Source organism: Rhea pennata, chromosome 3, assembly GCF_028389875.1.
Source record: "Rhea pennata isolate bPtePen1 chromosome 3, bPtePen1.pri, whole genome shotgun sequence".
Classification (NCBI taxonomy): Eukaryota; Metazoa; Chordata; class Aves; order Rheiformes; family Rheidae; genus Rhea; species Rhea pennata.
The window spans coordinates 63,080,373-63,152,461 of record NC_084665.1 but is presented as its reverse complement, the minus strand read 5'-3'; the positions used below and the strand labels follow the sequence as shown (position 1 = coordinate 63,152,461).

Genomic DNA, 72,089 nt, shown 5'->3' with positions numbered 1-72,089 from the left:
TTAAAAGTTTCAAGAAATCTTTATAGTAAGCTTGAAAATATATTCTCAAACTAAAACCTTTATGAAATGGGCCAGTGTAACAAATTTGTTTGGCTAAAAATCCAACAAAAGAAAATGAAACAGTCTCAACGGAGAAGGAATTTAACATTTTCCTTTCTGTCTGAAATGAAAGTGTTTAGATAAGGGAAGAAAGAGATAATTTAATTTAATTTAAAGTTGTCAATTACATCGCAATACTTTGTCTTTCAGAGCCTGAAGTATAATCCCACAGCCACCCAGCTAATATAAGTCCCTTACGTATGTCCATTTAAATTAATTGAGAGGAAAAGCTTGAGGTCCAGCTCTTTATTTCTTCCTAAACTGACAAATACTAGAGGTGGAAGCATTTCTTTCTATATTTTTCCCCTTTTCCGTGTGTTCGGGAGAAGTTGAAATGCATAATGTGACCTGAAAGTTTAAGACTGGTAATTAGAATAGAACACTTCAGTGCTTCCAAATTCAGAGAGCTAAACAAGTCACCTCTGGTGACTTGTTGTCCTGGTATGGTGCGCACACATGCACGCATGAATATGTATGCACAAGCGTGCACACACACACACTTTCTCTGCAGAAACAAATCTATTTAAAAATAGCTATGTGATGGACTTGGTTTAAGCTGCTCACTACCTGTTGACCTGTTACTGTAGCTTGGCATAGATCATATATAGGATCTTTCTCTAATGAAAAATATTTCAATACACAGGCTGTTCCTAGGCCATTGCATAGGTGCAGAAGCCAGTACTGCATCCCAGTCCCCACGGGTTGTGCCCTGGCAGTCAGAGCTGCAGATCTATCCATCTCCAGAGCCCTTTAACTTATTACCAGACATGCGACCAGTCAGTGAGGGAAAGAGCAGTGTGAGCAGCTCATGCATCAGAGTGAGGAGTTTGCAAGTCAGGGATAGCTTATCAGAGGGGTGCCTTACCTTTTGTGCCAGTTCTGGCCAGCCTCAGCCCAAACCACAGAGGGCTGGGAAGGGGCAGCCCGGCTTTCCTACCTGTCAGCGCTGAGGGCAGTGAGGGTGAAGACAGAAACACCAACGGAGGTGAGCTGGATGGCAGGGATGAGCTTGCAGCCCACCTCCCCAAAGAGCCACTCCTCAGAGAAGTACCGGGAGGCATCCACAGGCACACAGGTCACCAGCAGCAATAGGTCACCAACAGCAAGGCTAGAGATGAAGATGTTGGGCACGCTCCTCATGGCACTGTTGGAGATGAAGATCTTCATGAGGGTGATATTGCCCAGTAAGCCCACAGTGATGATGAGCAGGTAGAGCGAGGGGATCACGCAGCGGATGGTGAGCATGGCCATGCCCCGTGCTGGGGGCAGCAGGACTGTATTTGTTTCCCGGTGGGTGCTTCCATTCCCCTCAAAGGGCATTGCTGTAAGCCCAGATGGCAGTTCTGCCTCCATCCTGCAGCTCTGGAGAGACTTGAGGGCTCCAATTAAAAGTGCAGTGGGAAGCACTGAAAAGCTTCACCTTTCTGCAAGCGAAACAACTTTCTCTCCTTTCCCTCCTGACTTTCTTCCTCTTCCTTTTTCTCCGTCTAGTTTTATTCCCTCAAAAATGCGGAGGAGGCAGTCTACCGGCACAGTGGGAAAGGGCGGAGAAATAACCCAAAACATACTGCTCCCTTTCAGCTATTTTGCTAAAACCTTTTTGCGGGAGGGGGGGGTGTCGGAAGGGCGTAATCTTGAACTCTGGGGGAAGCCAACGTCGTGAAGACAGCAGCAGCCCTCGGGAGCCCCTGCCGCGGAGGCAGCTGCAGGCGGCGTCCCCGAGGCCCCGCCGCCGCCGCCCGCGGGCACCCGCGCAGAGCCGGTCCGCGCCCGCCGAGCCGCGGGCGCTGTCCAGCGGTGTCGGTGCTGAACGCCCCGCGGGCGGCCGCGCTGGCGCGGCAGCGGCTGGGGCCAAGGCGCGGCGCAGACCAAGCTCACTCCCCACTCCTCAGCCCCGGTTTATACCTGGAGGTGGGAGGAGCCTGCCCGGCCTCCTGCAGGCGCAAAGAGGCTTGTACCCTCGCCCCAGCCCCAAGAGGCCGGCGCGGATCTAGCGCGGGGGGAGCTGCAGAGCCCCCGTCTCACCGCAGCGCCCCGGCCCCATGTGCGCTGGGTTTGGGACGGGGGACCCACGGGGGTCCACACCCCCTGCCGCTATAGCTGCCCAGGAGAGCTGCTGCAAAACCAGAGAGCTGTCCGCAGCATTGGGCAGGGAGTGAGCTTGCCTCAGAGAAGCCCATTTTCCAGGCACGGAGCTTCACAATTTATCCAGCTGAAAGCAATTCTCTTTCACAGGTGACAGGTAGCAAGAGAGTGGAAACTGAAAGGGTTTTGTTTCTGTCACCCAGTTGTGTGTTCTGAATACGTCCTACTCAAGGACAAAAGCTGCCTTAAGTTTTAGAGTTTAATTTGTAAAGTTAAGTCTAACACTAGTCTCAACTAAGGAATTGGGAATAGGTGATGTGATTTGTCTACGTCTCACTATGCAAATGGTACATGAGAATAGAGATTAATGTCATTTGCCTCTTCGAAGTGTAGCACTTGTCTCCAGCGTTTCTTGCTTTTCAGTGATGTAGCAGTGTTATTTTTTCTTCCTAGCACCTGCATATATGTTTGCTTCCCAAATGGTTCTATCTGATTCTGTCAGAATCTGTTAATCCAGGTACCAGTGAAAATATGCTGAAAGAAGGGCAAATCTACTGGACTTATATTTTCAGTATAAAGTGTTAAAGCAAAAGAATAATAGCATTTGTCAGAAATATTCTCTGCGGACCGTTTTTTTTTCTCTCTGCCTTTTCCCAAAAGGAAGTATGTATGAGCTTTCAGTGAACTTGCTCATTCGTATTATTAAAGTATTGAAGTCCTATGGGCCTATGAGAGGTGTATGAAAAAAAATGAACACATGGAGGACATGCTGATGTGAATGAAAGGATCTGACCACTAAAATGCCAGGAGTAAAGTGTGTTAAATATGTGTAACATGACCTGTCCACAGCACGCTGTCTAATACAGGAACTGAATTAAAGACATCAATGATTTATCTTACATAACCTCTTATAGTCCTAAGATTATTAAGCATAAAGTATTACTGCTCCTAAAAGTTACATTTCTCTGAATCTGTTGATTGATCTTTGTGACTATTCTCACTTTCCTCAATATATATTTTATTGCAGCTTTTAGATTATTGATTCATATGATGACAATTAGTTTATTAGAAAATCCAGGAAATCCCACTGGAAACGGCCAGTGTCAGCCTTAACATTTACCACTCAGCAGCTGCTAGGAATTGGCATAAAGCTGATGATGTTTTCCTCTACCTTGTATTTAATTCAAATATACTCCCTCTGAGCCAGCCTCACTATCAGCTTGGTTAATTTTCAGAACTGCTGGTATCCTCTGCTTTGCTGGATGTACATAATTTTTTTGAGATCACCAATATTCAAGTTCCTGCAAAGAATCTGAGCCATTCTATTTGATTCCCTCCAGTTAGATCAATATGTGGCTTTTACTCTGTGAGCCCAGAGTATGAACTGTGATCCTTTCAGTTATTTATTTGAGAATGGATTTATTTGTGAACAATAAATATGATTCCCCCAGGAGAATAGTTTGCAGTCAATATGATTTAGTTACAGTCAATATTTAAATAACAATTTAGCTGGGAGTTCAAAAGGCTGAGTCTTCTTGCAGGAATATCAACAAAAAAAAAAAAAAAAAAAAAGAAAAAGAAAAAAAAAAAACATTTTCAAAGTTTTTACCAGAGTAAACTTCATCTGAAGTTTGTGTTAGAAGTGAGTAGACCCCTTATTTTTGTTGCACTCCAAAATTCATACTGCTATCCTCCAGGACAACTTGTATTCTAGCAAGTTATACCTGTTCTCTAGACTGAAAGATAGAATTTCCAGGCTGGAGGAATTAGAAACATATTCAGTCAGAAATTATGTTCCTGAATTTCATGAGCACTTCCTTTTATCTACTGTGTATTTTCAGAACTCTGAATGGCATGGAAATAAGCTTTAAAGACTGTGAGGGCCTCCAGCTCAGAGGAAACAGAAAGCTGGATTATGCTTTTAATGGCATTCAATGGATGTCTGTGTAAAGATGTGGGAATATACTTAAGCAGCATGAATATAATTTCCTGCAAAGGGGAAAAGGAAAGGTAAAAGATCCAGAGATTCTGACATAAAACAGCATTAATTCAGATCCTTGCAGAAAAACTGTTCATCATTCACTTTTCAAACAAAAGAGTGTATCCATTTCTCTGAATGTTATTTCAGATTATAGTCTAGGACAACCCCATCGTGCAGCTGTGATGGAATAGAGTACAAGAGCAAAGGAAGGAAAGAGTGTGTGACAGGCATTCCTCACTGGTGAGAAAGAAACTCTGCAGAAACGGAAATTAGCAAGCACAGGTGGAGCAAATCTGGGCAGGGACTCTGTCAGCTTGGAACCGTGGGAGGCAAATTTACCTCATCAGTAGTTCCCAAATACTACTGATGCAAAATCAGTCTGTGAAGAAACCAGGAACTCCACACATCTCACAAACGCCCTCTGCTGAGAACTGCTTATTCCAACAGGGATAAGGGCTCCTCTCCTGTGTACTTGTGCTGGAATCAGCATTAGCTGATTCCAAGCTTTGGAGATTTGCACGACACAATAAACTTTGTGTAGTCCCATGAAGATCCAAGCATATGTCCCACAAAATTACCTATAGTCGCCTGTAATTAAATGTTCATGCTTGCAAACTGAATGAGAGATCTGCGCAAGTGTATTCAAATACAGCCATGGAAGTAATCATATTTGAAAGCCTGGTATAAGTCCTGCATTAAAAAGAAACAAGACAGCAAATAAGCAACATGTATTATCTGGTTTTAAAACAATGAGTTATGCTTAGGAAAAGGTTTGTAGTAGAGCTAATATCACACATTAGACCAGCAGGTATGTTTGGAAAAAATAAACATGCATTGTAGCACAGAGTGAATTTTCCCAGACAGCTAGATGTACAATAATCTGATAATCTTAAACAAATCATGACTTCTTTCTTGTTGCTGGAATATATATTTGATTTTTTTTCCAGCAATGACTTCCAGTACCTTCCAGGCTTTATTTAAAGGGCAAGAGGATCCTCCATAAAAAACTTCCCCTCTCTGCATGTTTCAAAAAAAGGTAACATTGTATAACTGCTACTAGATGGGTAGCAGGAAGTGGGTCCAAGCTGGGAGGAGGAGTCAGAAAAATTTGGAGAAAGGAGAGGATGGAAACAAGGGCTATCTATCCTGGATATGAAACATTTTGTGCTGGAAAGCCTTTAACCTTTAAAGCTACATCTCTAAGGCCAGACTTTAAGGACTCTAAGGTTAGACATTTAAAAACATCAAACCTCTGAGACACTTGTATTAGTACAATGGCACTGAAAATTAATCATCTAACAGAAAATGCCAGTGGATACACTGGGGAAAAACTATGCAAAAAGAACTACTATGTAAAGAACTGTTGTGGATTTTTTAGAGAATGTTGTTTGTAACATCTGGTAACATGAGTTACCAGATTAAGTATGTTCAAAAGAGTAGTGCTAGGTTCAACTGTGGCTCCACAGGGACAAGCTCTAAGAAGCTAATTAATAGCAAAGATGTCAGATGTGTGCCATGAAGTCCTTATCCCTCGCCACAGTGAACACTAGTATGAAAATTCCTCTTTATTAAGTCTGTACTACTGGACATAACGACTTTAAAAAAGAAAGCTAAAGGATGATTCATCATGGCCTTGCTGCCTTTTTTTTTTCCCCTTCAAAATATGCATTTTCCATTACATAGACCATGGATTCTTTTCTTTTCTTTTTTTTAACACTATGATGAAAAGGTGAGGTATGAACACACATTTCCCCAGACTGAGTGCCATGGTTGAGACCATAACCTTGTGAGATAAATCCAGTCTATCTTTGTCCATCCTTCTTCTCACCTCATAGACTTTGCATCCAGACACAACCTCTGAGGATCATGCCCCTGCCTGCTGCTCTTTGTCCTAGACATAAACACGCAGGTGACCAAAATGACCCAAGGAAGCAGTCTGAACCACCACCAGTCTACTGGTGAGGCAATCACTATCTCAGCCCTGAATTGCACTGGAGGTTACTTGGGAATTAGGCACTGATCTGTAGCTAGCAGTGGCCTCTGGGTGCGTCTGAAGTTTGACAGGTGGGGAACTCTACAAACCAAAATGGAAACTCAGGTTCCTCCAGGGCTAGGCAAAGCTAGAGAGCCGACATGAGAAGCTGCTCTCTAAGATTTAGGTATGCAAGTTCTCTTTAGGCATACAAGATCTTATCTTAGTGATACCAGTTTATTTTCAACAAGATATTGCTACTTCTATGTGTTCTTAATGTTAAATAGGTCTCTCATGCCTATTCAGTAAAAATCTAAGCACAAGTACTTCTTTATACATTTGTTTAATGTCCATTTATTTCTGTGTGATTATACAGTAAGACTTAAGCTGATTAAAATGCTAAATGGCACTATGCTAAGCCTGCAGCCATGAACTAAAAGCCAGGCTTAGGTCTCACTTAGACAGAAGTGTGGTATCAACTTTTTCTGTCCTATTTGTGCACAATGGACAACCAACAGACAGTCACTCCTGCAAATTCAAAACAAATAGTGATTTCTTGTCAAGAAAGTCCTGAAAAATTGCTTGGAAAGATGGATTTGCCATAGTAGACTACATTTGGAAAGACTGCACAGTAACAGCTTACTCTGTTCCCATCTAAAGACCATTATTCTCTTAATGCAGTGTTGTGAGACACATTATTGAACATCACGACAAAAGAGGTAACAGTGTCGGTTCTAGTATGCTGCAGAGATAAAGGACTTCCTATGCTTTAGCTTATATGACACACATTTGAACCTACTTCTAAGAAATGGACATTTTTATCAGGGACACTTCCATAATGACCAGTGGGGCTTGAGCACTGCTCATGGGGTGCGTAGCAGGTTTATATGGCAGCCTCTCCAAAATTTATTTCTTATTTCATTTCAGCTGTATTCCTCATGTGGTCCCAGAAATAAAGTGCAGCATTGCCAGCTAGCTCTTCTCTTAGCACCTTTATCACGAGACAGATGTTAAAGATTCCATGATGTTACTGAGGTCATACAAAGAGAATGATTTGATTGTCTTAGATATGACTCAGTATCCCTACCTAACAACAAAAAGATATGGAATAGCATTTGCATATAGCACCTTTTCACACAGAACATATCCTAAAATATTGCTTTTATTTACACAGAAATTAAATACTTCAGGATTAACCTCAATGATCATTGTGAATGGATAGATGTAAAAATAGTAATTATTCTACATCAAGCATAATAAAAATAACATTGAAATATGTATTGTAGCTTAGAAATTAGGAGTTTTCAGTTTTCCTATTATGGCTTTTCAAATATTTCTGCCTAAAGAGCCCATAAGAAATACCAATATGAGTATATTTTGAAATGCTTTCAAAAGCAGGTTTTCAACAGCAACTCATATTTTAAAAGCTTTAAATCATTAAAGACTGCTGATACTACAAATCAGTTCAGCAAGCTAAGCTACTTTGGTAATTTTCTAGTATTATGAGAACATTAAAAAATGCTTTTCGACGATAATTAAGCTCCATATGTATTATGAGCAGAAAAAAACAACAATGCGCTGTAATGATAATTATTACTTAAAAAAAAAAAAAAAAAAAAAAAAAGAGGGAAGGTCTGACACACTTTCACAGTGAAGGAGAGTATTTTACTGCAGATCACATACCACTGAGAGATATTATTGCTTTTAGTCCATTTAGTCTGAGGATTTTCAACATGCAGTGCAGTATCAGGTTGTATTCAAAATGTTAAAAAAAACTGTCTCAGTACAACTTACTACTACAACACTCTTTACAATCCTCAAAGAGATAAACAGAAATCTAATTAACTATCTGAAGAAGGAGCTGTAAGAAATAACACAAAATGATTTACTTTTCACAGTCTTTGTAATCTATCTAGCACACAGATACTTAAGCAGATGCAGGAGGTAGGGTTCCTCCCACCCCCAGACCCCCATACAGACAGCGTTCCAGCGCCTGATAGTAGTTATTCTAATCATGCGGTTAATACAGTTCTTGTAGTATCTTTTACTAGTCATCGCAGACAGAAGATCTACACATAAAACTCTGATCTTTTCCCTCCTCATGCCTACATTTCTACGCATACGAACACATACTATAGTGTGCAACACTTTTTGTTACATCAGCTTGAATTCACGCTGCAGCCAGCTGTGAAGGAGGCTATCCATGAGTTTGGAGGTGAAAGACCAGGTGTAGCTCTTTGGATTTGGCTATTGGGTTTTATTTTACTGAAAATTGTGTTCAAAATGCCAAATAAGCTGTTGAATTTAGGCAATAGAACAATAAGTTAATTCTTTTCTTCCTTTGCTTTTTGATCTCTATGCCTTCCTCTCCCAACTTTCCCATAAAACTTGCAGTAGTTTCAAAACTAATGTGGTTGTGGTACATCTCAGCATTTCACTCTGTGTTTACCACCGTAAGTGTCTAGGGCATGTATATGTTCACTTGTATAGATCTTCTGCTGTCCTCTCCATTGTGCATATGGAGTATATTGAAAATTATTATTAATAGTTATGGTCAATAAGTCATTAATAATAATATTCGAGGATAATATTATTTTTCTTAATTCAATATTTGCTACTTACTGGAATCAAGAATCTTGGCCCTGCAGCTTTCCAAGACTATACATGACTCCTCTCCATTGGGCTTGCATGGTGAAAGAGCAACTGCCCTTCCTAGAGCAATGGTCAGACTGCAGATGCTGTGGTTTAAACCGAGTCTCCGCAGCCCGTTCACCCTGCCGAGCCGGGAGCCGCAGGGAGCCGAGGCTCACCTTGGGCTGCAAAGCCCCCGCGCCCACCCGGGAAAGGGGGAAGTGGCGCCGGCGGAGGGGTAGGGGGGAAGGTGATGCCCCACGGGTAGCGGCGCTGGGAGCCGCCCGCTGCACCGGGGTGTCGCGGCCTTGTTGGGGGGAGCTGCCCCCTTCCCCCCCCCCCCCGGCAGCTCCACGCTTCCAGCAAGGAGTAACCAAGGAGTAACGTAGGGCTTCGCGAGCAGGCCGCCCGACAGCGGTGCTGCTGATTTTGTGTGGGACCAGCCTGGGTGGCTAGAAACAGTCCGTCTGGAGCAGCTGAAATTTAATTTTCAAGAATATCACTAGGTTTGATAATGGCGTGGCGGTCGTCCATCTGCCGTTACATTCCGTCACGTAAGTGCGCAGAGTAACGTAGTGAGGGGGCTCTCCCTCAAACGGTCCAGCTCTCCCTCGTGCACTCTCTAACAGCAGAATACAGATAAAGGCGGCTAGGCAGATAAGCTGGTAAATGCTGGATAAAATAATGTTTATCTAAAATTAGTAGCAACAACAAGGTGTTCTAAGCCATCATGTTGTGAGATACCTGCTGTAGCCTTCATTGGTATACCTCCTTTCTCTTTCTTTTAAACCAAGGTATTTTGGATAACGAAAAAGACCAGGCCTCCAACAATAATTTTGTTCTTTTCTGTTTTCATATTGAATATCCCTGTGATTCGCAGCTCAGGCCAACAGCAGTAATTGGCTACTTCCACATTCTTTTCTTTGGCTCAGTTCGTATGTTTTTCCTTGGCATTTTGGGCTTTGCTGTTTGTGGAAATGAGGCCTTTTATTTCAGCTGTGTGACCCAGACAAGAGAGAGGTTAATCTTTTCTGTTGCAGTCAGGGTTGTTAAGGCCTATAATTCCTCGGGTAATTCTCTCCCTCTTTTTTTTTTCATGGTAGAAATCTAACATAAAGAAAATAAACAGCAAAAATTAAATATATCTTTTCTTCATAAAAAGTAATAATTGATTAAGATGATGGTCACTTAATTAATGATTATTTTCCTTTTAATAACCATATATCTGTGACAAAATACAGCATTGTGCTTTCTATCCTTCATAACAACTATTATCATCTTTCAGAAAGCAACTGAACTTTTCGAATTAAAACACTGATTTTTTCCTCTTACTGTGTCACCTAAGTATTTATACATTTGATATGTATTAAAAAATGACTTGCAAAATATTCCTATTTGTGCCTACTTTAGCTGTCCCAATGCAGTTGTAAATGGTCTGACAACAGTGACTCTGCTACACTTCAGGTGTTCTGGGTGTTGCAGCTGGTGAATGTACTCTTACCTGCAGCAATTCTTCACCTTTATGCTGCATGATTTTTTATTTATATGTACTTATGTATGTATTCACAGCTTGATGAAAAATGTTACTTTTCTGAACACACGTAGTCAGAACCAATATGATTACTGACCTGCCAAGAAAAGCTATTTCAAATTCAATACATGTTCTTAAGATTTACTTGCAAGTCATATGTTTGTGTGTGTGTAACTTGCTAAGATATATACATATTTATGGCTGGTGGCAGAAAAGTTTCAGAGGCAAAATTGGGACCCTTATACCAATATACCAATTTTGTGTAATTAATTCTGAAGGAGTAAAAAGCTCTGTAACTTAGTTTTGGATAAGAGGGTTACAAGTGTGAAAATAAACAAAATCATAAAAAATCTTATTTTTCTTAGTCCAGTCATGCCTTTCAGTTAAAGTTTTGCCAGTATATGACTGCAGGACTAGGCCCATTGAATTTTTTGCTATGTCACATCTATTTACTTACTACTCTGTATGCAGTTACTAGAATAACAATCAAATAGAACTCTGCATACTAAAATTATTTTACTGGGTTATGACTTGGGCTTTATATAGGTATCAGTTGTTTTCTTGTGCTCCTGTTTCTTCTTCAGGATTGATAGAAATCTTAAACTTAAAAGTAATTTTATTCCTTGTGCTGAAGTGGGGTAACAAAAAAAAAAAACATTTCAGAACTGGAAAGAAAATGTACAAATTATAATCTTAATAATTAGCTATTTTTCATCAGTTTACCAAATATTTTCAATTTCTAGGGAAAAAGGGGCCTCTTTCATAATTTTTCATGGCTATTAAGTTGAAAAATTTCTGTTCCAAATCTCAGTAAAACAAGAGAGAGACTGAGAGTAAACACTACTTAGCAATGATCCAGCAAACAGCAAAGACAGAAGGAATTCGTCAGCATCTCAGGGCACAGTCTGAGGCCTCTAACATTCTGAGGATTTTCACGCTGAGAAGAGGAACAGCTTTTTTTCTTTAAAGAATTTTAACTTCTGTGGGAAAAAAAAACAGTTCAGGCAACATTCAATATAAAAGCATACAAGATTGAGGTTAAGGGGATAGTGTTTGGATCTGTTTAGGAATATTTGGAAAATTCTGGAAAAATCACACAAAGCCTTTTGCCATCAACTGTTGCTTGTATTTACTTAAGCAGTCCCAGACTAGGTCAGGTTTCCACGAGCTTTGTAATTCTAACTCACACAAGTAGACCTTGTCATATAAATGGGATTACTTGCATGATTTAGCTGTTTTGGATTTGATCTCTTCTGGGCTATTTACATCAAAGTGGATCACAAAATACTGATACACAAAATACAAAATATGTATTATTACTAAAAACAGAATTTATTTCCATACTCCAGGTACAGTTGTGACTAGTTGTATTCAAATCACAGTTAATCGTTTGTACATAAACAAAAGAACTTAATCACAACCCTGTCAGTATTTTCCCTGGTGTTTAGTGTTTCCATTACTTAATGTTCTTCAGTAGGTTTCAAAACACTTTAGAAAGGTCAGAGCGGTGTTTGAATCCTCAGCCCCTTAGGAGACTTCCCCATGACTGCCAAAAGCACTATGGAGCCAAGACTAGCAATGGGCTGCCTGCTGACATCCAGGAGGTTTGAAGTAGTAGACTACCCACTGCTCACCCATTCCTTTGGTGACCAAAATCTGGAACATTTTAAAATCTGTTCTTGTTCCAGATCACACCAGATGCAGATTTTTTCATTTACTGTGAAAAGAAAATTCTGAAATTCCTTAGTCTTAGTTTTTCACTTAAAAACAAAACATGCTATGGTCTTTTAGTGCAAACTGTTTTTTTCTGTGTCTGATTCTATCATTAGTTTCCAGAACATGCTGATGGAAATATTATGGGTTCTTCCGATGTGAAGAACCATTTCCCCATGGTTTTCAACACTTTCTTTCCTATTTTTGCCATTTGTTTTCTGGAGCTCTTTGTAAGTGACCCTAAATATTTCTTTCTTTTAATCTTCCAAATTCCCATCACTTTTATCCTCATTTATATTGCTTTCTTGTAGCTCCCTTCTATCCTCGCTCCTTTTGAAATTTATAGTATGCCTGCTAATATCATGTGTTTGTGTTGCTTTCGTATCCTCACTGTCTGATCTAAGCTCAAACACTTAGCAAATATTTGAGATGATCCTGACGGCTTTTTCCTATTGTGAAAGGAATTACATAAAAAACCTGGGGATTCTTTGATTCCATTCTATTTCTTTACACAGTGAACACACAACGCCCTGTATCCCACAACACAGCAGGAAGTATTTTCATTGCTAATATCAGGGTCACAGTGTAAGTGCTTCTTTGACTTTGTCCTTGTTTTCCACCCTGCTTTAGCTGTCTCATTTTCACAGAGAGCATTCAAATCAATTCCCAGCTCCTGTGTTTACAAACAGTTTTATCTCTAGCCAGACGTTATGCCCATTTCAATTCTCACTTAACAAAGAGTCTTAAAATTGTTTCCTCTAACAGCTACAATGAGCTCAATATACTCTAATTTACAGCAAAGACATAGTTGCTTTGGGCCAGTTGTAGTACACCACCACCACACCCCAGTCCTACAACCACTTCTTGTTCTGCTCTCTTCCTTCTTCTGTTCAGCCGTAATTTCATTTTCATTCTCGTTTCAGCACTCTCCCAAGACAGCCACGAGACAAACGCAGCCATCTCTCCTACCCCAGTTCCTCCCACCAGCACACATCTTGCTTTACGCTCTGGGACATAGACTGTTCTCATGTGTCACAGACCCAATTGGAGACCAAAGGGAAGTTTGGAAACACAGCAATCTAAAAGAAATTAAGAAATCACCTACCTACACTGTCAGAATGGGAAGATGACAGCAAAACAAATTATATGCCAGTTTATATGATCTATTTTAAACCATTTTTATTCAACAGTGCTCATTTCTTTCACTGCTTGAATTCTCTTTCAACAAAAACAAGGCTCTGGAGGTTTCTCAAAGAAAAAGTTATCTGGAAGTTGCAATTCTGCTAAGAGAAATACTTTCTTGGGCTGGCGACTGGCTGACAATTTCCAGGAAGCAGCCCAGTCCAATAAAACATTACTAGCCAGGCCATTTACAGCAACGCTTCTCCAGTGAGCTGCGCTTAGAGGGGGAGAGGATGGAGCAGTGTGAAGGTGTAGCTAGAGACAGCACAAGCGCTCAGCTTCCCGCACCACATCTCAGTTTTGGAGCAACACCTAGTGGAAATTCCGATTTTGTTTTCAACCAGAAAAAGGGTTTTGGTTTTGGCCGTATCCCGCCTGCCCCGAACGCCTTGCTCTGGGCGCACTGGCTCGCAGACGAAGGCGCAAGGAAGGGCAGCGGGCACCGAGCCGCCATCTTCCCCCGCTGGGCCCAAGAGCTCCCCGGGGGCCCCAAGCTCCGCCGCGGGGGGAAGGAAGGGAGGAGGCTGCTTCCACAACACGGTTCAAACACCCGGGAGCCCGCAGGCGCTGAGGGAAGCTTTGCGCGGGCACAGGCGAGCCGCCCCGCCCCGCGGGGCTGCTTCTTCCGCCGAAACGGCCGCCGCCGCCCTCCTGGCCGACAGGGGGCGCCCCTCGCCGGCGCACCGCCCGCGCAGGCGCGCACTGCCCGCGCAGGCGCGCACCCGCCCTATGCCGGAAGCGGAAGCGGCCGGCGCGAGGTTGAGGAGCGAGTGCCGTTAGCGCTGAGCGCAGCCGTTGTCGCGTGCCGCCGCCTGCCCAGCTGCCGGCGTCATGGCGGCCGCGGCGCTTCCCCCGTTGCCGCCGCAGTTCAAGAGCATCCAGCATCATCTGCGAACCGCGCAGGAGCTGGACAAGCGCGAGCCGGTGGTGGCCTATTACTGTGAGTGAGGCGGCCGCAGCGCAGCCCCGGCCCCGGCCTGGACCCGTATCCGGGCCCGCGGCCGGCCCGTCGTGGTTCCCCGCGGCGGCAAGCCCCCGCGCCGGGCTCGGCGCCTCCCTGCTTCCGCGCGCCGCGCTCCTCCGGTGTACAGAGAAAGGGAGAAGCTCCGCCTCTTGGGGCGGGACGTGCTGCTCCGCGCTCTGCTTTGTGAGCCGTGTCGGCTGCGAGCCCGAGCCCGCCCTTCAGCTGCGGGTTTTGCAGCGTTAAGCCTCTTAGTGTTTCTGGTAGGGCCTACAGCCTAAGTGTGTGTGTGGCACACACAGATGCGTGTAAAAGCAGACTTTTCTGTGTTGAGGTAATGCTCGTAAGTATAGCTAAAAACTAGCAGTTGAGGCATTTTCAGACTTTTTCTGCTGATGAAGAATTCTTCTGTCTGTCCCCTTTCTGAGTAACAGTTTTGGTTTGAGAATCTCTAATCCTTTTAGTAATGTTCACTTTATCTCCTATTAGCCTTTTCACCTTTTCAGGGTTCTTTAAGGTGAGGAGGGAGCTGGGTTTGTTTGTTTTTTGCTGTGTTCATTTCAATGAAACACAATCTCTCCTACTGTAAATCTGTAATCTATAGCTTCCAAACGAATAATTATCAGGGTGCAGTCTGTGACCCTTTCTATAGGGTTCCCAAAGTTGTTTAAGAAATGTAAGCTTGTTGTTAGGTAGTTGTCTTAAATTCCTGACAGGGTTTGTCACCACGCTTGGAAAATTTCTAAGATTAGCTGATCATAAATAGTTACAAACTATTACATGCTATTAGTATTACATATATTAACAAAACTTCCTTTTTTCTTAAGATGGGAGGTCATTCTTGGGATTTACTTGTTAATAGCCTGTCTTCAAAAAGGATTAAATGGAAAAAAAATACTGGTATAACTGATAGTTTAATTTGTCATAAGTTTACAAGGGCAAATTCATGGAATTCGGGCTTCAGAAAGCTCTGAAAAAAGCTCAGGCAAAGAGTCAGAAGAAGTTTTACTATGTTATATATGAGCAATGTGCTGATATGGAAGCAAGACAGCTACATGTTAGAACATTGGGCATTCTCAGTAGTACCTACTGTTTTTTTGCTGGAAAAACACAAAACGAAAGCTACCTTGTGTGACAGGAAGCACCAGCAAGGTCAAGATATGTTGGGTTTTTTTTCTGTTTTAACTGGACGTAACACCGTATCTAACTACTCAATTAAAATACTAACATTTAGTGTAAATAAAAAAATATTTTGAGTTTAATTTAAAACAGAAATGTTTTGGTGGCTGATCCCTATTAATGTCTTTTACATTCTGAAATTTGAGTCTTAGTGTACAGGAAAAAATATTATTAAATCCTTAGTTAGCGTTTTCTGTGAGGTCCTTTGGATTGTCTTTAAGTAGTTCGAAAATTTATATATGCTGTGTTTACTTTTCTGTTTGAGTACTTCAGCACATCTGTCATATAGCTGAAGACTATATTGTAGTGATATCCTTCTCAGTACATTACTATTTAAAGTAAAAAGCAGTGATACCTTTTTTCAAAACAAGATGCTTATTAATATTACTATTTCCAAAGCATGCATAGTGTATATAGTTCTGGCATGCTATGAATAAGAAAAGCTTTCCTTAAAAAGTAAATTGTGTAGTTGTAAATGTAGGTATATAAAAAGGTTTGAGACTTATTTTTTGGATAACATTTTGAAAGCAACACAGATTTTAAGTAAAATTAAAGGAAAACACCCCTTTTCATTACATGCTTCACTGGGAAAGACTCTGAATCTATTGAGCCTTTGAAGCGAATTTCAGAAGAGCTTTGTACATTTCCAATAATTTATTGTGGGGAAGAAATTGAGTGAGAAATGCTTGATGTGTTCCTGGACATTCCTGGACATCCTCCCTGCTGGCTCACCTCTGCTACACTACTTTGCACATGTATACCTAGAAATGCCTGAGCCATGTGACCAGAATGATGGTATGGTACAATAGTAAGAGGAGAGTAACAGGTTACGTGACAGGATAGTGCTTGCATGTTCTCTCACAAGACTGCTTGTGAATACACGATGGTGAATATCTGCATTTTGGTCATGCGATGGATGTCAGTCCCAAGATAAGTGCCTAAGGCCTATATAGGTTTGGAATATTGACAGTAGTTGTTCATCCTTAGCCAAATGATTGGGTCCATATATTAATATATCTCCATTACGCAGTAAGTTCAGTATGGACAAACAATGACTAGGCTCTTGATTTATGTGCATTTTAGTTTAGTTCTATTTGTATATTTCTGACATTAAGAGCTACTTCATGGATACCAGAAGTAAATGGAACGCTGTCAAGATGCGTTTGCAACCTCAAAATCTAAAATACTACCTGCTATAGCTTAGCAGTAAAATTGTTGGGGCAACCACTTACTGCTGTTGTTTATTTTGTCTCTCGCCAGCATCTACTGGTGCCAGAGATGTGTGCTTAAAGCTTGGAATTTGAATCATAGTTACACATTTTATTTACATGTACCATTTTTGACATCTTGCTATTATTTTTTTTTGCCTGTAGTTCATTGGAAATATTAAGCTAATATAAACCAGTGCTACCACCCAGAGAAGATATTGTAGTCCTTCAGTCTTTTCCTCACCACTTAGCTACTCCAGAAACAAATATCAGTGTAACCGTATGATCAAGAACAACAAAGTTGTTTTCCAGCTGAACTAGCTCACTACTGTTGAACAGCTGTGTCCACACAGAGACAAAGACAAGGAACCAGATGGTATGACTTAGGGGGAAGGCAGGACTGCTACTGGTTTTTGGTATTACTGGCTTATGTTGATTTAAAGAAACTGTAATTTGATAAACAGTTTCTATTTTACAAAATATAATTAACTGCAGAAGGGATGGTTTGTATTTTTTGATGGAGCAGCTCCTCCTGGACACCATTTCGAAGCATATCAAGGAAGAGGTGATCGGGAGTAGTCAGCCTGGATTCCCAAGGGGAAATTGTGCTTAACCAACCTGACGGACTTCTATGATGGGCTGACTGGCTAGATAGATGAAGGGAGAGCAGTGGATGTTGTCTGCTGTGACTTCAGCAAAGCTTTTGGGGCTGTCTTCCATAATATCCTCATAGGCAAGCTTAGGAAGGGTGGGCTAGATGAGTGGCCAGTGATATGGATTGAGAACTGGCTGAATCACAGAGATCAGATGGCTGTGATCAGTGGCACAAAGTCTAGTTGGAGTTTAGTTCCTGTAGGTAGCGATGTTCTCCAGAGGTGGGTGCAGGATTGTTCAACTTACTCATCAGTGACCTGGGTGAAGGGGCAGAGTACATTCTCAGCAAATCTGCTGAGGATATAAAACTGGGAGGAGTGGTTGAACCACCAGAGGGCTTTGCAGCCATTCAGAAGAACCTTAACAGGCTGGAGAGGTGAACAGAGAGGAACCTCAAGCTATTAAACAAAACCAAGCGCAGAGCACTGCATCGTGGGAAGCGTAACACCATGACCCAGGACAGGCTGGTGCTGACTTGCTGGAAAGCAGCCTGGAAGAAAAGGACCTGGAAGTTCTAGTGGACAACAAGGTGATCATGAGCCAGCTGTGTGCCCCTGTAGCCAAGAAGGCCAGTGGTATCCTGGGATGCATTGAAGACCATTGCCAGCATGTCAAAGGAGGTAATCCTCCACCTCTGCTCAGCACTGGTGAGGCTGCATCTGGAGGACTGTGTCCAGTATTGGGCTCCCCAATACAAGAGACTCATGGAGCTCCTGGAGCAAGTTGAACAAAGGGCTACTGAGATGATGAAGGGCATGCAGCATGTCTCCTGTGAGGGAAGGTTGTGCGAGCTGGACCTCTTTAGCCTAGAGAAGACTGAGGGAGGATCTTACCACTGTGTGTAAGTATCTTAAGAGAAGATGTAAAGAGGAAGAGGCTCTTCTCAGTAGAGCCCAGCAACAGGCACAAGCTGAAACAAAGTTCTATCTGAAAATGAGGACAAATTTCTTTACTGTGAATGTGACAGAGCGCTGGAACAGGTTGCCCAGAGAGGTTTTGGAGTCTCCATTCTTCAAGGTATTCAAAAGCTATCTAGCTAAGGTCCTGGGCAACGTGGGCAACGTGCTGTAGATGATCCTGCTGGAGCAGGGTGGTTGGGGGTTGAACTAGATGAACTCCAGAGGTCCCTTCCAACCTCAACCATTCTGTGATTCTGTATTTTTCAACTGCCATGTCATTTTCCACATGACACACAATAATGTTTAAGAGAATATTGGTGCTGTTGTGCAGCACAACACATCGTTGTTGCTTTATATTGTGGTACGTGCTGGTGGTACTGCAGAAACTTAAATCTGATCATATTCCTTACAAACCCTGCTTGCTTAATTCCTTTTAAGATAAGATAACTCACATCAGCATATGATCGGTGTCTTTATATGCTGTTGGAAAACTGTTGCTTCCTGTCAGTCCTAGCCACTCTTAGTAGTGTACATAATTGATAGAAACAAGAAAAATGTATTTGGCTTCTGACACTATGTATCATAAATATGCTTGACTTTCTCAAAGACTCTCAAAGACTTTCTCTTCTTAGATTATGGAGACTGTATGGAAATCAAGGAACCCAGTTTGTTTATTAGATCAAACAAGACATGATCAATCTGTCTCAAATAGCAAACTTTTTTTAAGAAATGAGAAGCTGCTTTATAGTTACTGAAGTGTTTGGGATTGTTACAGTTCAGCATCTTCTTTTAGACTGTATGCCACTCCATTTAATATTTTTTCTCAACTGTGATAATATTTTGTTCATCATAGTTATTTAGTATAGCAAATGCACATTCAGTAATTGTCATTAGGTCCAATAAGTGTAAGACTGCCCCATAGATCCACTAGCAAAAGGAAAATAAATGATTAGTGGTCAGTAAAATTCATTTCTTCTTAAGTTAACTTAAATGGGTGTGACTGTCTGACTACTTCAAGAGATGTAACCCTGCAAACACAAGGAGGCAGGCTTTGATAAGAAATCTCTAGTCTCTGTAGTAACTAAACTGTTCCGGAGGCAGTGTGACTAAAAAGTTTTTTGAAAAACTGCACTGTTTCAGAGGTAATTCTGTCTTCAGCAACCTTCTTTATTATTGAAAGGCTTGTCAGTGAGTTGCAAGAAAAGCATTAATGTTATGTTATATATGGCATCCCCTAATCACAGCATGAAATGATATGTAATTCTAGTAACCTCTGAAAAGCATAACTGTAGTGATGGATTTTGTTTTACAGCCTGTTAAACATCAGAAAGTGTTAATTTGAAATATGTGGACATGACCTGTTGAAAACAGGTATGAAGTATGAACAGGTATGAAGGGACTAGTTTCTTCTACAACTAGTTGACAATCACTTGAATGAAAAATTGTCTAGCTTTTAATGGAAATCTCCATCAAATTTGAGTGGCTTTCAAACTTACTTATATCCAGGAGACAAGCTCCTCAAAGCAAACTGATAATAAAACCTTGCATTTTACAGAAAAATATGACAAAAAAAAATGCATGGCCTAATGCAGAACTTGGGAACGTAAATTTACCTGTGTAGTAGAAAACCTATTGTAGTTTACCAGCAGCTGAAATACTGTATTTTTTTACTGAGTCATCCTCAGAGCAGATGGTTAAAAACAGACAGATATTTTAAGTGAACTTTTAAATTTATTCAGCTCTTTACTGTATCTTCATGGCTTTTGATTCAATTTTAAATAAATAATTTAGAAGATGCATATAATTCAGAAGTAATACGGAAACTAATAGAGTTATTTGCTCTATTTCATTCAAGAGATTCTGTGCATACTGAGACTCCCTTTAACCATGGCATTCTAAAATTGAAATACATAAAATAATGTTCTTGGAACATTCCTTATCTACAAGATCAAATATCTGAGCTTTCTAGTTTAAATACTTATTTTTGTGCCAGTTTCATACAATACCTTTGTAAAAGTACACTTATTCTCATGTTGTTGGTGGCAGAAAGCTGTTCTCCATGCTACTAATCCTGCTAATGATGTAAAGCCTATTACTAGAGATTATGTACTGAAGAACAGATTTAATCTGTTCTTTGTTCAGAATAAGTTAACTAATCTGGTCAAATATGTAAGACAGAGACATCCATTTCATGTTTGACACTTGTTTTGATTGTGTGATGAGTATAAACTAAAAATATTCCTCACTTTCAGTTTTTCTTCCTGTGCTTTGCATTTTTTCTGCTTTCAGTCTTAGGTTGTTTGCTCTGATTTCTTTTAAAGGGTTGAAAATAGGAAAGCTGTACTTTTACTACTGTAGTTTTACTATGGAGGCACAGTAAAAAAGGAGAACTAATTGGAATAATAAAAATAAATACATAAGACCCACAGAGCTCAAAACAAACTGTATCTAAGCAATAAAGGTAATATTCACTAGTCTTTCTGACACTTGCTGTGATTACTTAGGTAATATGTAAAAAGAAGCTGCTCTAACGGAGATAGGAATGAGAGCAATAAAATAGAACGTGTATTTTAGAGATAACAATTTTATTGCTGAGGTGTTTATATTTGTATTAAATTTCTAAAATTGAATTGTAAGGAGTAAATTGTAGATATACCATCATGGGGTTTTCCATCTTAAAATTTAGTTTTTTTGGTGTAACTTCATTTAGCTTGTACCTTTGGAATTAGAATTGGTACTATCTTCTGATGCCCTAGGTTTTGCTACATGCTTCTGAAGACAGATGCACTGATATTAGCATTTTAATTGACAGAATCATCGAGGCTGGAAGGTGCCTCTGGAGATCATCTGGTCTAGTCCCCCACTCAAAACAGGGTCCCTGGTGTGGATTTCTCAGAGGCATGTCCAGTTGGGCTTTGAATATCTCCAAGGGTGGAGTCTCCACAACCTCTCTGGGCAACCTGGTCCAGTGTTTGACTTATGCTCACAGTAAAAAAGCTTTCTCTTATGTGTGAATGAAATATCATGTATTTGGATTTGTGCCCATTACCTCTTGTCCTTTCACTGGGCACCGCTGAGAAGTCTGACCCCATCTTCCTTACTCCCTTTATCAATACTTATACATATTGATAAGATGCTCCCTTATAAGATGTTCCCTCTGCTTGAGGCTAAACATTCCCAGGTCTCTCAGCATCTTCTCAAATAAGAGGTGCTGTAGTCCCTTAATCATCTCTATGGCTCTTTACTGGACTTGCTTCAGCAGGTCCATGTCTCTCTTGTACTGGGGAGCCCAAGACTGGACACAGCACTCCAGATGTAGCCTCACCAGTACTGAGCAGAGGGGAAGGATCACCTCACCCTGCTAGCAGATTTTTTCCCAATGATGCCCAGGGTGTTGGTGGTTAAGATCAGGAGTGTACCTCAGAAACACATCTCAGTCATGCCTGCTTAGCATCCTCTGGTTTATTTGACTGAGTAGTCTGAGAACATGAAATAGTTTTCTTTCAGTTTAAACTAAACTGAAACATGTATTGCAGGACTTCTTCAGGTCTGTGCTCTGTTTGCTGGAGCCTGTTCTGTCTACATGACTTTACCATAATTAGCCCAAAGTAGATACCTCCTCCTTTTGCCTTCTTGGTATCTCAAGTACTATAAATCTTGTAGTTAAGGTAGTTTTTTCTGTTTTAATTAGAAATATTTCATTTTTTTATGAGAATATAAAGACAAGCATTTGAAAAATACTGATAGTTCAAATATTGTGGATAAGCTTAGAAACTTAAGAATTCCATATAAAGATCTTTTATTTACATTTTATAAGAGACCAAGGTTGGTCTTTAAAACACTCTGAAGAATGACAATGTGTAAAACAGTCATTTCTGAAGATTTGTAGTAGATGTTATTAGACTGTTTGTTTTGTCCTCTGGCCTTAATAACCTAAGTTCTTGTTTGTAACTGCAAATTTTTGTTTTGTTTATGTTGTTTATTTTTACAAGTTTTGTTCTTCAAATAATAGTGAACTTAATGTAATTTGCTATAATTTTCAGAACTTTAGATAAGAGATATATTTTACTTGAGACTGTTTTGACTTGATAACAGTTTATCTAGCACGTAACATAACTTGAAATATATTGTTATTAATCTGTTCTTTAAGATTTAGAGTACTATAAAAGAATCCGAGGGGAGGAAGAGGTTATTGCTCTGAGTTTCTTACTAAAATTAATGTGTAGTCCTCCTCTCCCACCATGTCCCACCTTTCCCTTCAAGAAGTTTTTTTTTTCCCTGTACTTCTTCCTAAAGTAATTTTACTTGAAAAAATTTAAAAATAATTTGTTTCCTATGGAAAAGTTGAGGGTTGAAATTGATGCTGTCAGTCTAATACTTAATGTCTCCTTTACCAGCTGCCCTCTGCATCATATAATGTAGAGAAAGTGTATGGTCCTCCAGTGTTTGTTTCAGTGCTATTAAATCTATTTTTAAAGTATTTTAATTCATTTGATTAAGACAACTTTGATTTGATCAAATAGATTAGCATGTTTTTATGATCTAGATACAAAAGTTACATGATTTACATAATTACACATTAATGTTCCTGAAAGGAAGAATAATTCATTTTTCTTTTTTCTATGCAGAGGCATTCTTTATGAAAATACTTCTGCAGTAGTTTGAATACAATTCAGTTTTATGCTCAAGTTCCTGCTCCCACACATTTGTATTTCAGCTGTTGTTTTGCTTGTACCAAGTAATTAACAAACATTTTTCTGTCAGTGGTTTGACGGTGGGAGAAAGGTATAGAGTCTGAGTGATAAATAAATTACGGAGTGAAAAGGTTTTCATCTCTTAAGCAAAAGCAAAATCTGGCTCAAGTTGATGGCGACTGTTTTGTTGCATTTTGTTTGTTGTGGAATATGTTAATGAAAAGCATTAAAAATATTCCAGTTCTTAATATTTTTTTCTATACTTAAATGTGTGGAGAATAAGACCTGTAATCTCTTAATCCTTCTAGGCAAGGAAAGAGAAAGATATTCAGACAGAATTTAGAAGATAGAATCAACCTATTGTGCATACTAGCTGGTTGGAACTTTTGTTCTCCAGTATTTTTACTTGGCACGGAGTTAGTTTAAAGTCAGAGTTGGGGGAGTTTCAGTTGTTATCCAAACATAAGTCTGGAATAACTTACTGTGCATTAGAAATGAATGCTTGGCACATACTAAAGACAAAATACTCTGAAGTTGTGCTATGTATTAGCAAAGGAAAAATAACGTGGTATTACGTGACATAAATAAAAGCAGAGAAGTTTCTGTAAAGCTCACTGTATAATTCCTTCCAGCACACCCACGCTAAGTATTTACTGAACAAAGATTAAGGGCAACAAATCAAGACATAAATTTTCTGGTTGTCCTGGCAATTTTTTTTTTCTGAGAATGATTACTTGCCAAGTCTTTATGAATTTGAAGATAAATGTCCTGCCTGAAAAGTGAGTGCAAACCCTCTTTTAGTTAATAATTGGCAGAAGTTTTGTATTTGTGTGTAAAAGATTACAAGTGACTTCAGCTCTATTTGCAACATTAATTAATATTTAGACGCTAGGTATAGGTAGCCTCCTTTACCTCTTCAGTGCCATGCTTTTTGCGTGTACTACTGTGGTAAACCACATTTAAATCCTTTCTGCTGTATGATTTAGTTAAAGGGGAAGGGAGACAAGGAAAGTAGCAGAATACCTGTGCCTGAAGCCAATTGCATAAAACAAGCTTAAAAAGAATTGATAATAACATTCACTTGTTTGTTTCCAAGTATTCTAGATGTTCCTCAGAAATAGTGGAATAAAGATGAAAGTTACAAGTCATTTCCAAGAGTACCTACATTCTTCAAATAATTTCTGTTTAGGCTTTGAGAACATGAAGACTCTTGCAGCTGCAACCTATAGTTTAAATTGTGTTTTCATATCAGAATTTTCAGCAGTCTGGCTTGTCACAGAAGGAATTTATTATCAAAGGTTACCAAGCAAATGGTTTCCGAAATTGTAGTTGTTCAGCTTTACAGCATGTTGTTGTGGTCATTGGGGACAGGCATTTTATGCAGTGTTCAGTTGGGACAGAATTCTTGATCGAAAGCACTCCAAAATCATTTGATGTAAAATGGCATCTCAAGTCATTTAAAAATTCAAGTGCTCTTTTTAAAAAGGCAGTTTATTTGATTGAAATAGAATTGTAATATAGAATACAAGAATATCTTTCTGTGGTGTCCATAGTGTTTAGGTGATTAACTCCAAGCTAGTAGAAATTGAACTGTTTGCTTTGAAACAAGATTCATGTGGCTTAAGCAAGCCCAATAATAGTGCATTCCATGGCATCTACAGTATTACAGAAACCAGACTATCTGGATTTAAAGCAATGTAAATAATTATTTTCTTTAAGAAATGAGGAAAAATCTTGACATACTATGTTTGGCTTTTTCAACAACCAAAGATCTTGAAGGTAGTAGACATTTGGCCTCTTGCTTAGGAGGTGCTTGCCACTGAGATTTCCTGTCAACATAAACATGGAAGACCGTTCTTCAAACATTGGTTGCCAGTTTAAAATTTTATTAAAAATATTTAAACAAGAAAAAGATAAGTTTTGCTCATTGCTGTTGAATATTCAGTACTGAAGTGAGTTTGCTTATCTGGAGTTAGATATAATATGAACTTAATAGATATCCTTTAGATGGCATTAATTTCAGTTACTATCATGCATGTTTACTGTAATATTTATGTGGATGGCATTGCCATAACTACAGAAGTAAAAAACATGTATAAAACTTTGGACATCTTAGCTGGCAGAAGTAGTATTGGAAACGCCCTACTCTTACAGACCACCTTGATCTAGAATACTCTAGGCATTTCAAAATCAGCGGAAGTAGAGGGAAGGATGACAAAAGATGCAGGCATAGAAAAAAAAATATGTCTGGAAATAAATTAAGATTTTTTTATTATACTTCATTTCTAAGGTAAAAAAATAATACACAAAAATGTAAAGAGTAGAAGAGGACAGTTTTTCCTGTTGTTTGTAACAAGGCAAGGGGATACTCAATTGAGTTAAAATGTAATAAATACCCCCTTTTATTTTTAAAAAAGGAGAGAGTACTCTTCCTTGAGTGATTATTTCTTTTGGATTCACTCAGTCTTTTACATAATTTCAAAAGCAAAATTTCAAATCATTACAAGGATATTCTTACCATTTTATTATTATCTATAGGGACTAATACCAGATTCTTATGCTTTCATCCTGTTTTGTTTCTCTCAGAGCAGTTCCTCAGATCTTTCAGTTTTTCAACTGTTTTGCTTGCTCTCTAGTTGATAGGTTTGATAATTATTGACAATGTTTTTCAACTCTCCTGCCTCACACCTGCTTTTGACTAAACCAGCTTTGAGTAAAGCAGTAAGTTTACTCAAATGTTTTTCTTAGCAACATTTTATGACTGGTGTGCTTCAAACTGTGGAGAGTATACTCAAGAATACATCATTTTTCTTCAATTTCTTCATTTTGTGAACTGAAGTTGATGTTCCAGATGATTTTAACTGGCAGACTATGGTTTGCGTTTTCCAACCTGCAGGTTGCCCTGTTTTGCATTGAAACGAAGTTGTTTAGTCAAAGATATTTTTTCATTTCCCTTAGTGAAGACAACCTTTCAGTGCTGAATGCTACTAACTTGTCATGCTCTGGCAAGACTGGTTTTCGCTAGCATTATAGCCTTCCTCACCACCATTGGTGGTGACAGTTGGAGCACATATAACCTTAGCTTGGGTGACATTAGTAGTCTCTCTGTAGAATGTCTCAGTTCTTAACATCTGCAGAGCTGCTACTTAGAGCACTTCTATAGTTTCATGACAATGTATATTGAGAGAGACTGGGAACAGTCCTCCAGGTTTTAATGCCTTAAGGACTCTTTAGCACATTGATCCCAGGTTTCTTTGTAAACAGGAAAGTGATGTCAGTGAGGAGCATTGCTTGAAGTCACCCGTAGTGTAAATTTGTATATGGACAAGAAAAACATGTTTCTTATCTATAACTATTGTTCTTTGACCTGTGTTCTCTGTGTGCAAGACTCACTCCTCTGCTCTAGGTCATTGGAGTGCCTGAAAGGGGTCCTTGAATTTTGCTCAGTTTCTGAAATCCTGAAAGGGGAGAGGCCTGGCTTTTTAGGGCTACCTACAAAGCATACAAATGCCACAGGCTTTTAAATAAACCCCTTTTTGGTTAAAATACTCTTGCTTTCCATATTTAATAGGTGCATTTACATTATATGTGGGAGAAAATCCACATATTGGTGTTAATCTTGAAAAATAATAGTTACAGATAAGGACCTCTTTTTAATGATTAAGTTAATCCTCAAGAATAAAGAGATTTGCATGATTTTTATTTGTGTATAAGAGTTCTTTTTATATTAATGAATTTTGAAAGAGGTATGAAAATGGATTCTTCCAGGTTTAAGAGGAATCTATATCCAATAGTGATCAAGGGTACTCTGAGCATGTCTTCCTAACTCAGTCTAATATTCATTTTCTGTATTTTCCTCTGAAAATGTCTGGTATTTGCATCTGTCAAAGAAAAAAAAATACTGATCTAGATGACCTGCAGATCTAACAGCCATTATGTTAATGCCTCAGAGATAAGTTACTGAATCAAACCATGAAATGTGTTCAAGAAGGTTTCCAATCAAGTACATACTTAAAAATAAGTTTAATTGAAGACTGTAAGTACTACGATCTTCAATTATTGCAATATTTTTAATTGGCAATAGACTTTGAGTGCCTTAAACATGAATCTGCATCTTTCTATGCTTGATTTCTTAGAAATAAATTTCAACTTTGCATTTGATCATTTCGTAATTCTTAATGTTAATATATCAGCATGTTGAAGATAAATAAGGTGGATTTAAGAGTGCATATTAATTATTAATCTTAGTGTTGTCATTGATGAAACTTATGTGGCAAATAATTTGTTTTAAAATTGCTGTCTTTCATCATTGTCAGTTCTTATTTTCAGTTGTTCATATCCTGTATTCATCCTGATTTTTCAGCTTGGAACAGACATTTACTTGATTATTTTTTTATTGAAGACTTAAGTGAAAAAGTGCTAGTTTTCTTTCTAAATTCTAAGAGTAGTGAGATATTGAGGGGCACAGATACTTTATTTCTTAGCTATTTAATGTTTTGGTCTTTTTAACAGTTGGGCAGCTCAGTTTGGGCAGCTTTATTTTAAAATTTGAAAATGTGTCAACTTTAGTCTTGGATAAGGAATGTATACTCTGTCTAGTTTGAATAATCAAATGTATTTGAAACTTGTGAAATACTAAGATCTTAAAATCTAAAAAAGTGATATAACTTGTGTTGCTCATCAGCAAATTTTGTAGAGAATGGTGTTCAATTTTATTAGACAAACTGATAACAGATGAAAAGGGTGGGCAAGCGGTTAAACATATCCTCTCTTCAGCAACAAACATCAGGCTAAGTACAGGTTGAAATCAATTGCTTTCTGTGTTTATGATAACTGAGACAGTTTTGAGAGAAAAGGATGACATATCTCTAGTGCATGAAATGATGTTTAGAAGAGGAGAGATGATAAGTTGTTAATCAAGTAAGGTTCACTTGCAAAGGTTGAGGGCTTGCAGTAAGAGGGCATTGGAGTATGCCATAAAAACTAGATCATGATAATATTCAGTAGAGTTACAACATTTTAGTTCTTAAGCTCTGCGTTTGAAGGTATTTTTTAAGACTCCCTTGAGAGTCAAGAGCATAAGTTAGTAGAGTGGGTGCTTTGTGAAAAACATTCTCCAGTTGGTTACTGAATGTTTCTGTCCATTATCACTTCATTGTGTGCTAATCGTAGTGAAAAATAGTTTTTTGATTTTACTCTTTCCTGAAGCATTTAAATTCTGCCACATGCATACATAGAATTTGTAGATTTTGATAGTTCTGTCGGTCTTTTTTAATTGGAAGAGGTTAATCGCTTAGTGTCAAGATCATGTGAAAAATTAGAAACATTACTTGTAGGTCATGTATAACAACGTTCATCTCATATAAAGATGGATTGTCTTGTCTGCCTTTTGATGATGTGTATGCATATACATGGATATAATAAATGATTAATTCTGTTTAGTACAGTTTAGTTTTAAAGCTAATTATCTCCCACTACAGGAAATTCCATATTTACCTATATTTGAATACTCAATAGGTATACATATATGTTAAGAGTTCTGTGAAATTTGTTGACATATAATTAGAGATAAAAATTGAATTCAAGCTCATGTTTGAGAGAGTTGCAGATGTCAGGTGGTGATCTTTTACAAAAGCAGTTAATGTTGCTTCATAGCAATACAGGCATTATCAATTTGAAATCAGCAGAAATATTAATTGAGAAAAATTAAACATAAAATTCAGAAAAATATTTTCCAGTATTTCTGCAAGACTGAAAATATCTGGATTTAGCTGTTAGCGTTCAGTAGCACTATAGTAATCCATTGTTAAACCACAAGATGAATTTTGTCTTTCAGATGTGTTGGAGGGGGAACATTGCTTGCTTTGGTTCAGAGTTTTGCCATAGATACTCATTTGCTCTTATTTTTTTCTCTCTTGATTTATCTCCTTTAAAGGTCGTTTGTATGCGATGCAAACAGGGATGAAGATTGATAGTAAAACCCCAGAATGCCGTAAATTTTTATCCAAACTTATGGATCAGCTGGAAGCTGTGAGTAGAATTTATTGCTCTCCTCTAAAGTTATTTGTGATGTTACTTTAATTTCTATTCAAGCTTCTGCAAATACTGTCTTTTCTGTATCATCAGTCATTGATGCAAATATTCTGTATGCAGGCATACTGTATGTATTTTTCAAGTTGTATGTAATAAATCATTAGAAGGATTGGAATGAGATAAAGCTCCCTCTCCTGTTTCCTCTCCCTCTTGTCATCTCATTATAGCCAACACTTATACTATAATTTCATTTAGACAATATGAATTGCAAAGATACTGTATCCACACATAGTCTCATGAAAAACTATATCACTTGTTATGAAATAAACACAGGCTGTTCAAAAGACCTTTTTATTGATTTGTCTTTGATTCCGTTGAAGTCTTTGGGAATTTTTTTTTCCTTTTGTAGGAGCAGCTAGCCTAGTCTTCTGTGCTTTTGTAATTTTTATCCCAAATTTTTATACCTAGGGAGATTTTTAAAACATACTCTAAAAGGTAAGATCACAGAAGTATCTTAAACGTGTTAGAGATGCACAAATTCTTGCACATTTGTGCAAGTTCTTACACAAATTCTTGTAAGCACAGTCTTATCTGTGCAGGTGAAAGGTAGTTACGCTACAGTCTTTTAGAGGACTCAATAATACAAAAAATGAAAACCTTAGAGTTAAACTAAGAAAGGAAGGTACCGATGGTCAGTTTAAGCTTCAGTAGCTGTTTTCGACTGGTATTCTGTAGAGTAAGTTTTCACAGACTAGACGGAGCTAGTGCATGGATTTTAAGGTTTAAGGGCTCATTTGGAAGCAGAAAGTAACATTGAAAATGGAGTAGAGGTACTTTTTGTGTATAATATATTTTTATTCAAAATCTAACCATAGTAATGCCTGAAGAAGTTGTGTGAAACTAATGAAAAACTTCAGGTCTTAAGAATTTTTTTCCAAATGAACATGAATGTTTTGTTTTTTATTCATACCTTGTTCTTCTTGATATGTTTTATCAGTGACTTTTAGCAATTAAAAATGTAATACAAAGTGAATTGTTGGTGTATTATTTCATGAAACTGCAACATTATGGCTCTTAATTTCATATCAAAATGAAAGGGATTGCAAGAGAGATGATATTAAAACTCCAAGATTTTTCATTCACATTCCCTGAGGATTGTTCAAAGTTACTGGATCTGTTATGGTACTACAGGAGCTGCTCTATCTGCAGTGTTCAGTTGCACTTTCTATTTCAAATATAGAAGGACAAAAAAAAAAAAAAAAAAAAAAACAGCAAAAGCCTTTGGGCATCTGTCTGTATTAACTGGTTTGTCTTTCAGTTGCTGGTGAGATTGTGTGGCAACTGATAGAAGAGGGAGTACTCGTGCAAGCTGGCAGATGAGGTGTTTTGTAGTAAATTATTGAGGTATGTTCTATTTAGCCAGGTTGTGGAAAGCTGGAGAGAGCACTTCTAAGCAGTTCTAATACAGTACTGTTAGGGAGGAGTTTGGACAACTTGACAAGTTGGTGTGTTAGTATTTCTGCAATAATATGATAGCGGCTGTTGTCAGACTGCAGTTAACCAGTAGGGGGCGTATAGGGGTTTCACACAGCTTTTTGTGTGTTGCTGCTATTGATTATTGTAGAGAGTAGACAGAAGCTTGTAAACAATTCTGATTTTTTTTTATTAACAAAGGATAAAACAGTATAAATGTTTAGAAATCACCAGTTTTATTGTGAGAAAATATAGTTTTACAGATCAGTGTAGTTAAATGTGGTGATATTGGATCTAAAATGCATGTTTTCAACGGAAATATCTTATGTATAGCTGTGTTGTTTTGCTTTTTCAATAGGTAACTTTAATATAAATGCTTTACTAAAATTAAACCCCATTTGTTTGATTTTTACATTCAAATTATTAGTTATCATTAGAAACATCAGTACTGCAGTACTGAATTACAGATTGTGTGAAGGATAATTCCGAAAGTAAACAACCAGGACAACTTTAATTTTTTTAAATGTGTATGTAACAGCGTGCCATTTGTGCCTTTGAAACAATCTCCACTGAACATCAAATTAAGTCTAGTAATGTTATTTTCTAAATATAAGCTGTACATATAAGCACATAAAATATATATAAACATTTTTTTAGTGAACTTCAATGTCTCATTTCTGACACTTATTTTACAACTTAAAGATTGTGATATACCCAACAAGAAAGAAACAAAATTACACTTCCTAAAACTAATACTTTTTAAAGACTTTATGTAGATACAAATTCAACAAAAATCTGCAAATTTGAAGCACTACTTGAAATGTTTACATTTCACTGCTGAAATCAGGTAACTCTTTCTTTGTAACATTCTATGCATTGAAAAGTTGGCTGCAATGTAAAAAATATTACAGAAATGATTAAATTTTCTTCATATTCACGCACTGAATAATAACTGCTATTCAGAGATTGTTTTTAAATCTTTTGGCAAAATAAGGACTGCAGGTTAGTGTCACACAGTGTTCCTGTTTTTGTTCTCTAAGGATAGCTTGAGATTTCCGTATGTGCAAACAGTAAGCCTATTCAGAAGTTGTAAATCCACCTGTTGTAACTGTAACGGGGTTATTTGCTTTACTGATTTTTATTAGGAAACCTGAGGCTTCTTGTACTGTAGCATCTTTGAAAAGAGGTCTTTGAATTACAGTACACTGCTTACACTGAAATTCCAGTAAATCCATAGGTCACTAAACCAGTCAAGGTAGGGCTGAAACTCTTCAAAGATGTAATGTGCTGTAGTGAATATTCTGCAAGAAAAAGACATAGTCACTCTGACCTGCAGTAACTTTATAAAACACTCTTTATTTTATCAGTTAAGTGTGCCAAATCCTCATTCAGGCTTCAGAGTTCTTGGTATATTAGATGGTAAGGAAAATCTATAGTTAGTCTTTTGAAATGTAACAGTTGCATATTTTTGTTGTTATTTTTAATGTTTTTTTTTATTTAAAAGTTATTCTATATTAGTAGGTATTATTCAGAGCTGCTAATTCGTAATATTTTTCTCTCCAAAATAATATATTTTCCCTTAGGCATGCCGCCATTAGCATTATTATGTTAATTGGTATATTGTTTCCCTTTTTGAATTTTTACTTGGGCTTGTCTGAATCAGCAGCTTCTTATATTTGAGTTAAATTGTAAAATTGCTAGCATGTAAGACAGTAATGGGCGTCTATTTTCTTCAACTTTTTTCAGATGAAAAAGCAATTTGGTGATAATGAAGCTATTACTCAGGAAATTGTTGGTTGTGCTCATGTGGAGAATTATGCTTTGAAAATGTTTTTGTATGCTGACAATGAAGACAGAGCTGGGCAGTTTCATAAGTAGGTGAAAAATCTTTATTTTGTTGCCTAAATTAATATATTTGTAGGAAATTTGAATGCACACTCCCTTAGTATGGCTGGAAGCATGAACTGTGCTTTAATGCATTCATTTCTTTTAGAAATCCCCATTGTTTACTACTACTGTCTCAAATTTACACGTTAACTGCTGCTGTTCTTGTATTCTTGAAGAGGTTGTCCACCTTTTGGCAAGCTTTCTAAAGCCCCCAGACCAATACTCAACTAATGTAGTATGTCTAGTGAATATTCTAAGTTAGAAACAAAGTGTGGAACATATAAACGACTTTTAAAAAAAAATGAAAACTTTCTATTTAGTAGTCAGGAGACTAGTCAATTTATTCTTAAATTTAAATGTTGTGAAGGGAATTCGTAAATGTCAGATTAAAACGAAAAAACAATGGTGATTGGTTTTAAATAAGCCAGTATAATTAAACTGCCATTTTTTAAATCGTGCTCTTAAGATTGACATTACCAAGCTAGTGAAATGTTTTCTTTTTTACAGAAACATGATAAAGTCCTTTTATACTGCAAGTCTTCTAATTGATGTGCTGACAGTTTTCGGGGAGCTCTCTGAAGAGGTAAGTATTAAGGATACCAGTGTATTATCTGACTGTTTTTCATAGCACAGGAGCACAGCAAGTTGCTACTTTAGTTCCTTAAAATGTTCTTACAATTTGTAAATATGAAATTCAAAGATCATTAGTTTTAATTGTATAGTCAAGTACATGTTAGTGAATCATAAGTATTTGCATAAATGGCATGTGAAGTACAAGACAACTGTAATCTATTCGAAGATGCTTCATGACTTAACAAATACCAGTTTCAAATTCAAAGTCTGATCATAATTATGGGGCACAGTGTTACGATTATGGGACACTGAGCAAGTATAAATGACTGTATGGAAAAATGATGCAAGGTTCCTGGCCCTTTCCATCCTCACCTTTTTTGTGCTGTGAGGAAGAACTACTTATAGTGCTAATAATTGACATGGAATTGTATATAGTTTACTTTTGATGTTGCAACAAAACCCACCTTTAAAAAGTGATATGTGAAGTTAGAAGGATAAATTTGTTTCACAAAAAGTGACTTGCTATCTGACTGTCAGATCATCAGTATTTTAGTTCAAAAATTTTATCCAGTAAAGTAGCTAACACAAACCCAGTTCTAGTGTTCTTCATGGCAGTTTATTTTTTAATCAAACAAATATTCTAGAATTGTTGGTGTACTTTATACACCGACACAATTATTTTTAGATCATAATTATTTGATTGATCTGAATCTTCCTGCATGTTAGGCACACCTATCAGATCAAGGTTCTCAGGAGACTTACGCACAGGATGTCTAATCTGAGAATTCCAAACAAAGTGTGAAGCAGTGAACAAGATAGAAATTATTTTGGTGTACTTTAATAAAAATAATTATGAAGTCTGTTATGAAAGTAAGTCTTTCTACTAGCTGCACGGTCAGCTTTTCCCTGTATTCATTCATGCCCCACACGAGAATTAATCTCAAATATGATGGAACAGATACTCTTAATAAAGTATTCCTTGTTCTAGAAAGTAAAAGTTAAATATTCCTTACTGAATTAACTGAATGAGAAACTTATTTTGAAAATGTAAGGGTAAGGTTGAAAACATTTGACAAGGACAAAATCTTGTAGAAAGCTGTTACTGGCTGTGAAGACATGTTTCAAATATAGTTAAAGGAAACTGAGAACAGTAAATAAGAAACAGCAATGATATTAAATAATCTGAGACCAAGTCAGCAATTTTTGATCATGTAAGTGCTTAATGTGCCTCAGTTCACCTAAATCCACATGGGTAATCCACAAATATTTTGATTTCTCTTGTGCTGGCGTGCTATAGTTTCCACTAGTAAAATTCCTTAGAAAAGTTCTGTTTCCTTGAAGACCTCTAACAAGCTGCAATTGTGGCTAGTGTTGGACCCACACTGCTTCACACTTTGTTTGGAATTCTCAGACTAGACATCCTGTGCGTAAGTCTCCTGAGAACCTTGATCTGATAGGTGTGCCTAACATGCAGGAAGATTCAGTAGGTTTAAAAACAGTAGCTATGGTTGCTTTCATTTGTAAACACTGGAAGGAAGGTAAAAGAATGGTTTTGATGGTGGTGTACTTAATGTATAGTAGTACATATAGATATTAATGATAAGAGTCCTTGCCCAAAGAGGGGAACACTTGGATTCTGTCTTCCATAGCCTGAAACTATTCCGATCTACTTTTTTTTCTTTTCTTTTTTTTCTTTTTTTTTTTTTTAATCGAGGGACACAAGTTAGTATTCTCTCTTTCATATGTTCTGTTGAAACTGGCTGCTGTGCACCCTGGAATCCAAAGTTCATAGAGGCTGAGAGTAAGTGTACATTTTAATGTACTGATAAGACACGCAACCTTAGATTGTAGGAATCCAGTCCGTGCTTGTAACACTTCCAGTGCACTGTTCAATGACTTCAAAGGTCCTAAAGCAATCCTTTCTGCATATGAAAAGAAACTGTTACAAATGGTAATATGGAATCCTAGCAGTTGTAAATATTTACAACTGTATTTTTTATTGTTGCTAAAAGGACAATAGGGCTTTGTAATTGGAAAGAAGGGATCATCTTATTTTTAATTCATTTTATTAGTGAAGACGTTGTTAAAATAGCGTGTAGAAGAAATACGGTAAAAAGACTTGGATTTCTGGCTACCATTTAAGTTTCAATCAGTTTTCTTATCCAATATAACATGAAGGATTGATGACGTGAATATAACACGAGACTGTCATAGACTTCTGCAGAAGCCTTCTGTATTAGTCTGAAATAAGGCTCAGCCTGCCTCTGGTTTTATAGTCAGACACTTAAATTATCTACCTTCATTAGTCAGACTGTCTGTCTGTCTTTTTAGTATGTAATTGCCTTCATAGGTATGGAATGTTGACAATTAAAAGACTTTTAATTCTACAGCAGAAAGCACAGAAAGCAGGTAGTTGACACCTAAAATCAGAAAATGGTATTATAAATAATATTATTTATAATTATTATTTTAATAATAATAGTTATTATTTATAACTGGTGAGTGACTGATTATTAGATAGTATGAGCAGATTGTATTAGAGGACACAGCAGATACTCCTCAATATTAGAACTACGCAAAGTGATTTTCTGGAAGACATGTTTTATAAAACACAGCTGATAAGAGATCATTATGAAGCTATGTATTTGTAGAGTTATTTTCATTTACTTCAGTAATAATCTTCATACAGGAGCTCTTTTTTCTTTTTTTTTTTTTTTTTTTTTTTTTTGAGAGCAGTGCTATCATGGAGGGAGGGGGGGAAAAAAGCCCAAAACAACATAATTTAGATTCTTAGTTCTGGAACTATAGACTTTGCAATTTAGATGCATAATGACACACATTCAAACATGGTTCAATTCCTTGCATATAAACTGTAATGCTCTTTTATAGATTTCTTCAAGATGTATTGTTAATCAGTGTCAGAAAGAAAATCTCTTTATATAGGAAATTCCAGATTACACTTTTAAATGTAATTACTGTAATAGAAATGTTCATCACTGAAAGAGAAACTCTAGACAGCAGTTGTGGTCTCTCTAAAATGGCTCTAGCTGTTGTTTCTGTGAATTATGTATTTTCTTTTACTCATTTTAGAGAAGGAAATAATGTCAAACACACAGTTTTTTCTGTACAAATATTTTGACTAATTTAAATCTCGGATAAAATATTGGTGGCAGTATTTCCTGTGCTCTTGCAAAATACCCAAAACATCCAAATAAGTTGACTATATTTAAAGCATTCACAGTGTTTTTGAAACACAGTCTTGACTCTGCAAAAATACTTTCTGTAAATTACAAGTTAATTCAAAGGAGGATTTGGAATAATAATGAAACTAGCCCAAATGATGAATTTTGCAGAGTTCTGTTATTACATCATTCTTGCAGAGCACTTCAGGTAATTCAAGTAATCTACAAACACTTGTCTGTAGATAGATTATCTTTTAGAATGTCTTTTCTGTGTTTAGTAACAGATCATAAAATATTTGAAGTTCAGTCATGTAAATGTCCATCTCTTGAGCAAAAACCGATTCTTAAATAACTTTTCAGAAATACTGATGAAGATGTTGTATTTAATATGGGGGAAAATAGAAAAAAGGTTATAATGCAGTTTAGTTTGAATTGATTTTTGAAATATGTGCTTCATTCTTTTGGTGTGGTGATACTCAGTAACTTCTTTAAAGTCCTAATAGCAACCACAAAGCATAAGTTCCTAAGTAGTTGAATTTGATAGTTGCCTAACAGCCACTTAGGAGAGAGAGAAAAATAGAGAGTCTGATTTCAGTATACAGAAGCATGTGTAGGAGAGCAAATTTCAAGGAAAAAAAAATGACATCTCATTCCTGAGATCCTAAACTGTAATTTAATACTTTTTTTTTGTATACTTTGTTTTATATTCTTAGTCTTGTGGACTGTTTTGGTTATTTTTATATTCCTGTTTCAGCATGTTAATACCTCTTTATAAACAAACATTTTATAGGTAAAATATAAATGAAAACTACTTCTATACTGCATCTCCACTGTCCTCAAATAACAGTTATAGAATACTTTTGTTAAGAAACAGTTGTATTATTGGAAGGAGATATAGAGATGTTAAATGTTGTATAATGTTCTTTTCTAAAAGAACCATTATCTGGAAATACAATTCTACAGTTGTGGCTTTTAGTATGTTTGCTGAATGATAAAATTATTTTATCTGCAATGCTGCTTGACCAGAAAAGATTAGTAAGAGAAAGTGTCTTACCGAAAGCCATGACTTTCTCTTGGTACTTTTCCTTTCTGAGTTGCAGTGATTGCACTTTAGTAAATTTGTCTTCAGGATTGCTATTTTTGGGGAGATTATTTCATTTGTGAAAGTTAGGACCCTAGCTTTCTACTATACTGTATGAACATCCAGGTGGATAACAATGAATTAAACAGGAACAAGAGAGCTTGCTGGCATTATCCTTTATGCTGTAGCACTTGTCACTTGTCTTGTTCTAGGCAACAGTGCAATGGATTTTGTGAAGTACAATTTTGGATTGCTGATTAATTCTTCAATATTTTGGATGTCATTTTGGTCCGGACTTTTAAAGAGAGATTAATGTTCCTCTCATTCCAAACCACGTTTATCCTGTGCTTGTTAATTTGGAAATGAGAGTTCACCAGTGCCTTGCAGCAGATTTCCAGAAGTAATATTCTGGTGTTGTTATTGGTGGAAAACATGCTATCAGCTTGCAGTGTTCATATGGCAAAATTACTTCACTTATCCTTCCATGTTTCCCATCTCTGTTTCCAATCCCTGTTTATATTCAGCCTCATCGTTGAAGAACATTACCTCGTACCTGTCAGTGTGACTAGTTGTTTCTTTTATCAAGAAGTTTTTTGCCTAATCAGTTTAAGATTTCCCCAGCAATTGAGAACTTTTTCTGGATTAAAAGAATCTATGGTGGCCATCCCAGGAGATATGACGTCAATTCTCATTTCATCTTCTGATGTATTAATGTTGCACATAGGGACGTTAAAGTATGTTTGAAAAAATGAATGGTCGTTCATGTTCCAATCTGAAAAGAGGAATCTATAAAAGCCCAAAGCAAGACACTTGTCTTCAGTTTCTTCTTCCCTGAAACTGAAAATAGTCAAAAATAAAGTATATTTTTTAAAATACTGAAGTTAAAGTTCTCTACCTTTTTTTTTAATTTCAAACTATTAGCATGAAAATAGAATTAGAAGGGCAAGCAGCAACTTCTCTTATTGCTCTAATACTGACACCATTTCAGAAGATAAGAATTGACAAAAGAGAAAAAAAGAGGTATTGTACACCAATATAATAATTAACATTTTGAGAGAAGTATTCATATTCTTTATAACTGAATTATTAACCTTGTAATTAATAGTTTATTCAAAGTCATTATTACCATAAGCCCTTTTCCTCTGCAGTCTATATATAGCTAAAAATCAGATGATTTTTATCAATCATAAGTTATGTGGGTTCTAGAATATACCTCCCACCCCTGCATGAATCTGCAACTACAACAACCTTTTTATATTCATACTTTAAATACCTATTTGAAATTTAAAATATTGTCATCATTACAAAGAAAAAAAAATCTAGTGTTATCAACCAGGAGGAGTAGGATTTTCAATTTCAGATTTAAATCTGAAGTAAATAGTCCTACAGGTTTATGGAGATAAGTAGTTTTCTTTATTTCATGTCAGTAATTACTACATAGTGCTCTGTGCTTCACAGTAGATAGTTTTGGTAAAATGTATTTCCTTTTCCTGATATGCTGCACTAACTGAAGATCTCCACATTTTTCTTTTATGCTGAGATCCCCTTAGAGCAATTCTTTTTATATTTTAATTCACTGATTTATTTTCCATGGGTTCTTCATCTTTAAAGTGGTGTCAAATGATAGCAGAGAAAGGAACTTAGTTTTTTAACCTCTTGTCAGGGTGGAAGACCCTTGTATTTTTTTTGAATGTTTTTGAATGTGTTAAGTCACAGAAATGAGCAGTTAAAATATTGACCTTTTACCTTCCCCAGAATGTTCAGCACAGGAAGTATGCCAGATGGAAGGCAGCATACATTCATAACTGCTTAAAGAATGGAGAGACTCCTCAGCCTGGACCTATTGGAATGGAAGGAGAAGGCTTTGGTATGTATTTTTCTGGATAAAAAAAGCAAATAAGCTGAGCTGAGACCAAAATGGTGGTACACACTCTTTTTCATGAAGCATCTGACAGGAGGCGTAGCTTCCCTGTTTAGTTAATGTTTCGTTCACAATGGGTCCTTTTCTGCTTTTTTTACTGTTATTTTTATTGTACTTTACTATTTGATTTATTTAATAAAATCTATATTTTTTCCTCCCTCTGTAGTGGAGATTATCATTTTGAATACAGTTGCTGTATGAAGGATTGTCATCTTTGGGCCAGAACCATGCATATCTTAAACCTTACCTGCTGTCTTCCCTTCAGATCTTTTCCGTAAAGTTATTCTCCCTTCTGCCAGTTTGCTGGCAGACACTTGCTATTTGCTCCACACATGCACCCTCCATTAATAATTGTTTAGTTTTCAAAACAGATTTTGCCTATTCTTTAGTTTGTAATACCTGCCACTTACTCAGTCCCCTTTTCCTCTTGTTCTTAGTTGCCTTCTGTGTTCTAGATGCTAAACTTTCCACTACTGAATTGCTTGACTTGTCTGCTTAACTGCTAGATAAATATTTCCAAGGCTACTCACTTAACAAAATGAACGTCTTTCAGAACAGGTTGTTCAAAACCTCACACATTATAACTTTTACTGTCTTGTATTTAATGAATTCAGACTTGTCTTCACTCCACTGTGAATTTAAGTCTTAGCTCTTTAGTGAGAACTGTTAAGGGTATCCGCATCTTTCTACTTTAGATCTTTTTTTAAACTGACACCACCAGAGTGAGCAGGTGTAAGCTAGCCTCCATCTGAAGTAACAGAACGTGTACTGCACAATCTCTGGCAAATGCACAATCATCACATTTTATCCTATTCTGAGAAAGACCGCTCCATACTCTTATTATGCAATGTGCAATTGTGTACACTGGAATAGATACAGGAATGCTGCTGTGTATATAAACTGATTTTAGTTTTGAGTTAATGATATTACAAGCAAAAAACATAGAAAAAGTGATACATTGCAGAAATATATCAGAATAAAACCAGTACTTAATTGTCACATTAAATAATGGAAGGATAACTTCCTAAACATTTTCACTCATTTATTTTTTTGTTGTTTGTAGTTTTTCTATGCTTAATGCATTATGAATATTAATTCTGTTTGGTAGTTTACTAATTGGTTTTAATGCAATCAGTTTCATTAATAAAGATTCTATCCATTTTCCCCCAAATCAGCTCATAGCATACAGGACTTAATGGTTTGAATAATGTCAGTTAACTTAATATTCCCTTCTTTCTTTTAGTATAAGCTTGAATTTAATAATACATTTTTTTTCTAATTGAAAAGATCGATAAACAAATCTACAGTACAACAGAGGGACAAATTAACTTGATAGTGAAGTGGCTGCATTAAGTTTTGGATGATATATATGAACATGTATATATACACGTTTGGCGTCTATACCTGGCTCTTCAGTAGATTTTGAGGTCTGAACTTCTATTCATAACACTGTTTTTAAATTGCCATTGTAACTTTCTATACATTAGTTCTTTATTTAAAATATGTCAAAACATTAAAATACTAGTTGCTGATTTTCAGACTTTTTGTCCTCTGAAGTCATATTTTCAAGCTTATTTCCTGTTTGTGAAAAAAGAGGAAAATAGACATTACATACTATTTATAGAAAGATCAGATTGGTGGTTCTTCTAGTAAGGCACAGCATCCTATTCCAGTTAGCAGCCATTGCCTGTCTTAAACTGGCAAATAGGAGGGGATTGAGACGATCCAGCCAGACTCTTTTTGAAAGTGCACAATGATAGGATGATAGGCAACCAAAACCAAAAATCTAATTGTTTATTAGGAAAATAATTTTCACCAAGAATATGGTCAAATATTGGAACAAGGGCCAAGAGAGCTGATGGAATCTCTGTCCTTGGAGATACTCAGGACTTCACTGGACAGTGCTCACAGCAACCTGATCTATGTTATTCCTGCTTTGAGTAGAGGATTAGACCAGGTAATTTCTAGAGAACAGTGTTTTAGCCAACGTTCTTTTATGACTCTGAAAAATTGTTCAGTTGTATATGAAAAAGAGGAGTGAGGATTGAGAACTGAATCAATAGGGTGGACCGACTCAATAGGGAGGAGGACAGGGCAAGAGTGCTTCTGAAATTCAAATTTAGCGAAAAAGTCTGAAAAGTGGCTCTCCCCAGTAATCTTAGTAATCTTAATTTTAGCCTTTTATTTTGTTAGAAGTAAAAAAGGATATCTAAAAGTTTGGATATCAGTTAAAATTTCTTGTAGTGACATGAAGAAAATACTGTTTGAGTATTAATACTCTTGCACATGAAACAGTAAAACATAAGCAAATTCACATATTTGAACGAGAATGTTCCACTTTGATTTCCAAGCTACTGACTTATTCTTGGTACCATCTTTTACTCACCAAAAGATCCCTCTATGGACTTAAACACTGGAGTGGCTACTTGACCCACTAAAATATGCTTCAACCTAGATACAGCTGCATTTCAAGTGAAGCATCGGCAAATGAATTTATTTCTGAGTGTCAGATCTCTTCAAAGACTGCTTTCTGGCAGTGGTAAAGCTGAGGTGAGATAGATTCATGATGCAGTTCCTGCTGCAGAGATCACCTCATCTTTTAAAATCGGATTACACTAGTTTGAATTTAATAGAGAAGGTGAGAAGATAAGATGCAAGAAAGTGTTAAAAATAGGCCAATCTAATATTTCTAATTTTAAATGAGTGTTCTTTAATGACCACATTCATAGCTTTAGTAACATTTGCAAAGCTTACCTGATCATGTGAAATGAATAATGAATTCCATACAATTGCAAAAAGCAGTTCTAAGCAAAAATTACAAAATTTCTTTTTGCTAAAAGTTTATGTACATAGCCTCTCTGATCTTTAAAGTATACAAACAGCCATAAATAGACTATTTCTTCATTTTATTAGCGCACAGACCGTATAAGCCCACTTCTTACAGCCCACATAAGAAGCTGTTGTTGAAGGAAGCTGTTGTCTGAAAGAATTCAGACTTAAAACCCTAGTCTTCATTGCAGGTCATTACAAGCAGTAGTAGAAATAGGGGAAGATTACTGCTTTCATTACAAAGTTATATCTACATGCAAAATAGGAGGGATGGAAATTCTGAGTGAGCCAAAATTCTAACATTCCTGTTTGTAAAGAGTTTGCAATATATATATTTCTGTGTATGGTGTGTGTGTGTGTATATATATATATATATAAAATATTTTGTATTTGTTGAGGTTCATTTTATGCATTAGCATCACTTCTCACACCCTTTTATTTTCTGAACAATTAAATGAAAAATGCTTTTTACCTTTTATTTCTGGTGATAACTCTGTAGCATAGGTGTCCATAATGCTTTACACAACTGAGGCAAAGATTTTATGCAAATTAATTTTTATTAGAAGATCATGAAAAAGAAAAATATCAATTCTTGCTTTGTGCATTGTAGGAAGAAAAGCAGCATTGTTTGAGTATATGACTGGACCTTCCCCATTCCTTTCTGCTTGCTCATTTTCTTCCTCCTCTTGCAAGTGGAAAAAGTCTGTGTTTAAGTAGAATGAAACTAGGTCTCTGTAGCTTGACAAATTACCATTTTTCCCAAAGGGTTATTTGCATTATAATTCTTGAAAACCATACTGTTACTCTTAGAGATGCTTTTACAGTAACATAGGCATGCTTTATGTACTTCTACTGTTGGATTTATGGATGCTTTTGTCAGGATGCTGCTATGGAAACTTGAAATGACATGTTTGATTTGTTAATGCAGTTGGAGTACAAGTCTAGAGTAAACATAAAGGTCATTTAGAGTTGCCCTGGGTCATCAAGTGAGATTTTTGTACAATGTAAAAAAAATGAACAATAGAATTTCAAATATGAAAAGGTTTCTAAACATACAAGGTATAGCTATCATAAAATACATTGTCCCTTCTTATATTGCAATATAAAATATAATGTCTATATTGACAATTTCCATGAACCTCTACAGTCTCCAGTAGGATAAGGAATAGAATGCAAGGAGGTAATAAGTTTTTGAGTGCCTTTCTTCTTGTTGTGAAATAATATATGGATATGTTTATATATGACTATATAACATACATATGTATGCATATATATATATAAGCAGTGTTCCCAGAGAACCTTTCATTCTGCATCTGTTAGCAGCATCTCAAGCTAGAGAGTAATAGTTCAGCAGAAGGAAGAAAAATAATTTTAATTTAAAATAATTTTATAGATGACAGCAAATACATTATGTTTTTAATTCTCTAGACTCCGTAAAAATAGATTTTGCCAGTTTTTAATTTAGTGCTCTGGGTTGCAGATGTTAAATCATCAACGGATTCTTGTGCTAGACCATACATTTCCTTTTACCACTACTTGTTCTTCCTTGGCATCTTAAAGCATAATCATTTGTAATATAAAAAAGACATTGAGATCCAGATAATTTTAGGAAAATGTTTGCACATGGCATACACTATTTTCATACATATGCCCATTTGTAGTGGTAATGAGGATTAGTTACTTAAATTATTCTGTCAAAACACAGACTCCTGACTTCAGAATGGAAAAGTCATTGATTGTATTTACCAGACTGATAAATCTATGGATTTTGCTGTCACTGTAGTTTGCAATGGAGCAAACTTTATGAAGCAATAAAAAAAAAATGTGACTATTAAGGCAAATTAAACTTGACTATTAACACCCCTATAGGTAACCTCAGAAAAAAAAAATACCAATTTGTCTTGTGTATGTGTGTCTTGTTATGTAGTTAGATAATGGAAATAAGATTTATGTTAGATCTTTGTTTTTAAAAAAGCAGTGCAAAATGGATCATTTGCACTGAAAATTTTCTGATCAAATTAAGCAAATGTCTGTGTTGTTTGTAACTTCTGGCACTTCTTCTGGGTCAACATTTGGTTAACAGGATGGAGGTGTCAGCCTTACTCCACATAGCCTTATGTTGACCTGCCACCCCTCTTCCACCCCCTCCACCCCCCTCCTCCAACTAAAAAAAGTCTGGGTTACTCCAGCCCTGAGGAAAATAAAGGGAGCACATGGATCCATTATGCTGAAATCTAGGTAGAAAAGTGTGATGAGGTTCCAGGAGAAGAAACTCAGTTGTAGCTGAAACTGAATGTAAAGCAGTTGTGTAACTGTTTCGCAGCCTAGCATGTCAGCCTTCTTAAGAAGATTACAAGCACTACTGTTTAAAAGCTGCTAGAACTGCAGGAATATTACAAGCACCTATCTTAATGTGGTTCTAATACTTTAATCTTTGATTAATAATATTTTAAATATTTACTTTGCAGAAAGAGTATTTACTATCCTTTGATGACATTTGGGCACTTTAACACCTAATAAACAAATGTTAACTTAAGTAAATCTACTTTTATGGTTAATACAGTTAACATTTGCCAGTTGCACAATGATTTATCACTTTAAGAAAATATGTTGAGCAACATAAACAGTTGAGCTTAATCTGTTGATACACATGCACAATTAAAGCATATTGCCCTTCTATGAATGTGCCTTTGGAAGGCACTGTTATTAAGGATGGCTTTAACACTTTTTTTAGCTTATTAGTATTACCAGACTTTAACTGTTTGAAGCAGTATCTTCTATGGCCAGTTTGCCTGCAGATTTTTTTATTTCATTTTATTAATTTTGATCAAAATGATTGAATTGTTTCTGAAAGGAGATCACGGAAAAAGAGATGGAAAATATCTACAGAGATTTGGAGCTTGGACAAAGAGGTTGAGAGGAGATTACAGGGTATTTTTTTCTTACTTTTTGCCCAGGGATGGGCTTTTCTTGTCTCTAAGAAAATCTTCCTAAGACTGGTCCAAGTTCTGTGCCTTTGAGAAACTATAGTTTGCACATACCTGGGTTTGCTGGAATTTCACAGCTGGATGCCCTAAAGGTTCACTGTACACTGAGCATCCTAAGGCAGAAGGGCTAGACTGCAGTCGCAGCTCTAAGCTGCTGTCAATGGGAAGCTGGCATTAAGAGCAGGAAGCTTGTTTGTGCTTTCGACTGGCTTGGCATAAAAAGAGAAAGAAGCTTCCAGATTGACAGATGGACAAAGCCCAGGCTGGGGGAGAGAGAGAGAGAGAGAGAGAGAGAGAACCAAGAGGGAGAAGAGGAAAAGAACTGGCCTTGAAATTAGGCTTGCCTGGAAAAGGAAACTAAGAGATAGTGGGAATAAATTGGAGTCAGGTAGTGCATACACTTGGGCAGGAGTGACTGAAGACTGTGGAGAACTGATCCAGTGAGGCAATTTGGAGCCAGATCTGAGAATATCTTGGAAGGAAGATCGGGAGGTAGTGAAGACTGGCACAAGAACAAGTATAGGGCGGGGGTTCATGTCTAGGATATGAAATCCTGACATAGAGACTGAGAAATCAGAATGGAACTGAAGAGCCAGATTAGAGCATCAGGAGGCCCTGAGAGCTGAATAAAGGAATAAATACATCAAAGATTTGTGTCTGTGCAAGTATTTACAGGTAATTTCTGCTAATTGAGATATTAACTGCAGTGACAGCTTGTTTTTTCCACACTCCCTCACTCTCAAAAGTAGCTTAGCCATTTTTACATCATCTTTTACCAAAATACTAGCTTCAGTCAGACATTAAACATGCAAAGTGCAACCTCATGGTTATAGTTTGGACAAGCTTTAAATGACTGATAATTGTGCAATAAAGTTGGGCAGGCATACCTTCAGAAAGCATTGTGAGCTCTGTCAGTTACTATTTTATTAATCCTATGTAAATTAAGTCTCTTGGATTTTGTTAAACCTAATTCTATTCTCTGAAGTTATTTGAAAACAGTTTGTTTCCTGAACACAAAAAAACATTGAAAGCATATAGCATGCTAGCAACAGCTTTTTCCCATCATTACACTATTATTTAAAAAGTAGCATATCTGGTGTTTACTTTTGAATCTCACCTTTTTTGCCAGTTCTAACACTTAAATTTTGCTTCCATCCATGATAGATGATATTACAATGTGATATTTTTTGCCAGTAATTCATAAAGAGAAAATCTAGCACCTTAAGATAGCTTTTGCCTTCCAAAAATCTGCCAGATGTCTGCTTGCATATGTCAGAAATAGGTTAATAAAACTTTAGAATGAATTACAGGATGCAGCAAGTGAAAGTAATTTTTACAAGAGTAAGACAGAAATTTTACCATGTTCTGTGTTTTTCTGTTCCATTTCAGTAGCAGTGCTTGACACTCCTGATAGAACTTTTATGTGTAGGTTCCTTTGCCTTTTTAACACTTTATAAACAAAAGAGAGTGTAAGATGTTAAATGGGTAACATTTCTAATACTTATAATGGTAGCGTTTTATCTTTAGGCGGTAGAGATATTTGTGTAATACATAATCTTGAATAGCTGAAGATCAGTGTAGATTTCATAAAGAAAAGTTGTTGCTTTTGCCTGCTCTAAACACCTATAGGTTTTGTGCTTCTATGTTCTTTTTTGCTCACTTTCAAACATTGGCAATTAACAAAATCTATTCCCCAAACTGTGCTTGTTCCACCTGACATCACTGGTACAGATGGATACGTGCATAGTAAATTAAAATTAGCCATGTTTGTTTGGATTTAACACAGATTTAGAAGGAGAAATTAATTTCTAAATTAACTGGTCATCAGAATAATAAGACTGGACCATTACTCCTGAGCCTGCAAAGCAATATCGAGTAAACTAGACTAGAACCTTAAAGGTGTTATTTGTACATGTTGTGGGATATACTGAACATTAATATTTTTGTAGTGTGCTAACTATGCTAAATAAGTTACAGCTCAGCTAAGCAATATTTAGTTAATTTTTTTGTTTGGTTCTACTTCCTCAAAGGTCCTTTTTATTACTTTTTTGTGGTTTGATTAATTAATGCAGAGTAGAAGGGTTGATGCTCTCTTCCTTTTAAGTGCTTTATATGCTATACACAATTTTCCCTATTCAGGGTCAGGTTTATATTAAAATACAGAGTGCTGCGTATTTGTAGTATTTTGTTCAACTGCTGTTAATGTAGACTTGGAAATATAAGGGATAATACTAATTAGTCAGGTTGTTTTATGTTCAGACTAGTAATGAGATGATCCTTCTATTTTAACAAAATAGATCTTTGTGTGAGCTTGTCAATATTTATCCTTTGTTATATTACTTTTTTATATTGCTTTGTTATATTGCTTTTTTTTTCCTCGCTTGATCAAATCTAGAGAAAGTGGTTTAAGTGGTGGCAACTTTTCTCCTTTAAAAAATAGAAAGGAGTTTTTTAAAGCCTAAATTTTCAAATGTTTGTAAAGAAGGAATTGCAGTAATTCCTGTTCTGTATCATTTTAACAGACGCTGAAAAAGAAGAAGCAAGCTCATCTTCTCTCCATAGTGGAACAACTCAACCATCATCATCTACCTATGAAGCAAACAACATACCAGCTAGTAACTACACTGGCATACATATACCACCAGGTGCCCATGCCCCAGCCAACACTCCAGCTGAAGTACCTCATAACACAGGTATGTCTGCTTTCACAGCCTGAAAGTGCATACCTTTGTTGAGCGGAAAGATACCCTTCTTTCCATTATATGTGAAGTAAAATAATATAAATGTTCTATGGCAGAAGCGACCTCAAAAATTAACACTGTAAAAACACTATACGAAATACTTTGTATGTTCTTATGTGTTTTTTTAAATACGTAATTCATGTTTTGGAACACTACCAGAATGTATATATGAACTAAAGACGAGCTTTCCTACAGACAGGATTTTTTTTCTTCTAAAGAGGAGTACATTGCAATGTCAGTGCTATGAAGCACCATTTATCACTTGATGAGATTATATTACTTCATTTTATATTTAGTTTCCCTTGTACATATAGACCACTATTCTTTATGTAGGAACATATCAAACATGGTATTGAAACTATTGTAACAACCCTGTAACAAACATGCTTGATGCACTGTTCATATCTATCTTTTGTTTGGTTTATTCTCTTTTTCCCATGCTAGTACTTTAGTGTAACTGACCTCAAGCAATAATGCTAATGGATATTTTATCCTTACTAAACATATGGGCTCCTACACCTTAATTGAGTTTAAAAAATAAGTTTTTTCTTTCTTTTTCTTTCCAGTCATTGTATAAAAAAAGCAAGTTGTATTTAGATGGTTTGTGAGCAAGTAATTTTTCTGTCTCCTATTCTACCTCCTGTTAACCTTAATTACAGTTAAGACTGAAAAACAAAAAGTCCTTTTTCTAATCCTGATGGTGTTTAATTGCTTCAGATGCATTTATATATGAAATGGAGCTTTTTTTAATTTCTCATTTTAAGAATACTTCACATTATGAAAAGCTCAGGATGTTCTTTTTTCAGCTTAATCAAAGGGAAACCCTTAAGATGGGCAGATTTTTTGGTTTTTAAATTCAGCCTAGGTAAATATTTAGGCTTTTATATTTGCCAGATCTGAAAAGTAGAATATGTAACTTGCTGGCATGCATGAATTCTTTGTGTTACATAGTTTTAACCTCACCAGTCATTCCGTGAAATAGTGGATATCCTAGGAAAAGTATTTTTATCGCTTGTACACAGGGAACTATGTAGCAGATTTTTTAGAAATAACTGTGTGCTAATATAATATGTTTTGGATATACTCCAAAAATATATATAGTTCTGGATAAAAGCCAAGTAATAATGTCTAAAATGTGAATGTAGATACAAGAATTTTCCTTTTAAATCCAGCTAGTTTTTCTAATTCTCACTAATTGTTTTTGAAGGAATTAGGAAGGAGATTACTTGCTAGCATGAAATGACAAGCGTGGTGCTTTAAAAATAAAACCGTACAGCCTCCCTCTGATATTAAGAGACAGAATTAAAGTTTGACTAAAAAAAAAACGAACTTTTCTTCTTCTCTTACTCTGCATGTTTTCATCGATACTCAAGGGTAACCAATGTCTTTTGGATCTGTGTTTTCTTAAATTTTTTCTATACTTGAAAACAAATTTCTGTGAATTTCTGTAATGATAAATGATAGTCTGTCAGTTCTTGAATACTACTTTATAAAATGTTTTAGTCTTGATGTGTTTCTTAAATTTGTACTTGTTTCAAATTTTTCTTACTTTTAAAGTCTGTAAGTCAAAATAATCCAGTTTTTGTTGATTTACAGGTGTGACAAGCAACACCATTCAGCCTGCTCCACAGAATATTCCTCTTTTAGATCCTTCCCTTTACAGTGCTCAGTCTGCAGGTAAAGTGGTAGCACTTGTTTTGTGTATATCTTGTGTCCCTGTCCTCCTCTCATGTTTTGCAGCACTTATGAAATTAGAGAAATATGTCACCATTATCAAAATTCTACTGATTCGTAAATTTTAAAAACAATGGACATCATCTAAACGTTTTGTTGCTAAAAGTTTTTTAATAGCTTCTGAAAACTTTGCTATAGTGTGTGGTTAGTGACTTGGTTTTGAGCTCATGAGTTAGCATTGTGTTAGACTTATTATGCCGCTGTTTCTCAAATGAGGTCTTGAAGTACTCGGAAAAGCTTATATGGCTGATGGCCTTTCTGATTCTGTTTCTCTATTCTAATTTCTATTTTTCACACATTGCCTTTACTTAACATTACTTCTGGAGTATCAGTATGTAAGTTATTTATTCACTTCTTGAAATAATGAAGAAAGATATTCCAGTTTCTGTTGCAACATACTAGTTATGTTCTATACCAGGAGTGCATGTTGATTATAACTAGTACGTATATTAAGTGAAATAATATAATAAAACGCTACCAATTAGTCAGTTTGATGTACTCTTTAATCAAGACTTTAAAAAAAAAAAGCCTTGATTTAAAGCCTCTTTCTTTGATGTTAAAATCACTAATAACCTAATAGCATATTATATTTGTTTGCATATATCTCATTCTTTGAACTGCACACACAAACGCGAACCTTAAAGAAATCATGTTCTGTGAAGAAGTAGTGACTTGACTGTAACAGCTGGAATATTCCTAAATTTTAGTGTGAACAGCAGTGTGCATTTGGACAAATCATTAACTGTTTTCCACAAGTTATCCTGTCCATGGAATAGGGATTAAAAAAAAAAAAAAAGTTACATATGTTTGTAAGAATTAGATTTTTGTGATTGATGTAACCTGAATGTTGAGTTTGGTATAAAACCTATTCATATTCTGTCCCACTATTTATCTTCATCAGGGAAAAATGGTAATATTCCTAATGGATGTTTTGAGTGCCAGTACTAGGTACAGTCAAATGTTCGTCTGTTATGACCACTGAGTTTGGATAGATATATTCTTGTATGTTATAACTTAAAAATGTTGAGCTAGATGTTTTAACCTATCATGTTATTGAAGGGGATGTTTATGTTAAAATACTAATTTCACTGAAAAAGCCTTCTGTTTAATGAGAGGAATGCTATAGCTGAAATTCAGTGTTTCAACTTGATTTGAGTGTTTTGCTGTAAGAATGGTTAAGGATATGTCCATCTTTATATTTGAAAGTAATTTAAAAGGTTACAGAAAAATAATAGAATTTGCCTTTGATAAAGATACATTCACCTTTAAAGTTCTGTTGAAGAGCAAAAGGCACATCCTGCTGTTTGACATACTGATATGTCCTATAGTTAACTCATTGAGAGCAGTATCCTAGAATTGCAGCTGAACAGTTTAATCTTGGTGTTAGTACTGGAGTTCTTTGAGCTGTTGTAAGGGTTTTGGTAACTCCTTAACTAAAATGGCTGAATTCATTACTTGAACTCGCTCTTGTTAACTGCTAGTTGGAAAATCAGTTTCTACTGCTTTGACAGCAAAGCTTTCATATCTATAATTGAGTAAGCTTATTGGGATCCTCTGGACAATCATCCAAACAGGTTTTTGGCTAACTACTCTGAAATTTGTAGTTGTTTTTGTCTATTGGTTTGATTATTTAACTTTAGCTGTGAAAAAAGTTAGAAGTTTGAATTAAACTGTAATTATTAAGTATTAGAAATTCTGTTATTTGGTATCTTGTTAGTACCAGTGCAGTGCTCCCTTCAGTCACTTACCTATAACAACCTGATTTAATAAATTTTGTAAATATAAATAATAATGAATTGAGTGAAATAAGATATCCTTGTATTTGTGACAATTCATAATAACTGATATCTTGTAAGTAAGAGGTTAAGATCTTTACTAGCACAGTGATGAATCTCTATTTTGATCGAACCTGAGTGTTTGCATGCCTGCATTCTTTCCCTCTGTGTCTGCTATGTTACTACAAGTTTGATTCTTCTAATGGCATTACAAGGTGTTACGCTATCATTAGGATGTTTTGCAAAAGTGCACCCCTGGAAGGCAATGTGGCCCATGCCACACTGGTTGTGAAAGCTTTAGAAAAAATGCTCTCAACTGTGCAGGAGTTTGGGAGGGCATGAGGGAGATACATTAGTTAGCTGAGTTATAGTAAAACACAATTTTGTTTACATGCATAGAATTAAGAAGTTTGAGAGTGAAGGAAGGTGTTTGTCCTTGTATGCGACCATCCTGTATTCCTGCCGTCCGAGGCAAACATGCCTGACCATTACCGAAAACATCCTCCCTTCAGCTAGCGATGTAAAAGTAACATCAGAAATCATTCTTATCTGCCTAATGTTGAGAAGTCCTTTTTACATCCACCAGTACTCGGCTCCAACTAGGTTTGGAAATGTCCATGTTTTACCATGCACATGTAAAACTGTTGAGACGCAGCAGCCCTCCCCAGTTCGTGAGCCCCAGTATGTATTTTGGCTAGATCCTGGCTGCATATTGAGGTTAATACTTTGGTGTACACCAGTCCTATGGATATGTAGCTCCCTTTGGGAGAGAAAGGGGTAGTATTGCTCTCCAGTAGATCGGTAGAGCTACCACAGTGCAAAGTACACTTCCTTCATGATTTAGACACAATGTCTGTATCTATACTATTAAATTTAAACATACTTGTAAATATTTGATACTGAGAGCAACTGGCACAGAACAACTCACATCAGTACTATTAAACTTTTAAACCTCCTAGACAAGGTAGTTCATAAAGGCTGCTAATATGGAATGGTTTCTAGCCTGCTCCAACCACAAATTGTGCCCAGGAATTGTTTGGGAAGGTGCTAGTTAGCATAGGCCAAAACCATACTGGAGTCTGTTCCAGCAGTTTGACTATGTAGACAGTCAAGTTCCAGTGCTGAGGCACATGCCCTGGCACTGTTTAATGTACTAGTATAGACATAGCCAAACAGGATATTCCACATATTCCTGTAAGACTGTTTGTGGTAGTAAGATCAAATGTATATTTTAAAAAGAAATTATATATTTTCTTTCCTTCCCACAACATGGGAGAAGCAATTTTTTTAATGCTATGATGGGAGAATAACTTTTGGTGGGAAAGAGTGGAATATATTATTGAAAGAAAACTTAAGTTAAAGTAACAGCATTCCTTTGATTTTAGTCAGCGTGAAGCATTCAATACTTGTTTTATACGAATAGGTTTCAGTGCTTAGCTTTTGAAAGTGTCAAAACTTAAACAATTCAAAGTCTTTCCCATGTTAGTTAATGTCTCTACTAACAGAATGTAGAGCTGTGTGGCAACTTCAATGTGTGCGCAATTCTCTGATATAGTTTGTTTAAAAAATTTATTACCCCTAGATTTTGCTAACACTAAAGGCATTCATGGCTGTGTTACATGGAGCTCTTATAAAACTTTCATATACTCCCATATGCTTCCTTCCACAGGTGTCATAATATAGAGAAACCATTTCTTCATTCTAGGTGTGGGTATAATAATGTTTGATTTTTCCATGAATAAAGTAGAAATAATAATGTGGCATTTTATATGTTTTTGTCATCTTAAGGAGAAATCTTTGAGGATTTACATTCTGAATATCTTAAGTGTTTTAATGAAGCAAAAGGTCATTTGTTTTTAAAAGTCATTTAAAGTAGCACTTAGTATTTTTAAAAAGTAACACATTTAGTAGTTAACATTGTTAAAAATTCTATTTGTCATCACTGTATGCGCCATGTTTCATTGATTTAATTGAAATATTCTTAAACTGACTTCTTTTCATTTGGGCAATTTCATAAAAAGGAAAAAAAATCTAAATAGAAATGGCTATCAGTACAATTATTTTAATTCTGAAGCTGCTTTTCTTTCTCACCATGATTTTCAGCATCTATATTCCAATTGCCTTTCAGTTTTCACTATTTTTCTCTTTTAAACTAAAGGAATCATGCTTGTTAACATTATGGATTCCATGTCTGTCACATTTCAGTAATAAATATAACCAGTGTGCTACTAGTTTTGGATTAACACAGATGCAGGTTTGTTTCAGGATAAGTACAGCATACATTTTTCTATCTCAATATTTTTGGTATTGCAGAGCTTAGCCATTAGAATATGCAAGTTTAGTTAGTTACTTAAATAGGCAAACTTTTGGGGTGATAACTTTGATTTAAGTATAGGTATCATCATTAAGTTTTGTGTTATTTTGAAAACTTAAGAACACACAGCTATTGTATTTCTGTTCTGTTTGTCCATTGTGAGGTGCTAACTTCAGTGGGAGCTGAGGCCACTTAATACATCAAAAGATCGACACTCTTACTGTGTAAACTTTGGTTTATAAATCTGAAATTGTTAACATTTTTCCCCTCAAGTTATGTCATAATAGCATCTGAAGTAGATTTCATAATAAATAAGGCTTTATGCCAGCAAAACATTAATGGAGATCATACTGTAAAAATAAGATTAGACTGGTGAATGTAGGCTTCCTTCCAATAAATTCGTTGAATATTGGACTGATGCCTTGACCATTTTTTAAAGAATGATTTTCTAGTTTCTTTTGGCATCGTAACATAAAGCAACTTTGAGGGGAACTTGTTCTTTTTAATTTCTTAAATATGTTCTGTAATGTGGTCATAAATTGACCCCAGCTGCTTTTAGTCCTTGACTTTCAGTTACAAAATAACCCATGTGTATGCTCGTGTTTATGCATGCACTCACACATATTTACTCATGTATATGTGTTTCGAGAGATTTAATGTGGCTTTGCAGATTCAGCAGTAAACCAATATACACTGCAGTGATAACGATTTCACTAAATTGTCATGTGGCCTCTATTCAACAGTTATTTAGTGGTAAGATTTATTTTTCAAAGATAAAGATAAGTAGTTGAGTGTATTTTTGAAATGGATAAAATTAATCTTAAGAGCACTTACCCTCCTGCTTATTACTGTTTATGTTTGTTTTGAAAACTAGCAAACCAGTTGAGTTTCATGTGCTTTCCATTCTATTTGTTCAAAAACTGTTGTTAAATAATAAGATTGGGAAAAGGAAAAGCAGATATAGTAGAAGTTTTCTGATAAGACCTGAGATTCTTCTGTGAATGTTCTCACAGTATTGCTGACAAGAGTTTTATTTTAAAAGAAAATGATCCAACTAATCAAAATTGTACCAAATAAAATACATTTAAGTATTTTCATATACTTGCTTGAAGTTAGAAAGCTAGGCTGAGATAGCTTAGCTTTTCTTTAACTGATTTTTATATTAAAATCTGTGGTGTTTAAAAATGCCTTTTTTCTTAATCTATGAAATCGTTTATTGCTTATAAAATGCTTTGTGGGATACCTACTAAAAATAATATGCATTTATTTAGTATTATGTATTATAATTATATAAATTATATAATTACTTAAATGTATTCATAAGAAGCTGTCCTTTACAAGTTGCACTGAGAAAATATGAGTAAAGGTTTTAGAATTTGTCCATAAGTTTTTGGAATGGTGTAGGATTACCCTCAATCTTGGAGGATTGGTGGGGGGAGGGAGGGACATTAGCATAACCATACTTTATTTTATTCGCACATCAGGGATGCTGTTTTCATACCAAATGTTCTGCCACTTTAGGCCTAGGTCCCTAATGGCCTTTTAGAAAGCTGAATGCATGTGTGTGAGCACTAGAGATTTACGAATGTTTGAATCTCTCTAAAGAAAGTGCTGATTAATAAATGACAGTTAATTGTTTTATACTTTATAAGAATCTTTCTTGCTAGTATTTTGCAGTATTACAAAAATGGGCACATTTAGTGTTCTTTCCAGTCATTCAGTGTAAACAATGGAAGCATAAATTGGTTGGATCAAACAGAATTATGTAAAAAATATTTCAGTGGGAAATGTTTGTGCATCTTGAAAAATTATTCCAGTTGAGAAGGAACAGTTCTGACTGCGAGTGTATTATTCCTGAAGGAGACAGCAAAGTAATTATACAGTCAACACAGAAACCACTGTCCTTTTTTTTTTGCAGGTTGTAACATGATAACAGTTAACTTACTGTGCCTAAAAAGCTCTCCTTTGCTGTCTTAGATGAAGAGCAGCTCTTTCTCAAAGGTATTGACTTACTCATGAAAGGCACTGTGTCATATAAATACGAGTGCTTTGAAAGGTTCTCTTATATTTTTCAAATGGCAGCAGCAAAGAAGTTGAGCATTATATGAATGGAAAGAAGAATTAACAGAAGAAACAACATAGCCTGGTCTTTGTAATACTACTGCACATACAAGTAAAAAACATAGGAATAATCTGAGATGAAAACTCAGTCATATTTCCTTTATTATAACTTTGTAATAATTTTTTTGCAGGGGAAGTCCGTTTGACTCCAGAGGACTTTGCCAGAGCTCAAAAGTATTGCAAATATGCTGGCAGTGCTTTGCAATATGAAGATGTGAGCACTGCTGTTCAGAATCTACAGAAGGCCCTCAAGTTACTGATTACAGGCAGAGAATGAAGCCTTTGTCCAACAGATTCACATCGTTTGCCTAAAAAACTAACAGTTTATTATTGTACCTGTTGGGGGAATGGAGTTATATGAAAGTTCTCAATCCTGTTGCCCATGACAGTGAAATCACTGTTTCAATGTCAGATTGCCAATTAATGGTACAGTAGGTATCTCAAACATTTTTCATTTTCTACTCAGTGGAGCTAGAAATAAGTGGATGCAGTGGATTGTTATATGCAAAATATGGAAGAAGGTACTGCAAGTGCTGCTCAAGAGTTGGAATTCATGTTGCAGTATTTAGACTACTGATGGGGGAAGATGCTGAATCTGTAAAACCATGAACAGATGAGTGTTCTGTTAAAATTCTCAGTCTGGTTTTCAAACAAATATTTAATAAGTATGATAACTTTATAATGGTAACTAAGATTAGGACTTTTCTTCTGAATTGAGAGCTTGTGAGAGGGCTGAGAGATCCACAATGGGAAGGATTTCTTTCAGTATGTAAATAATTTTAGTATCATCTGAGATCCAAGCCAAAGTTGAGGAAGACTTTGTGAGGGTATTTGTATTTTGTTTTAAAATATGCTGGAAAACCATCTCTTGATACTTCAGACAGTCATTTTGATGGTATTCTGATTCTATCCCCCACAGCTTTATGGGCTGCAGTATGTGGTCTTGATATTGGTTCTTTCTCCTTTTGCATGAACACTTAATTTTGTGTATGTATGAGTAGTTAAGAGAAAGTACTAATATTAATCAGAGATGAGCCTGAAACTAGAACACAGAGATTCTAAAAAACATGAACTTTAAGGGAGATTTACTTCATAGCTGTTCCATCTCTTTAGTAGGCTGAATCATAGACCAGTTTTACAACAATTATTGCAGTCAGTCTCTGGTATTAGTGTCATAGAGTGTGATATTTCCAGCTAGTATTCTTCTGTCTGCTTTGTTGTGGAGACTTTGTGGACTACAGAATTAATTAAAATGTCTTGGAATTTGAATTTCAGGTCTTTATAAGGTCTGTCCTTGCAATTATAGAGCTCTTGATTGTTAAAAATCCATCAATGCTGTTTTTTTAATAAATAGTCTTTTAACTAGTATGAACTAATGAGTACACCCCCAAAGCATTTCTGATTTATGTAATATATTTTAATGTTGATTATCTGGTATGTTTTTCTTTCCAAGTTGCCTAATGAGGTGTATGTATCCTTTATAGCTGCACTGTTTTCCAGAGTCTAAAATAGAGCTGATATTTAAAGCAAAAAGAGGAGGGAAAGAAAACCAAACAAACATAAGGATGCATTAAATTTAACTAGTCATATCCTGTTAAGAAGGCAGAATCTATATAACAAGAAGTTTGAAAAGGGTAGTCTGAAATTTATTAATGTATTCTAAAGCATTTAGCTGAGCAAGATTTAATAGATAAAACAGGTCTAGTATTTTTTTTGTTATATGCTGTGGGATGGTATGCTAACTTGGATAATAATTTGGATTAGAATTGCATTGGTTTGGGAAGTTAAGAATTTTAAATGCTTTGGACAGTAATGCCCTATAAACCTGGGCAGTGAGCCTGTGTTTGGTACAGTGCTTCATGCAAGTTAAATCCTTCAGTTAGCTTCAGTATCAAACTGAAATACTGTAAATGCTTCGATTTATGCTGTTGTGGGTTTATGCGGTGATTTGAAGAGCTGCTCTTCATGTAAGAGGAGGATGGGGGACTTTCATCCATGTAGAAATATATATTGCATTACTGTAACAATCATGACTGCCTTTCATTTGATCATACAGCTATTTATAAACATTGATTTCAGTCCCCAACATCTGAAGGAAGAAGATCAGTTTCCTTGTTTCTATTTAAAAAATAATTAAAAGAACTTATAGGCTTTTGTATTACACAAAAAATAAGCAAGATGTGTTGTAACACCATGTTAATTGGAAGCTTTTCAATTACAACTGATTTTTTTCTTAGTGATAAAATGATGTGATAAATAACTAAGAAGGTTGCAAGTATTTCTTAAAAAGCATAACAGATTGTCTGTTGATCATGTTTATGTTGGACCTTTGGAAAACCAGAGGATCATCAGTGAAAAAGCCATAAACAAGTGAACACTTACAAATTTGTAACTTTCCTGTATCTAGAAAAAATAAAACTGTCACTAAATGGAGTGGAGATGACAATTCTCCATGGATAAGCCATCTGGATGTTCTTTGTTAAAAAATGAATTTTGGGAGGAGAATTTGCTATATAAAATTCTTACGAATTCTGGAGAATTAAAGATACCTTAATGCTAACCTCCATACCACAGTATCTGAATTAGCATATTGAAGAATTTTATTTTACTTAAAATTACTTTTTCCTGATCATATTCTTTAATTAGTAGTTTTGTAAAGCAGTTCACAATACCATGTTTAAAGCCAGCTATTTAAGCTGCTGATATTTGATGCAACGTAATTCCTTAGGTTTTCTGTGGATGCTGAAAGTTTGTGCCGTTCTGACTTTGCTTAGAGTTCTGGGTTACATAGTTTATTTGTTGCAGTTGATTCAACTTTGAGAAAAGACCCAGGGTTTATAGTAATGTGCTCTGTGAATAAACACTTTCCTTTTGAACATTTATCATCTAAGCTGGTGCCTGAAGCAAATCGTGAATAGCAAAACATTTCAAAATCCATTAAGTACAGCCATGTTTGGGACAGCTTAAGTGTGTCAGCCCAAAAGTTCAAGCCAATGTTGCAGAACAGTCAGGAGAATGTAGATGAATAGCTTGTAAATATTCAAAATTGGAATTTGTGCCAGACCCCATGCTAAATACTGTGTGAGCTTTAAGTGCTGACTGTTTGATTTTACAGCCTCTCTGAAGGATAAAGTGTCCACCTATAGCTCCCTCTTAAATCAATTCCCAACACGTATGGTTACAGTGGGAACTTCCATTTCTTGTTGCACTCATCAGTTAACTCTTTTCCACTTACATTTTATTGGCCTTTCTCTTTTTCATTCATGAGTTATTAATTTAGTTCAGTGTTTAAAAAAGAAGAAAGGAAGGTTTGTTAGATATTCCATGTTCAATTTTGCTATTTATGGAAGATATTTTTGTAAATCTGTTCAATATATGTTGTTTATAAGGTTTTTGGTATTCTTTAATATTTTTAGTTCTCTATACTTCCACCTAACAGCAGGGAAAGTTCCATAATATAATGCTTATAAAATGTTTTGGAAGGTATCTTGCAACTTCCAGATGAAATGGAGATTTTTTTTCAAAGTGTTCTAATTTACTAGTACTGGAGATGTTGCTTTAGAATTGTTCCAGTCATTTCAGGGGGAATTTTTAACGATTGCCCGTTGTAGGTGAAGTTTCAAAGGCACAGACTTAAGTATGATCATATTCCAAGATGTGATTGTAAGTGTAGTACATGATCCTATATTATCTATTAGACATTAACAATAAAGAAACTTACTGTGTGAGGTAGGATTTGGGGGGAAGGGGCAAGAGGGGAGGGGTAAATTCAGTGGTGAGCCATAAGAATGCCGTCCAAAAAATATAGTTAGTACGTTGTTTACAGGTATTGGAAAAATGTCAGAAGGGAATATATAGACACTTCACAAATGTTGAGTTTAATGCTAAATATTTAATGAGCTAATTTAGTGCCAAAGGTTAGCTTTTAATTGTGTAGTATTCCAAATAAGTTTGCTTTTCTCTTTTTTTCGTGTCAACAGTAAAACAGAAGCTTGATTTAAAAAAAAAAAAAAAAAAAAGGAAAAAAAGAAAAGAAAAAAGGGGAGAGAGAGCACATAAATTTAGAAGTTTTAGATTTGCAAAAGTTCAAAGATAGTTTCTGTTGTGTAATTTTCTGACTGAGATTGCAAGGCACCCTCATGTATAAAATGATTCTTTCTTCTTTTTAAAATATTATTTGTTCTGCAATATATGGAATCAGAGCCTGAGCTTGGATATCTGGATTTTGGAAGACCTAAAATGTTATGCTAAGTTTTTAAACCACTGGTGGTGCATCCTGATGTTGGCACCATTATTTTTTGCAATTACCTCAGAATTTCTATGTTCTTTACACTTTAGAATTTTAACCAAGTTTGGTAGGCGAAACAGCAATGTGTCTCTTCTTTCTTACTGTATTGCCAACTTTCAGTGCACAAGTATATTCACAGAAGAACCGAAGATGGTATGAATTTGCATCCAACATTTCTCTGTCAGCAAGAAAGAAGTTACTGCCATGTTATCAGCCAAACTCTTTTTGAGTTACAAGGATATTGAAACTTTTCCTCTACATAAGAAATTTACAGTCTGATCGTAGAGATGGTTCTGAATGTAATGCCCTAAATTATCTCAAAATAAGAACTTTGTGAATAAGAACATCAAAAACAAATTTGAAAGAGAAAGTAAAGGCATAGGCCAGAAGGGGAAATTTTCACTCTCCTCAAAATGGGAGAGGGCACAAAAATGACTGCAGAAGAATATGGAAGAATATGGAAGAATATTGTGACTCCCACCTGGAACCCTGAGAGCTGTTTGCTAGGAAAGGCTCTCTTTAGCACCTTGAAAGGGATGTAGAAGGAGCTTGATCTTCAGGCAAAAGATTATAGGAAGATAGTTAAAGTATCTAAAGTGAGGAGGAGCTAGAATGTGAAAAATTTTTTGCTACAAACTGTAGAAAAAAATATAAGTTACAGTACAGGGGAAACTTAAGCTAGTTGAAGTGATGAAAGCAGAGTATTTAAATGTAGCTCTAAAGGGGAAGGAAAAATAAAAGTTGACAACATTCTGATAATGGAGAAGAGCATATCTCCTTATCCTTGGAATTAATGTACTCCTTTAAAAAAAAAAAAAAAAAAAAAGTCAAATTTATTAGATAATTAAAAATGATGGTAGGGGAGAGCTCTTCATGGAAAACATATTATGAAACTGCATAAATAACTGCATGATGTATAGTTTGTCCTTAAAAGGCTAACTCCTAATTTTGTCCTTTCCTCTTGTTTTGATTTGCCTCTGTTTCTTCCCTGTCTGTATTTGCTTTGTGGTTTTCCCATAGCTAGAGGGGAGATTGTTGTGATTTAATACAGTGCCAAGGATGAGTAATAGCCTACATGTTTAGACCTTCTCAGGTAATTTAGGAAGATTAACAAGTCTCAGTTTTACCAAATGTGGACTACAGAGCAAATGTAGAGATTTCACTTCCCTCCTGAGCTTCAAAGGCTCCTTGGCAGCAATATGGCTACAATATTTGCAGGACGATGTGTGGAACCGAACTACACTTAGAGTCATATCGCCAATCAGTGCCCATACCTAACTCTTGAAGTTTCGAGACCAACTAAACTTGAAAAACAAAAAATAAACATGTAGGAAACTTGAAATATTGTCTGAATTTTTTGTGAAAGTGTCTTCTGTAATCTGCTCGAACAGTCTGGTATCATATTTCAGTGATGAGGGCAATGTTTGTTGGAACATAGTCATATCTTTTGAAATAGAATATAGTAAGAGATTGTGAATTCTAAGGAAATATACACTTAAATTATGGTTAAGCGTAGTGGTATCTTGATAAACTGTAAACAGTTAGCTCAACTGGAAGGTTGCCAGTAGCAATGCAAAGATCCATGTTTTCTGATTTTTCTCTTAATCCTTGGCAAGATTTGCATGCAATAGTTAATTTTTTTAAAAAGCCAGTTCAGAGATCCCCCAGAGTCCAAACTATTTCCCTTGCGGTTTGACATGTTTTACCAAAAGACACCATTACAAGAAGAGCTGATAAGTATAGCATGGTTGATAGGGTTTAATTTGAATAAAGTGTAAAAACTAACACCTAACCTTTACATAATCAGACAACTTTTATTTGAGGAGAGAGGATGGCTCATTTCTATGAGCTGTCATTTTTTTTTTTTTTCATATTAATAGCTTTTGTAAGTGTCTTACCTTCCTTGGAATTGGATTTGATTCTTCACAGAAATTACAGCTTCTGTTAGCTGATTAAATATGAGCCTCACTAAAGAAACTGTAGAACAGTAGATGTACCAGTCTTCATAAAGGTATAAGAACTTAAGGTTGCAAATTCTGACAGTGATTTGTTGGATTGGTGAAATCATCTACTTCTCTTTGTCTCAGTTAACCCATTTGTAAAATGGGCTTCTTTAGATTTAACAGTTTGTAATATGATCAGGATTTTTTACTTGCATTTTGATCTTGACTAGAAGTTTGAAAATAAAAGAGTAAGTATTAGGATAGAGCATATTAAAATTATATTTTGCTATATTATTTGGCGATTTCAGTGGGTTTTAATATTAATCTGGTAGAGTAAATGCTTGAATTGAATTAAAATCTGAGACCACAGAAGGACACTACTGGATATTGTTACTGTGTGTTTTGCTAATGCAGACTTTACTTCTATAGATACCTGTATTCCAAACACATCTTCACTTCACCTGTTGTCTTTCTGTAAAGTTCCATTCTTCTGAGTACATACTACATGGTGTTACAATTTTGAGGGCTTAATTACTTTTTAATCAAAGAAGTTTGAACCTAATTTTATTACCTTGTGATTTGGCAGAGATTATGAAAAGAAAGTAGTTTAATCTCAAAATATTTGTGAAACTTTATGATGCAAATAGTTGTAAAAATTCAAATACTGGAAATTGCCAGGTTTTTTTTTACTGCCTTTAATATAGACATGCACCTTTGATGTAAAGTAACTATGAAAATTATTTGAATACTGCCATAAACATATGTGGTACTTTATAAAATATAGAAAAAATTAAATTACATGACAAAACCAAAAAGTGCTGGTAAATGAAGTAAAGACAGAGGTTGATTATGGTGACAGCTTCCCAAGAATTAATGAAAATAATTATATAGAAGAGTTTTGGGAGAACTGGAGAGAGCATTAATATCTAATGAGAATGGAAAAAATGGAACAAAGCTCAGTAAAATGGTATAGGGAACAGTGGGCAGAAATAAGGAGCGCTGAGATATAGGGACAATGTACATTGCTATAACTCGCAGGCAGCAGTTGTAGTAGTTGATACAGAATAGGAGGATCAAGGGAAATAACGAAGAAGGAGGTTTATGTAGTTTTGTAGAGAAGAAGTTATGAAATCAAGTAAGACTAGTCATGTAAGAGAAATAGAGCAAAGGATAATAAGTAACCATGCTGGGAAATGGGATAATAAATATAAAACTTAATGTAGTAGTGGAAGAGGAAGAATGAAAGTATATAGAATGGAACAAGTGTAGTTTGAACTCGAATTTGAGGTTTCAGTAGAACACTGAAAGCTAAGGAAGAATGATGACAAGCTAGATAGGGTTTGAAACTTCTTGGAAGTCCACAGGTTGGATGTAACATCATGAATTAGAAGACAGCCAAAATATATCTGTGTGTTACTGTGCCTTGGAGGATAGGATTGATAGAAATTAAGAATGGCCCAAAGCTGCTTTTCCTTTAACTACATCTTGCAAAAAAGTGTGGGTTTTTTTTTTTTTTTTTTTGTTGGTTTTTTTTTTGTTTGTTTGTTTTTAATGTAAAGCATTTTTGCATTACTATGCTCACAAACGGATGTAGCTTAAAGATCCATTATATTCCAGCCATTGAACTGGTATCTTGCCATTTTCCATGAAGATGAAGTGCATGAGAGTAATGATTAGTTACCCAATAAAATGAATGCAGAGTAATAGAAACTCCAGCATCTGATGCAGAAGCAAATTTTAAAATTTTTGGTTTATCAGAAGATCTCCATCCTAGATTACTGAAGTATAAATCTAGTAATATGGATTTTTAATTAATATATAAATTCAGAGTTAGCATTTTACAGCTGAAGAACCACAAATAAAGGACATGTTATTTAAAAAGAAAAACAATTTCGTGACCAACTTCAGACCTATCAGTTTAACCACCGGATTAAGCAAAATTTTGCATCGGATTCTGGACAAAAGACTAACCAAGGGTAATTAATCCTTGAAATTCGAATGTGTATAATATGAATATGTATTGTAACATAGTGTGTTTTCTTCTAGCCTCTCCCCTTGGGACACTTTTTTTTTTTTTTTTTTTTTTAACAATTAAGTTTTTAGAAAATGAATGCAATGAATTTATTTAAATTGAAGTAGTGATTGAGGTAGGGCTCTAAAAATAGGTGGAAATAGTAAGATTAACATGAGAATCAAAAGATGAATGATAGCAGGTGGAAAGACTGCAGTAAATTCTGAGTGATTTCTGGATGGAGATGGAGAGAGATTAGCCTTGGGACAGGTCCTGTTTCATATGTCAGTGACCTAGACTGAGGGCACTATCTAAGTGAGACACACAATTTGTGTGAGAGATGCATTTGGGGAGGTATTGTAAGTACTGCAGAGAATTAGGAAGAACTCTGTGATGTTGAAGTAGAAGACTAGAGTGAAATTGAATAGTGCAAAATAGAAAGTCACTTATTTGTGTTCTAGAAACAGATTTTTTTAAAAAAACACCTAAGATGCTAGAAATTGAAATCATCCTGATCATCCTCATGTAATTCAATAGGTTAATGCAAATTTAGTATGCATTGGACAAAATGTTTCATTACAGATTGGTAAGTAAGCTGTCTTTTAAAATACTGGCTTTGGTTCTGGTCATTGTTGATGAAAGTTACTAAACAGTAAGAGATGCAAAGAAATGCTCCTGAGATGACCGAGATGATGGAGAAGCTATTGAAAGTAGGTTGAGTCATTACAGAATGGCTTTCTTAGGGCAGTAGGGACAGAGCATTAACGTATTTTAAAGCCCCTTGATATACTTACGATTCTATTACAAGACTGAAGTGGTTATGGAGCGAGCTAAAATTTTAGTTTGTTGTCTCTGAGGTCTGGGGAAGGTTTTTCTGACTTTTGCTTGACATTGAGTGATGATCCACCTCCTGAAATACCTGGAAATGCTACTTTTAAAAATAAATATATTGCAGGATCTGAGATACTGTGATGACCTCATTTCTCCCAGTGTCTTCCAATATTGCATCATTTTTGTCTTGATTCGGTTAATGGTTGCTGTGGTGTATTAGAAGCATTTTGTGACTTGTAGTGAGTATGGGGCAGATAGAAAAGATTTTGTGCATCCTATGAGTTCAGTAACTAATGTACATTTACTTCTGACTATGGAAAAACACCCAGTAATACTGGGTATTTCCTTTCAGAATGTTTCAGAAGATAGACACCTTTTAAATTTGCTACATGAAAATTTTATCAAAGATATAGATGTGTAGCATCTTTCCAGGGTGTGGTGGCACTCAGAAAGACAGCTTTGCAGAACCTGATTCATTCTGAAAACCGTGTAAATTGTTGTGAAAAATGGCAAGTATTTCTTGGATGCTGAAGACAATCAAGTCCCTCATTCCTGGGTGAATTGAGTAACCACAGTCCTGGGAACATTCAGTGTAGATATTAAATCTGTATTTGTAAAACAAGCATACAGCTCATGATCGCTACACTTTAGCTCTGCAGCCCTTTGATAACAGAAGCTTTACACATATCTGGCCTTTATCGTACAAACACTTACTTGCCCGAGTAAATAGGACCAATGTGAATGGTCCTATTGAACCAGTAAGAGTACTTCTGTGCATAAGCGTTTGCTGCATGGAAGTGGAAAGCTTAAACAAGATGCACATTCCTTGATGCTAGAACAATAACAGTGGAGCCAGATCTGATATATTGCTATTTTTCCCACTGTGCAGTTTCTAAACTCATAATTTGTAGACTGATTAATTTTGGGACAGAAATCTTCAGACCCTTTCCATTTATATTTTCTCTTGTGAAATGCTGAGGTTTTATTTGATGATAAATTGATTTATTTGAATGATAAATCTTCTTGAATCTAATTCCACCAGACTTGCAGAACGCCTTTGGGCAGTAGTGTTCTGAGGACTCTACATGTATATTTTATTGTTTGGGGATATTTAAGCAGAGCTCCTATTACCTAGGTAATTTTCATTCTCAAAAACATCTACTGGAACATGCACAAGTCCTACAGTACAGGCCCTGCCATATACTTTGTAGGTGCTCAAAAAAGAAAGCAACTTCTATTTTTTGTTCACTCTCCACATACCTAAATCAGAATTGCTCTTTAATGTTCAGCTTTCTTTTGAAGAGAGCATTGTGAACACCATTGAAGTGTTTTTCCCTTTACTGTACAGCTTTAGACAATAAATTTCTCTGAGTAGATGACAGCCCTCCCTGCTGAAGTTGTAGTGAGATATAAACAGTGTAAAAGGAGAAAGTTCTTTTTTTTTTTTTTTTTTTTTTTTTTTCCAGGAACATCTCATAATAACTATAATAGTCAGTGCGCTCCAGGTGCATTTGTGGTAAGTAACCTGTTTTAAAAGATTCCCTCTATATCAAGTTTATTGATCCATGTATATTTGCTCAAATCACTGAGCTCTTTGAAACTAAGCATAATGGATTGTCCTAGATATCCTTCCAGTGTATTTCCAGAAACTGCAAAGACAGTTTCTTTGACAGTGAAAACATCTATCAAGATCACACTCTACTGAGATGTAGGTCCTAATTCTACAAGTTTGTCCTTTGTCACAGTTCACCTGCTTGGGGGTCATCTGACCTCCTTTGACTGCTTTGATGAGTCTTTCCAGTCACTGTAGACACAAACATCTGTACATTGTGCCTATCTTCAGGATGACTCTCAATAAAAAAACACTTTGTTTTTTTCCCATGGGTCACACAGCACCAGTCTTCAACTGAACAAGATGAGTTCATTCAGTGTTTCTATATACATTCTCTTTCAGTGATTGTATTTCTTGATTTTTCTTCAGTCATCTTTCTTATCTTTTTAGTTCTCAATTATGTGAGATGTTAGCTGATGTTAGTAGTTTCTTGATTTTTGGCATGCAACTGACAGAACTACTTCTGCAAAGGAAATCTGTTAAATCAGTCCACATCTTGGTAGATTCCTCTGTCGTCGTCCAAAACAAAGGCCTTGCTGCTGGCACTTAGTGGGCAATCTCGAAATACTTTACACTGTGCTCAAACATCTAGTACTAAATGCTGTAGAAGCCGCTCATTTTGTTCATATGGCCTACCAGCCTACCACAGCAGTCTATTGCAGCCTTAAAGAGTGGCAAACAAGAACTGAGGGGCTTTGTTTATAAATAGAGGACAGTCAACTGCTTATCCATTTGACATTTGCAAGATTGTTAAATAATACCTTCCAGGATCTTTGATACCCAAGTAGTACAAAGCAATTGTCACGCATGACTCTGTGAGCCTCCCAGGAGGATACCAGAGCCTATGCATTAATGTCCACTGTGTTTTTCTTGATTCCTGAAGAAAATTTAGCCTGCAATGAGGAAATCGTCCTTTGGAGGAAAATCTACTTGGCACCTGTACAGTGAGGTTGTCGTCTTGACAAGGATAGCTAATTTACCGTAGGTGTTCTCCCTTCACTTCTAAAACGATGTACTATGCTACCTTGCCCTTGGTCTCTCAAAGTCCAAAAAGGCAACTTTCTGCAGAATCTATTTAGGAACCTCCATGGAGGTATCATTATTAACTTTAATATTACCTATTCTAGCTATAAAGGAAGTGTTTTGAGTTCTTTCTGTAGGATGTAATCCAAAACATTCATCCTCTGTGCTATGACTGACCTCTTTGACCTAACATCCTTTTAGATACCGTTATCTCCAGTGTTTGACAGCTCGTTAATCTCAAATATGCTCAAAATTACTAAACACAGTTCATTCTTTCACCATATTGGAGCTCCTCCTCCTCCTTCTTGTTTCTATTCTAGAACTCATTCCGTGAAAACTCATTGACATGGGAATTGATTACCTCATTAGAGTTGCTAATAGAATCGGGTTCAGAATATAGCTTGGAAAAAAGGAGGATGTACAACCATTATTTCTTGTCATTAAAAATGAGTGGTTATGGGCTGATCTTGAACCTTAAAAACATTAATGTGTTCAGTTTAAGTGAAGCAAGCGTATCAATGACTTCCGTGTTCATTGGTTCAGATTTCTCAGTCTTTAAGCACTGGTCAGTACTAGTTAGTCCTGGTTAGTCCTCTGCCTGGCCACAGAGTGGGGCCTCTTCACCTTCCTGGGAGTCAATCCATGGAGCTAACACATCAAACATTGAATACACAAGCCCAGAGCAATGAAGGTGCAACAGGTGGTTGTAGCTGCAGTTTTCTGAATATTCTCTCCTCCTATTAGTCTGAAATTTTTGAAGCATTTGATGATGGTATCTTTTTCCTATTACTGAAGGACAGGATACCTAATACGAATTAATCTTCTCTTTGTTTTTTTGATTCACCAGCCTTTTGACTAAGAACTATTTGCTTTCTTTTCTGTCTTGTCAAAAGAATCTTCTCCTACTAGCTGTCCCTCCAGCCAGGAGTGCTGGAAAGAGTTAGCCTCTAGGCTACAAACCTAATCATCTGCATTCTTTGAGGAGGAGGTTACTCCCAGGATTCATCATAAGTTTCTTCGGAAGACAGATGTCAGAGTTTCACTTGAAACCAATGTCTGTCCTCCTTAAGCATAGTCATAGGACTGGGGCTAGCTGAATTTATATTGGCTTCAACTTTTTCATAGAATGATAGAATCGGTAAGGCTGGAAGGGACCTCCGGAGATCATCTAGTCCAACCTCCCTGCTCAGCAGGGTCACCTAGAGCATGGTAGACACGGTTGCGTCCAGGCGGGCCTTGAAGGTCTTCAGAGAAGGAGAATCCACAACCTGTCTGGGCAACCTGGTCCAGTGCTCTGTCACTCTCACAGGGAAGAAATTCCCCCTCACGGTCAGGCGGAACTTCCTGGGCTTCAATTTCTGCCCATTGCCTCTTCTCCTGTCACATGGGGCAACTGAGAAGAGTTTGTCCCCATCCCCTTGACACCCTCCCTTCAGGTACTTATACACATTGACAAGATCCCCCCTCAGGCTTCTCTTCTCCAGGCTGAACAGGCCCAGCTCTCGCAGCCATTCCTCACAGGGCAGGTGCTCCAGCCCTCTGATCATGTTTGTAGCCCTATGCTGGACTCTCTCCAGTAGCTCCATGTCTCTCTCATACTGGGGAGCCCAGAACTGGACACAGTACTCAAGATGAGGCCTCCCCAGGGCTGAGGAGAGGGGCAGGATCACCTCCCTCGACCTGCTGGCAACACTCTTCCCAATGCACCCCAGGATACCACTGGCCTCCTTGGCCACAAGGGCACATTGCGGGCTCATGGACAACTTGTTGTTCACCAGCACTCCCAGGTCCTTTTCTGCAGAGCTGCTCTCCAGCAGGTGCCTAGGGTTATTTTTCCCTAGGTGCAGGACTCTGCACTTGCCCTTGTTGAACCTCAAGAGGTTCCTTTCTGCCCAACTCTCCAGCCTGTCCAGGTCTCTTGAATGGCAGCACAGCCCTCAGGTGTATCAGCCACTCCTCCCAGCTTGGTATCATCAGCAAAGTTGCTGAGGAGGCACTCTGTCCCCTCATCCAGGTCACTGATGAAGAAGTTGAACAGGATGGGACCCAGTCCTGAGCCCTGGGGGACTCCACTAGCCACAGGCCTCCAACTAGACTCCATGCCCCTGATGACGACCCTCTGAGCTCTGCCTTTCAGCCGGTTGTCAATCCACCTCACTATCCGCTCGTCTAACCCACACTTCCTGAGCTTATCTAGGAGGATGTTATGGGAGACAGTGTCAGAAGCCTTGCTGAAGTCAAGGTACACAACGTCCACTGCTCTCTCCTCATCTACCCAGCCAGTCATTCCATCATAGAAGGCTATCAGATTGGTTAAGCAGGATTTCCCCTTGGTGAATCCATGCTGGCTACTCCTGATCACCTTCTTTTCTTCCATATTTCTGGAGGTGACATCCAGAATGAGCTGTTCCATCACCTTTCCAGGGATGGAGGTGAGGCTGACGGGCCTGTAGTTGCCTGGGTCCTCCTTCTTGCCCTTTTTGAAGACTGGAGTGACACTGGCTTTCTTCCAGTCCTCAGGCACCTCTCCAGTTCTCCAGGACCTTTCAAAGATGATGGAGAGCGGCTTGGCAACAACATCTGCCAGCTCCCTCAGTACCCGTGGTTGCATCCCACCTGGGCCCATGGATTTGTGGATGTCTAGGCTGCCCAGAAGGTCTCTAATCCTATCCTCCTCAACCAAAGGAAAGGCCTCCTTTTTCCAGACTTTCTCCCTCACGTCCAGGCTCTGGGATTCATGGGGGCTGCCCTTAGCAGTGAAGACTGAAGCAGAGAAGGCATTCAGTAATTCTGCCTTCTCTGTATCCCTTGTCCCCAGGGCCTCTGCCCCATTCAGTAGCGGGCCCACATTTTCCCTAGTCCTCCTCTTGCTGCTGATGTATTTGAAGAAGCGCTTCCTGTTGTCCTTGACATCCCTTGCCAGACTCAGTTCCAGCTGGGCCTTAGTCTTCCTCGCTGCATCTCTACATACTCTGACTGCACTGCTGTATTTCTCCCAAGCAGCCTGTCCCCTCTCCCACATTCTGTGTATTTTCTTCTTCTGTCTGAATTTGGCCAGGAGCTACTTGCTCACCCATGCAGGTCTCCTGACCCTTTTGCTGCACTTTTTACTCATAGGGATGCACCGCTCTTGAGCTTGGAGGACATGATGTTTGAATATTAGCCAGCTCTTACAGACCGCCCCTTCCTTCTAGGGCCTTAGCCCATGGGATTCCACCAATTAGGCGTCTGAAGAGCCCAAAGTCCGCTCTCCTGAAGTCCAGGGTTGCAATCCTGCTTGTTGCCTTACTTCTTTCCTGCAGGATCCTGAACTCCACCATCTCATGGTCACTGCAGCCAAGGCTGCCCCCAACCTTCACATCTCTAACCAGTCCATCTCTGTTGGTAAGGACAAGGTCCAGCAGGACATCCTTCCTCGTAGGTTCCTCCACCATTTGTGACAAGAAGTTATCATCAATGCATTGCAGGAGCCTCCCAGACTGCTTGTGCCTTGCTGTGTAGTCCCTCCAGCAGATGTCAGGGTGGTTGAAGTCTCCCATGAGAATCAGGGCCTGTGATCGTGAGGCTACCTCCAGCTGTCTATAGAAGGCCATATCAACTTTCTTTTCCTGGTCAGGTGGCCTGTAGTAGACACTTCTGTTTATAGAAGTTCATTCAGGTTACCCTCTTGTATGTATCTACAACTAACTGACAGTTTTGTCACAGTGGGCTTTTCAGTAGACTGTATGGAAGTAAGGAGGGAAGAGATGGATCATGCATGGCAATAGAGTAGACGCTGCTGGAAAAGTACCATTGTCAGAGAGTAGATAATAGAGATTGTTGAGAAAAGAAATTTGTCAGTTTTTAAGACACCTTTTTATTGCTAGAATGATTGTATCATGTTTTATTGATGAAGATGCAATGTGAATTATAAAGTTAACACAGATGTAGAACATAATAGAACATTTAAATTGGACCTTCACCGTTAACCTTCTTTCTAGCCATGCCCTAAGGTAGTGTCCAGTAACAGGACTTCATTTTGAGAAGCACATTGCACACAGAAATTTCCACATAGAAATTTCTACACAGAAATTTATGGAAAGTGAAAACTGATCCCAGATTTTAAAATAAAACCAAATGCTGGAAATTAAACTATCTTTATTACAGTGTTTATTTCTTTGAGAAACACATACTAACTGTTTGTGTTATCAATACTATAAGCTTCTATTTTTCTTCCATGTGGACATCTTATGATGTTTGTAATTTTTGTAAATGCAAACAGAATTATTGTTTTCAATGTAATTAATAATTGTCTCTGGCTCAATACAAAGGAAAGCAGAGGTTTTATCTATTTGAAGTTTCAAAACAATAAAATGTCGGAGAGGGTAGAAGTGGGAAAAGAAATTTCCAGAGCAAAATTCACTCCTAAAATATTTCTAATGAGTTTAGTGGAGTAACACCACAAATTCATTTGACTGCCCAGGATGGGAGATATTTTACTAAGCTAAAGTGTTCAGCTAACTACTCTTGTGCTTAAAACTGAAAATTGCATTTTAGACCAAACAGAGGCAAAGCAAAATGTTTGAGGACATCGATACAAATTTGCATTTAGCCACAGAAGCATTTAAACATACTCCACACTGGAGAAGTGTGGCTTTAAAAGTTAGCACACCATATCCATTTTTATATGATATTTGTTTAAATGCTACAGTTGCCCCCAAATGGCAGATCCTAAACTGCATTATGGTACTCACAAACAAACCAGTATGCTTCAGGATCATACCAAAGCCTGGAATCTGTTGCAAATGTTCAGCTGTTGTATGTAAATTCAAATTCCCTTGGTTGTCATGCTCTCCTTCCACCCTCCTCCCCTGACTGAGGAGGAGGCCCTGACAGAGGCCCTGGGGACAAGGGATACAGAGAAGGCAGAATTACTGATTATTAGTTTGATCAAAGCAGTCA

General features: G+C 36.7%; 2 protein-coding genes across 4 annotated transcripts in view; one reads left to right on the top strand and one right to left on the bottom strand.

Annotated features, from left to right (window-relative positions):
• The window catches only part of NMBR (neuromedin B receptor), a 20,277-nt gene extending 18,825 nt beyond the window's left edge, over positions 1–1,452 (bottom strand). The window contains exon 1 of the mRNA XM_062573750.1: positions 1,037–1,452. Within this exon, the coding sequence (XP_062429734.1) occupies positions 1,037–1,452 (416 nt within the window). The remainder of the gene's footprint in view (positions 1–1,036) is intronic.
• Positions 1,453–13,933: 12,481 nt separating this feature from the next.
• VTA1 (vesicle trafficking 1) lies at positions 13,934–58,330 on the top strand. Of its 3 annotated transcripts, none has more exons than XM_062572459.1 (8): positions 13,934–14,134; positions 28,725–28,819; positions 32,042–32,169; positions 32,690–32,765; positions 38,774–38,885; positions 47,278–47,448; positions 49,093–49,173; positions 55,572–58,330. In XM_062572459.1, the coding sequence occupies exons 1-8, from the start codon at positions 14,026–14,028 to the stop codon at positions 55,715–55,717; spliced, it is 918 nt and encodes a 305-aa protein (XP_062428443.1). In that variant the 5' UTR covers positions 13,934–14,025; the 3' UTR covers positions 55,718–58,330. The 3 variants fall into 3 exon arrangements, with proteins under 3 accessions (XP_062428443.1, XP_062428444.1, XP_062428445.1); XM_062572460.1 differs by lacking the exon at positions 13,934–14,134 and adding an exon at positions 17,069–18,037; XM_062572461.1 differs by lacking the exons at positions 13,934–14,134; positions 28,725–28,819 and adding an exon at positions 30,176–30,226.
• The last annotated feature ends 13,759 nt before the right edge of the window (positions 58,331–72,089 follow it).

Bases quoted from the DNA above. Each gene is read 5' to 3' on its own strand.
- VTA1 (XM_062572459.1), top strand. From the start codon at position 14,026: ATGGCGGCCGCGGCGCTTCCCCCGTTGCCGCCGCAGTTCAAGAGCATC. The intron at 38,886-47,277 runs GTATGTATTTTT...TCATTTTAACAG, and splicing joins AATGGAAGGAGAAGGCTTTG to ACGCTGAAAAAGAAGAAGCA. The intron at 47,449-49,092 runs GTATGTCTGCTT...GTTGATTTACAG, and splicing joins TGAAGTACCTCATAACACAG to GTGTGACAAGCAACACCATT.